Below are 72,089 nucleotides of genomic sequence, written 5' to 3'. Positions count from 1 at the left end.
TGTTTACAAAGAAGGTCAGTAGGAGTGACATCTCCTTCCTAGTCTTATATGTCGATGACATATTGCTCATTGGAAACAGCATTCCGATGTTAGAGTCTATAAAGGCCTGGCTTGGATAGTGTTTTTCAATGAAAGACTTGGGAGAGGCTTAGTACATATTGGGTATCAAGTTCTATAGGGATATATCGAAAAGGATGATTGGATTGAGCCAGAGTACTTATATTGATAAGGTACTGGCACGATTCAACATGTAGGAGGCCAAGAGAGGTCACCTACCCATGTCACATGGCATAACCCTAAGCAAGAAGCAGTGTCCACAGACACCTGATGAGCGGGAAAGGATGAATCAGATTCCATATGCTTCGCTTATTGGATCGATCATGTATGCCATGATATGTACTAGGCCAGATGTATCGTATGCATTGAGTGCTACGAGCCGATACCAATCAGACCCAGGAGAGGCGCATTGGGCTGCGGCCAAGAATATCCTAAAATACCTGAAAAGGAACAAAGATAAATTCCTGGTATATGGTGGCTCAGAAGAATTAGTTGTTGAAGGTTATACCGACGCAAGCTTCCAGACATACAAAGACGATTTCAAATTGCAATCTGGATATTTGTTCTATCTAAATGGAGGAGCGTTTAATTGGAAGAGTGCCAAGTAGAGCACAACTGCAGATTCTTCAACTGAAGCTGAATACTTGGCAGATGCTGAAGCGGCTAAGGAGGCTATTTGGATTCGTAAGTTTGTTGGTGAACTTGATGTTGTACCCTCTATCAAGGGTCCAATAGCCCTCTATTATGACAACAATGGAGCTATTGCTCAGGCTAGAGAGCCAAGGGAGCATCAGAAGGTCAAACATGTCAAGCGGCAATTTCACATGATAAGAGAATGGAAAGCAGAGGGTGAAATCAAAATTTGCAAAGTTGGAATGGATGACAATGTATCCGATCCACTTACTAAACCTTTGCCTCAAGTGAAGCACAATAAGCACGTTGAGGAAATGGGAATCAGGCACGTTGGAGACTGGCTTTGATTTCCCTGTTTAGTGTTTTAATTAATTTTGAACATTTTAATGTAAGACACTAAGAAGAACCATTCAGGTTTTGGAGTAATTTAATTTAAATTTCATGCAATTTACACTCCGTTTTCTATTTAATTGTGGTTTAGGATTAAATAATGAGTCCATTCGATTATGAGAATATTCAAAATAGGGTATTAAGACCAGTCTTGATAAGGAAACACCTATTAAGTGAACATTGAATATTATAATCGAAAATTATCCCTAATCGAGGTCATTTAAACGATGGACAATTAATGACCACTTGAGATTAGTGTGTAGTTTGATTTATAGCACCGTTTCTTGTGCTATAAGGACATGATTGTCATAAATCATTTTCACGGGTATTGGTTTAGAACCATACTAGATCGACCTATGAGAATACTTTAAGAGATTTAAAAATCGTCATAAGTATACCTCTCATTATGGCTATCAGAACCTATTTCCTCGACTATGAGTATTGTGAGTTCTCTTGTTTAAGTACTAGTCCGTTTAAATGTTAGTCAAATGTTTGCCGTACATGGAGACTATAACGGCAACACTCGGGCGACTAGGTCCTCCTAGTAAGAGAAGCTACATTACAAGACTGGGAATATCCCCCTACTAATAATAGGGAAGATGTCTTTGTTGTTTACAAGGCCTCTCGATGAGCGAGACTTTGAAAATGCATGGCCGTGCTCGGATGGAATTTAGAAATCATCTGTTTGTTGACAATCGGACTCGGATATCGAGAAACACTTTTGGACGTATTAAGGATGACGAATAAATCTTACCTTATAGTTCATGAAGAGACATTCAGCGACATAGGAAAAAGGCTACACACTAAAAGCGCACTTGTTCGGAAGGACAAGTGGGAGATTGATAGGAATGGTGTCCTTCGAACAAGTGTATTATTCCGATAGAGGGTTCGGAATTATTAGAAAGCTAATTATTCAGTTGGTCAAGTGATCGGAATGCCTAGGTGGAGGCCGCTTCTGATCAGTAATATTAATAAGTAATTAATATTACAGCTTAATCTTGACTGAACCTTTTGAGTCACACCCAAGCAACTAACGAACCAACACGACAAATTAATTCGGAAGGAATTAATGAGTCACTCGAGTAATTAATATTAAGACGTCGGAAATTCAAGCTATGAGCGTCGAAACCGAGCATCGGAAGTCGAGTCGAAATAATAAAAGGCGAGACGGTAAAATCACTAATTAATTAATAATTTACCGAAATACCCGTAACATCGGAATTCCCCGAGCAAACCGAAGCCTAGGGGCATTCGGTTAAGCCAAGGTGGCTAGCAAGCGCACCAAGCCGAGCTTAGGCTGACTGGTGCGTGCTAGCGCACCAAGGCTAGCATGGCACGCCCATAGCTGCAGCTGGTATAGCGCGCCAGCAAGCTAGCAAGGCACGCACATAGTAGCAGCAGCTATTGCACGCCATCGTGCTAGCTGTGCTTGCGGGGAGTGCGGGGCAGTTGCTAGCTGCGTGTGCGGGTAGGGGCACTGCAGCAGCCGCACTTATGTGTGTGGCTTGCTGGGCCGAAGCAGCAGCTGCGCACCATGCTGCCACGCCAAGGCCAGCAGCTAGCTCGGCCGAGGTAGCAGCCTACACCCAAGCTCCTTTGGTGCCCAAGTGTGGGTGCTACGTGGCAGCGCCTCATTAGTGCCTTGTTTGGTATAGGTGGCCGGTTATGGGGAGTACTTGGGGATTAAGTTTGGTCCCCTCCCTTCCTTATGGTCCTTACCTAACCCTTCCCCTAAATGTGCCACTTGTTGATAAATTAGTTGTTGGATATTTAATTTTATTTTTAATTTAAAATTAAAGAAAGAATATTAATTTTACCAACTCTCCCACATTGATAGGAGAGAGGATTTCACTCATGAATTACCCTATAAATACCCAAGTTAGGGTATGGGAAAACTTACTTGAGTAAGAGTTAGAAAAGGCATCTCCATTGAGAAAACCTTTAAACTCATAATTACTCGAATAGTTTGGTCGGACTTGGCTAACCTCCAAGTAATAGACCTAGTCGGGGTCATGTTGCGGGTGGATACCGTAGGAGGTTATCGCCCGTTGCGAAACTTAAGCTTTCTTAAGTAAGAGCTCAGTGGACGAGCGAAGCACGCTTCAAAGGTAATTTCGCCTTTCCTTAATTCTTGTTAATTATGTCTTTTGATTATATTAATTGTGAGTGTGATCTTGGCTCAGGTTTTATTTTCCGCGATGAGTCGGAGTCATCAAAACCCAACAGGGGGAGGTATTAGAAAACCTCGAACATGCCAAAGGGACCATCATTCACCACCCCATGCAAAAATTTAGGCAAAGATTTGTTGGCCTCCACCATCTTTGGGAGGCATGAACCCGCTAATGTTAGGAGGGATGAGTTGGAATTTTTGGCCTCATATTTGATCCCTAGGTGTGGGAAGTTGAACATTCCTCTTAGGATGGCCCAACACTTCCAACGTAGTGCTAGGGCGGCCGAGGCCTCTAGAGCTAAGACTCCTATCTATTTTGGTGGGTTAGTCACCCACATAGCGATTAAATTGATGGGTTTTATGCCCAATAACCATAGGAGTGTGGACGGCCCTACCTTAATGGACCTCACCTACTTAGGGAGCCTTAATTGGATCCAACCGACCCATAGTGTGACTAGGCTAGATGAAATGTGGTGGATAATTCATAGGGAGTCGGGTAAAGACCAAGCTTTTACATTACCTAACCCCAACTTGACCAAGTTTGATAAAGGTAAAACCACCTACACCTTCGAGTTAGGTAATCTAGGAGAGGCACAAGAGGCTCACCATTCTCCACCTCCATCTCCACCTCACCCACAACCCCATTTCCAACAACCACCCCAACCCTACATGCGTGACATCCCTACCTCTTATGTCAACTATAACATTAATCCTAATGCACCTTATGACTTCTCGGCTTTTCGAAGCCAACTTAATAGGATCGAGATGGGCCAAGGAAGGGTAGAGAGTTTAGTCCAAAACCTTGACTCTAGGGTGTTTTCTCTAGATAGACGGGTGAGGTATGTAGAACGGAACCTAGGGAGGGGCTTATACCCCATGTATGATGACTATGCACGCCGAAGGGCTATTCCCCCCAAGGCTTTAGTTCCCTATTGGTTTCAATATCCTAAAGGAGGATATTCGACCCCTGGTGCTTTTGGTAGTTATGTGGACTATTCTTCCGTCCTTGGTTATGAGGCTGATGTTCCTTTTGGTGAGCTTGGGGGTAATATGGATCCTAACTATTTTGCAGGCTGTTCGGGTCACGGAAGAGTTGACTTTAGTCATGGAGGTGAGAGCGGTTATGCTCGAATGGAGAAGGATGATGATGATGAGGAGTAGCTTTTCACAGCTACACTCACAAGGCAATGAGGGCATTGCTTGATTTGGCTTCGGGGGAGATGATTTTGTATATATGGTATTACTCTCTCTCTTTTCTCTTTTTATTGCTTTCTTAGGTTAGTTTTATTGCTTTTAAGAAAATGCAAAAATACGTTCCAATAAAAAAAATGAATCATGCTTCCCTATGCCCCTTAATAAAAATTGTTTTTAACTCTTGGCTATTGATAATGAACATTGTGGATTAGTTGGTCATGATTTGGTGTTTGATTGCCTTGGAGCCTTAGGATGCGTCAATTTTGTCCAACTGCTTATGAATATAGTGCTTGACTAGTTGATTTGGTTAGGAGTTCCTGGTATGTCAATGAATTTGAGTATTGGTTTGCAACTATGAGTAATGTTTATATGATTCATTGTTATGCACATTGAGGAGGACGAAGGCGTTCATTCTCTTTAGGTGGCCTTCAGACGATATTAGATACATTTGTTCCCTTCTTGCTACCCATGTTGTTGCTTGTGCCCTTTCATTGTTCATTTAGCCACATTACAAGCCTATTTAAGCCCCATTGGTTACTAGTCCCAAGCTTGGCTTAGGGGAGCTAATAATTAGTGAGGTGAGGGAGAAGTAGTGTGCACATAATTGCACACTACATAGTGTGCACATGTGGGAAAATAAGATGAGTGTTAGTTCTTTTGATATTGTGATTGAAAAAAATGAGAATTTTTGTTTCAAAGTTGAAAAAATTTCCAATGTGAGATAAAAAGAAAAAAAGAGCAAAAAAAATAAATTGTTTCAATGTTCAAATGTTCTATGTGAAGGTTGCTCAAAAGAAAAGAAAAAAAAAAGAATTCGAAAAGAAAAAAATTTCAAGTTTGAAGAAAAGAAAGAAATAATTCAAAGTTTGTTTATTCACTCAAGTTCTATATTATCATATCTTTATGAGTTAAGTTGTAAGTGATGGTGATATTGTTAGTATCGATTTGGTTGTTTGGTGAATTTTTGTGGAGTTAAGTTGTGTTGGAGATGATTGGTCATTATTTATTTTTTGCCTTGGTTTTATTAGGATTTGGCTCCCTTAAGCATGGCTTTGCTCTCACATTTTCCCAAATATTTCCTACCCTTTACCTAAGCCTTACATTACAAGTTTTGAAGACCTTCCGACCTTTGTGCATAGAATTGTATGGATGTGAAAGTAGTTATTTATCAATGTAAGGGATGACTTGATATATTCCGAGTCGACTATCTAGGTTGAGTGCTTATCTCTTTAAACACACGAGTGTTGTGAGTTCGGGAGGGAATTGTTCACATTAAAGGGGTTGATTGGAGAGCGATCGAGTACATATTTTACTCGCCACATAAATGAGAGTCGAGTGTGTGAGCACTAGTCTTGAATTCTATATGCTCTTGTGGTTTGCTCTACTTGACAATTGTTAGGGAAGATAGGTGATTGGATGGATTTGAGTGATTGATTATGATGCATGTTTGTTGGATTGGCTTTGAGTTGCATTATGGATTTTGGATTTTAAATTGGGGTGAAGTTATGATTTGTTTGATTCATTGCCTTGCTTAAGGATAAGCAAGGGTTTGGCTTGGGGGAGTTTGATATTCGTGTTTAATATGTTATTTTATCCCCCGTGCCACGGTCATTTATATGCATATTTGAGCTCTTCGGAGATACTTTTGGTACTAATGTGTGGTTTCAAGTGTTTTGTAGAGTTGGCATTTGTTTCGTAGGAATTTCCTAGATTTGTCGGTAATTCCTATGGTTTTCCGGCCACTACGAGATATTGGAGCTTGTAGCACATTCATAACCGTTGATCGTAGCCCAAGACCGATCATATCGGTGACTAAGGGCTTGGTTCGTAGAATTGGTCCGAGCAATGAACCAAGAAGAAGTGTTGGGCCTTGACAATTGAAGCCCAAGGGAGTTGAAGAAAAGCTCAAGGCACGACCAAGAGGAAAGTCGAGCCCGATCGGGCGGCCATTGGTATTGCATGATAATTTCTTATTGAATTGTTTTAATCTTTTACAATTGGATTATGAATCGAGCAGATGTGATTTGATTGTAAAAGTATAACAATGTTGAATTAATGAATCAAGCAGATGTTAATTTGATATTAAAGGCTGTTTCCAATAGGAACTTAGATCTAGTAAATTGCGAGAGCCTGTTAATCTATGTTGATTAATAAATTGCGAGAGCCTGTTAATCATGTTATTTGTGCAATGTTGATTATTGATTGTTATGTTTTATCCCGGAATATTAATTATTGGTGAACCTGTGACCCTAGGCCTTTTATTAATTGATTTTCTCCTATTCTTAATCTTTGTAGTTTAATTCCTTTTAGTAACAACAATTTTGGTTACTTAATAGTTTAGATTATATTAATTAATTAGGAATAGAATGACTTGTTTCCCTGAGGATTCGACCCTACTTCCTTATCTACTTTAGTTAGAGGACTTAGGTAATACTTTTGATTAAGTGATACGACTTTAGCCTATCAGGTGTATTGCCTCACGGCTACTCGTCTCAACAAAAGAAGAAATTCTTTTACGAGGCCAAGGGACAGTTTTGAGACGATCCATTCCTTTATAGGCTATGTGCAGATGATACGATTAGATGATGCGTCCCAGAAGTTGAGGTAAGCAACATTATTTCACATTGCCATGACTTACCTTGTGGTGGACATGCAGGTCCTACAAAAACGGCCACGAAGATTTTACAATGTGGTTTCTATTGGCCAACTTTATTCAAGGACGTGTACTCATATGTCAACGGACCATAAACATTTCAAGGAAGAACGAGATGCCACTCAACAACATACTCGAGGTCGAGTTGTTTGACGTGTGGAGGATAGATTTCATGGGACCATTCCCTTCTTCTAATGGAAATCGATACATTTTAGTGGTCGTTGACTATGTCTTAAAGAGGGTAGAAGCAATCGTTACTCCAACCAATGATGCTCGTGTGGTAAGTAAGTTTTTCAAGAAAGTTATCTTCCCTCGTTTCAGTTTACCATGTGTGTTGATTAGTGACAAGGGGACCCATTTCTTGGAGCATCGATTTGAAGAAATGTTGAAGAAGTATGGAGTGCGACATAGAATTGGTATTGGTTATCACCCACGGACTAGTGGTCAAGTCAAGGTGTCGAACCGAGAAGTTAAGGCTATCTTAGAGTAAACAGTTGCAAGGACAAGAAAAGATTGGTCGATGAAAATTGATGATGCATTCTAGGCGTACCGAACGGCATTCAAAACGCCAATTGGTACAACCCCATATTGATTGGTGTATGGTAAGGCCTGCCATCTTCCCGTTGAGCTTGAGCACCAAGCGTATTGGGCTATCAAGAGCCTAAATTTTGATGCTAAAGCAGCAGACAAGAAGAGATTACTACAACTTAACGAGTTGGATGAACTTCGGATGGAAGCTTATGAAAACTCAAAGTTGTACAAGGAGAGAACAAAGAAATGGCATGATAAGCATATTTTAAGGCGAGAGTTCCACGAAGGAGAGTTGGTCTTGTTGTATGATTCTAGTTTGAAATTATTTCCTAGGAAACTTCGATCAAGATGGTCCGATCCATTTCAAGTACGAAAAGGTTTTCCCCTATGGTTTAGTTGAAATTTGGAGTGACGATACTGGTTCTTTTGAGGTTAATGGCGAACCCATTGAAGGGAAAGCGGTTTTTACCCTTTTCGATCCTCACTCAAATTGAATAAAAGGTGGTCAAGCTAGATGACCTTAACCTAGGGCTTTTTGAGAGGCAACCCAAATTCCCCACTTTTCTTTTCTTTTTTTTTTATTAAAAAAAAAAAAAAAAAAAAAAAAAAAAAAAACTCAGTCGTCTTTCTGTGTAGTTTTAGCTAGAATTTTAGAGCTTTGTGTATAAGTAGTTTAGCTAGTGCTTTTTCCTTTTATTTATAGTGGGTTAGGTAGATCTTTTAATCCCCCTTTTGTCTCCTTGTGTTTGTGTGTTAGTGCAGGTGGAGTAAATCACTCAGCAGGTAAAGTATAGCTATCGCACACGACCACGGAATCGGGGCTACACGTTCGTGTATTATAATACAATGGCAGCATACGCGACCGTATACTTGATACTACATGACCATATGCCATAATACTACTCTGCAATATACACGATCGTGTGTATTTTGATACACGACCATGTGTATTTTGATACACGACCATGTATAGTGTGTGCTATTTTTCTCTAACTGCTATATAGTATATATTGGTGCTTGTTCTTTTTATCTTATTTTATTTATTTATTATTATTTTGTTTCTTTCTTCTTATTTATCTTATTTTATTTTTTTCTCTTTAAAAAAACGAAAAAAAAAAGTAAAAAACGAAAAAGAGTCAGACCCTTATTTAATAAACTCACCTCTTTTTCGTTTTTTCCCACTTTTTCCTCCTGCAAATTCCTCTATCATCATCCACCATAATTCCAACTCTTCTCAACAATTATCCTAACTCATATTGTGTGATTTTTGTTGCTAGTCTGATTCGAAGCAATTTCGGTGGGAAATCAAGTAAGTTTCGCCAATTTTAAGGGCCACAATAATTTCAAACGCAGGATTTGGAGCTCGATAATCTGGGTATACTCTGTCTTTCCACCTCTTAATCATCTTTAGATTTGATATTGTCAATTTTTGTTGATTGGTTTTGGCAGATTTCACCGGAATTCATGAACCCCCCTTATTATTGATATGCAATTTCTTATCTTATGGTCTGGATTGCGATAATAATAATGGAAATTGATAATTTGTTGGTAATTGCTAGTTCCTAGTACAATTGCAATTCGTGAATTTGTTCAGCTTCTCTTTACTACTCCATCGCCATGGCCACCAAGAAATGCAAGAGACGAGATGCACCCTCTGCTTCTCGACTCGTGTCCTTGTGAAACCACCGACCATTCCAACCATGGGCATTGAATTTTCTAAACCATCTCACATGGATCGCTATGAGAAATTGCGTACTAGGCGTGTTCAACCTATAAAATTTTTCTGCAAAGAAGCTACCGATGCCTTAGGAATTACTGGGGATGTGAAAACCTTATTTGAGACCATAAGTTGGATTGAGTTTCTTGACAAGCACCTCTTGACATATGAGAGTCTTACCTTGGAATTTTTATCCTCTCTTGAGAAGCATGTCACCACTGATGATGATGGAGAAGAGAATATTAAGCTTTCTTTCCAAATTTTTAATACTTCTCATACTCTCACACTAGAAGAGTTTATTAAAGCTTTTAATTGGGACCCATATGGCACAATCACCCCTGACAACTTCAATTTTGATAACTATGATCAAAAGAAATTCTGGGAAGATATAACTGATGAAAAGAAATACATGTCAAGTTGCGCGCGAGCCATCTCCATTGTTAACCCTGTTTTATGATATGCACACCGAATGGTATCGTCTATCTTTTTCTCAAGAAAGGATGCAGGAATAGTTAATAGTACTGAGCTGAGAATGTTGTGGATGCTAAATCAAGATGCAGATGAGTTTGGGATGCTCAATTGTGGTGAGTGGCTATTGAAAAGATTGATTCAAATTCGTGATGGGGATGGGATTACTGGAAATATTTGTATTGGCGGGATTGTCACTCTCTTAGTTTAGCACTTAGAGCATGATTGTACTAATCTCGTGGCTGTTTCTCCTAATGTTTAAATTGATCTCCAATCCCTTAAAAACATGGACCATATTCAAGAAGCGAAAGGAAAATACATTTGGCGGGTGCATGAGAAAGACTATGCCACCCTCCCTAATGCTACTCTCACCTCTATAGAAGATGAAGATTGCTGGATGTTTCCCTAAGAATTTCCTGTTCTAGCAACATCTCCACAACCTCAGCTTAATGGTAATATGCATACCCCTGACACTATAATTGAGAATGTTATGGGTCCTAGAGTTGATTTAAATGAGCATAATGGCGGTGACTTATCAAGCAGACTTCGTACGCTAGAGACCTCTTTTGCTACATTCCAGATGCATGTTGCAGAGTGTCTTGACGCCTTTCATCGATCTTAAGAGGAAATGAGACGAATGATTCATGTCATGTACCATCGAGGAGTTGCAACTGGTGAATATCCTAAAATTGCTCCCGACATTCCTCCACCTTAGAGTGTTGTATTTTTTCCTTTCTCTTATTTTATGCATTAATGTACACCTTGAGGACAATGTGTATTTAGCTTGGGGGGATATAAACATCTCTTGTGGTATAATACTAAACACCCCCGATGATGATAACTAAATATGCATGTGTTTTTTGAAATAGAACTTTGGAAAAAAAAAAAAAAAAGGTTTTAAAACCCATAGCACTGATTGACCTAGAGTTAGACTGGTTTGTGGCTAGATTGGTCTCCCCGACTCGGCTAATGCATGCAACTTTGATAACATGTGAGGTATTTTAGCCTTATAGACTGATATATATATATATACACACACACACCAGTCTCTATCTCTTTCATGAGTGTTTGGATTTCTTTTCCTCTATGTGATGTGATTCTTAGACTTGCTTTAGCACTATTCGAGACTTTGAGACACGTGTATAGGGGAATGATTGATTAGTTAATTAGAGCCTCAACTTTTTAGGTTTATGATTTTCGTTTTACTTTTTTTTTTTTACATTAACTCTTAGGGAGAACCAATTTAAGCCTTGATTCCCTTCTTGGATGCCTTATATTATATGCCCTAGTGCCTTTTTGTAGGTTTATTTTGATGGAGAATCATTGTACTATTTATGCCCCTTTGAGTTGTGGTACTTTCAATTTGAAAAATAAATAAATAAATAAAGAAGAAAAAAAAAAGTTGAAAAGAATAGAGCCAAAAAAAAAAAGAAAAAAAAAGACAATATTTGTTTAAGGCTCTAAAAAAACAAAAAAAAAAAAAAAAAAAAAAAAAAGTGAAGAGTTTAATAGTGAAAATTAATAATAATAAAATTGAAATTTCATGAATTTTGACCTAGAAAAGTGATGAAAAAAAAAAAAAAGAAGGGCAATATTTGTCATGAATTTGTGTTTGCCTTGAAAAGAAAGAAAGAGAGAATCGAATTGTGTGAAAAAGGGGCTTGTTTGTTTGTTGTTTGGAGGATATAAGGTTGGTTTGAACCCTTTATATGATTATTATGTAGTGGGAATAGGATTTTTCTTATTTTTGAGCACCACATTCCCAAATGGCATCGCCCTACCTTACATAACCAAGCTTACCCTATTTCAAGGTATTCATGACCCTCGTGTATATGACACCCCAAGAAGTGGAGAAAGACGAGAGGCAAGTCTAAAGAGGAAGATTACATAGAGTCAACATGCATGAACTATTGGCTGAGTGTGAATGTAAATACCTTTAAACACATGAGAGATTCTTATTTTTATTTACACAACTAAAGTGAGAAGTTGTTTGCATATGACTGAGTTTGGCTTAGGGGAGATGTGTGGTAAGATGTTTGCTCATTCCAAGTGCTTGAGGTCTATGGTGGTTTTTCATTGACTTATCAGAGTTTGAATTCTATGTTTGAACAACTTTTACAATCTAAAATCTGGCATGTGTATTTCCTAAGGGGTCTTATCTTATACTTCCCTTGTATCTTATATTGTATTGCTTGAGGACAAGCAATATTCTAGCTTGGGGAATTTGATAAGTGGATTTATACCATTATTCTTGGGTTATTTGGGATGTTTATACTTTAGATATTCAACATATAGTTTGTGTTTCTATATGTCTTATCCAAGTTAGACTCGATTTCTTCTATTCTGGTTGTTTGGTTGTTATGTTGTGATTTCAGGATGAAGTAGAGCATTTGGAGTGAAGATGAGCATGCTATGACATTTTGAGATAGATTGGTGATCTTCATAAGGAGATTTGCAAGTCATGAGAAGTTGTGTATTGAAGTGCTAGATGGAGATAATGCTACATGGTCGTGTACCATAAACTACATGGTCGTGTGACTCTTCCATTCGTGCTTTCCTGCTATATGGTCGTGTACCCTTAACTACACGGTCATGTGATAGTTTCCAAATACGACTGTTTACTACATGGCCATGTACCATGAGCTACACGGTCGTGTGATGCCATCTCTGTATGAAGTTTGCTTACACGGTCATATACCCCTTATTTACACGACCGTGCACATACATGATGAAATCTGAGATCAAGTAGAGGCTAGCTACACAGTCGTGTACCCAGCAGCACACAGCCGTGTACGTGTGCGCTGAAGGTATTTTTATTTTTATTATTTAACGTTTTTTTAGGATAGTATAAATAGAGGTTTTAACCCTATTTTAAAACATCTAATTTTTAATATAGCCTTTTCTGTTCTACGTTGTTTTGTGAGAGAACACATAGAACTCTATTGAAGCATTCATCTTAATTCAATTTTAAGTATTTCTCTTTCATCTTTAATCTCTTTAATTTTCTATTGTTATTATGTTTTCTTTAACTATTTGTCTTGTTATTTCTATCATGTGTAAGTAGTTTCATAATCTAGGGTTAGGTTGAACCCTAATGTGGATTAATGTGTTATTTAATTCCCAATTCCCAATTTAATTAATTTATAATTCCTCTTTGTTAGGGTTGGTTTTATTATCAATTATTAACTAGAAATAGTATTATTGAATGTGATTAGGTTTACAACGAAAGTTGATTCTTAATTGATTTTAGAACCTTAATTAAAAGTAAGAGCTTTTATGCATGAAAATAGCTAATTGTTCTTGCTAGCACTTATAGGATGTTGTTCTCAATGTCTTTAATATGTATGATTCCATGAAACTAGGTATGATTTCATGTTAGGGAAGCTATTAGTTGATCGAAAGAAACTCTTAGTATCGTTTCAGGGAGCATCTATCATGTGGAATAATTATTGATTTAATTGAGGGAAAGGGATTGTTCTATTGCATTGATTCATGTTAGTGGGAATACTTAATCTTAAATGTCTTTAGTTCTTGATTAATTCATTATTAAAATTTTTGTTGCTTGATAGTTCGTAATTGTTCTAGTATAGATTTCTCGATATTGATTGGTTACTTGCTTAGTATTAATTTGAGTCTATTTAATTAGTTAGTCCTTAGTCTCTTGGGATTCGACCCCTACTTGCTCAACTACATAGTATAGTTAGTTCGGTTATTTTTGTTAGGTACACGACACGCCTATCACAGTGCAACTCCCACACACAAGAGATCTTCTTCAAGAATTCAAGGACACGATTCGAAGAAAGCAGAAACCAATGTCGACTAGTAAGGAAGATGTTGACAAACTCGAAAATACCATGGAGGGTCTTGTCGAGCTTGTCAAAGGATTCACTATACGAATGGAGAAAGTCGAAGATTCTAACAAGCATCTTGAGCTTGAGACAATAAAACAAATCCAAGAGAGCCTAAGTCAAATCTCTAGTGACTATAAGTATCTTGATATGAGTACCAAGGGATCTGGTAAAGAACTTCTTCCTCACAAGTTATCAGCCACTGACATCCATAAGTTCAAAGCCACTGACAATCCTTAGTTCCATCCCAAAGCTTTTGAAATCATCATGGAAATTAAGGGGGTTGATAAGAAAATCTTCCCCTTGCTTTTCTCTCTTTCCTTAGAACCAGTATGCCAACAATGGTTCTTCTTTATGGACTATGAGAAAATGGCTACTTGGGATGGTATTACGCATACTTTCATTCACAAGCACAAGTGTAATATACAAGTAGAAACTGATCATAGAGAGCTCGAAATCCTTAAGTAGAAGGAGAATGAGGGCTTCACTGCATTTTATAATAGGTGGAAAGAGACTTCCGTAAAGATGATCGTTGTTCCAAATGAAAAGGAATATGTGCAGATATTTAATAGAAATCTCCAAGATAAGTACAAAAAGCACTTAAAATATCAACTTATAAACACTTTTAAGGCCATTTACAATATAGGCATCGAAATTGAAGATAAACTTATGAAATCGGCAACTGCTAACAATAATAATGCGAAAGGAAAGAAGAATGATTATCCTTCTTCTTCCTCTCCCATTAATGAAATACTTTCTACAGACACTCCTAAGCAACGAATCCAAAGGTTAAAAATAGTGTTTATTCCTCTTGGTATAATCTACGAGACAACCTTCAATAAACTACACCACAAAGGACTGGTCATACCCATAGGACCCATCAAAGATCCAGCCCCGGAGGCTAGACCACCTAAGTGGGATCCTAACAAACAATGTAAGTACCACCAAGGAAAAGGTCATGATATTGAGGAATGTTGGAAACTCAAAGAAGTTATTCAGGATTTGATTGATGATAACAAACATTCTGAGGCTCTAGCCATCACAAAAGATCATATGGTCTTTGACCCTTCTCTCCTCATTACATCTATCGATGAGCCCATGATCGAAAAAGTCTACATAACTGCCATTAACAAAGTGACCACGATTGAGAAGGATGAAGAAGTTTTCTTAGATGCCACTAAAGAAAACTCAGCAAATCTAAAAGAAGATGTTGATAAGCTCCGAGATTCCATTGCCAAGCTTTATGAGTATAGTGGAAGACCTTGTGAATCGGATGTCAGTCATTGAACAAAACCCTCATCGCCTGGATTGGAAGAATGAAAAGAATGACCATCCTTCTTCTTCCCATCAAAGATTAAAGAAAAATCTCAATGCTCCTAAGCGACGGGTAAAACGGGCCATTGACGAATATACACCAATACGAATGACTTATAATGAAGCTTTTGACTATCTCCATGGCTAAGGTTTCATTCATCCCATAGGTCCAATCCAAGATCGATCTATTACCTAAGATACAGTCTCCTTATTAGAATCCAAACTTCAATCCTATTGCAAATACCATTGAGGCAATGGTCACACTACTGAGGAATGCTTCATCCTTAAGGATCGTATTCGAGACATCATTGATTCGAATTGGCTTCATGTTCCTCCGAGCGACAAGAATGTCAAGTAATGATAAGCACAAAGCACGAGGCAGCTTCAACGAAAAAATTTCATGGTTATTTTCTTACTCTTGTTTTCCCTTTTCCCTCAATAAGTCTAGCATAGGCAACATCCGTCATTTCTTATATTTTCTTCATGAGTTTGTTTTTACCCTTTCTACTTCAATAAAATGAACATTTATTTCCTTGCATATGATCATAACATTGCATTTCATTAAACAAAAACCTCAAATCAAATTCGAACTAAACCCAAGGTATACCAATGATTTAAGGCACCCTTTGTAGCCACATCATATCACCTTTACCCCTTTCAATTACATGCTCCTTCATTGATGAACCACTTTGATCCTTGTCTAACGATTGCTCTTTCTTTTTTTTACCCACGTCTACCAAGCTTGGGGATGGGACGGTGTACAACTTGCAATTTTCAAAGCCAAGCATAAAAGCTTGAGTGATTTTTTACTGAAGTTCTAGAGTTTTAAAATTTCAAAAAGCAATAAAAGTGTGCAAAAGGGAAAGTACTGTTCCAATGTCCTTAATATGAACACGTCTTAGATTGTGTCTCTTATCGAGTGCTCGTCACCATGCTTAAGAAACATGAATGCCAAGTGAGTGATGGACCGCATGATCGGGATTGCCAACACTTATGCAAAGAAGACTCAAATACAAATCTCAAATGCTAAAATACAAAAAAGAAATAAACTCAAAAGTTAGAAACCTCAAGCATATAAATTGAAAGGAATGGTGTCCTTCGAACAAGTGTACTATTCCGATAGGGGGTTCGGAATTATTAGAAAGCTAATTATTCAGTGAGGTCAAGTGATCGGAATGTCTGGGTGGAGGCCGCTTCCGATCAGTAATATTGTATAATTAATATTACAGCTTAATCTTGACTGAACCCTTCGGGTCACACCCAAGAAACTAACGAGCCGAAGCGACGAATTAATTCGGAAGTAATTAATGAGTCGACCGAGTAATTAATATTTAGACGTCGGAAATTCGAGCTTGGATCGTCAAAACCGAGCGTCGGAATCAAATCTCAAATGTCGAGCCAAAATTTAGGATTTAGCGAGACGGGAAAATGCTTCAAGTAACAAGTAAAACCCTAGCCATACAAAAGGCTAGGGAAGCGCGCCAAATAGGAGCGTGCCACGTGGCAGCACACATGGCGGCACGCCATGTGGCAGTACACGTGGCAGCGCAATGTGGAAGCCACGTTGGCAGCAGCCACCAAGTGGCAGCATGCCATGTTGGCAGCGTGCCATGTTAGCAGCGCGCCACGGTGGCAGCACGCCATGTGGCAAAAGGGGGCCGTGGACCCGGGTGACGGGTCATGGACACGGGCCAAAAGAAAGTGGCCCAACCGAACCCAACTTGGGGCTCAAGGTTAGGTGACACATAGTTAGCTCACAATGCATGTGAGTTTCCTTGGGGACCAAGTGAGAAAGTGGTCCTCACCTAACCATGTGACACTTGTTACTTGTTCCTTGGTTTATTTAACTAAGGGTTGAATTCATAGCCAAGGCATGGCTTGGGATTGTTCACTTGAGTAAGAGTTGAAAAAGGCATCACCATTGTGAAAACCTTTGAACTCAAGAGTTGAAAAAGGCATCACCATTGTGAAAACCTTTGAACTCAATTACTCGGGTTTAGGTCGGGCCTTGCTAACTCCAAGGCATTGGACCCTTGTCAGTGTTCGAGTTGTGGGTGGACTTCCGTTGGAGGTCGTCGTAATTTCGAGGCTAGCTTTCGAAGTAAGAGCCCCTTGAGGTCAGGCGAAGCACGCGTCAAAGGTATAATTATTATCTTAATCTTGTCATTAAGTTAATTATGTTTTATGGTTTTATTTATTGCGAGTGCGATCTTGTTTTTGGGTTTGTTTCCGCGGTGAGTCGGACTCACCAAACCCCAACAGCGGTATTGGAGCCTCGCTCGTTTATTTTAAAATCATACTATTTTTCAAGGTGTTTTTATGGCTTAATTTTTCTGGTTTTAAGTTGCTAATTAGATTAGTAGCTCGGTTTATTAATTTTAATCCCGTATTAAAGCTGACTTCAGCTCCCGAACCCAAATTTCGACCCAAAAATAGTGAATTTTGGGTGAAAAAGGCGTTTTGGAAATGGTTTTATCATATTAGGACTCTGTTTTTAGCCAAAAAAAAACTACCAGAAATGCACTTTTCGAGGGATTTTTCGTTTTGACGAAAAATTTTAAGTCTTTCTAACCTTGAAAATTAATTGCATATTTATGGTGGTTATGTAATTGGTTCAATCCTTATTTTATATGCAATTTTAAACCTCTTTAGGTATGATTACTTGGTAGTAATTTGTGTTTGAAAGTTTGGTTTTATTTTTCACATAATTGCACTAATTGCATTAAATGTGAAATGTTTGTTCTTTATGTTTCTAAGTACTAAAGATTCAATCTTTAATTATGTTAAGTGATTGAAAATTTGAGTTTCTAAATTCCATGATATTTTGTTGAACTTTGTTGATTTAATCATGTATGAAGTTGATTGGAATCATAAAGTTTGAAACTTGTGATAGAAATTTGTTTTATCTTCATATTGGAAGATATAATTTTTCAAGGATTCACAAGTATTAAAGTTGGAATTTTTATTAAACTTGTGTTCATGTTTCCAACTCCCTTTTATTTTGTCAAAATCTCATGATTAATTTAAATTAATTAAATTAATAGTGAGTGATTGCCCTTATTATTTTATTGCACCAAGTTAAACCAATTTTATTAAAGAATGGTTCTTGGAAATAATTTTGATTGTGTGCACTTTTTGTGAAATTTTAATTAAAGTTGGAATTGTTTAATTTTTCATTTTTGCTCATTAAATTAGTTCTAAAATTAATTTATAATTAATGGCAAAGTCACGCAAAAATCGGGTTGGAAACCCGAAGCTAAGGCACGCAAACCGAGATAAGTGCCTCACTTGGCTAGCCGGGCTGCATAGCAGCCCATATGTGGCTGCCAAGTGAGCTGGCCGAGGCTTGGTGCGGCTATGCGTTAGTCGTGAGCTAGAGCATGCTTGATGCTTGGTGCTTTGGTGCGAAGGGGCAAGCAGCCGTGGGCATGTGCCTAGCACCAGATAACCCGTAGCAAACGCTACTAGGCTCGACCTAGCTAGTGCTATGTGGGGTGGTGGAGGCACATGCGCCAAGCCGCATAGTCCAGGTTTGCTAGACGACCTTGGCTTCCATATGGCACGCATGTAGTGCGTGAGCCACTTGAATGCGGTTGGCTTCTTGTTTGCTTATTTTGCCATTTTAATTATTTTATTAAATTTAATTTGGTTTTAATTATTTTAATAAATTTTTGGAGGCTAGGCCTCGGTTTTTGAGCGGCATTCGCAAAAATTCAATTTTGGCAAATAATTGGGTTTACCGGCTTAATTAATTGGATTAATTAAGATGGATGCGGAATTTAGTGGGAGCTTCAATTATTAATTGCGCTTATTTTCATAATCGGTTAAAAAACTTTGACTAGTTTTAATTAGGCGTGTTAATCGGATTAACCACCTAGATTAGTTACTAGTTATCGCGTGTTTATGCATTGTTACTTGTTTTATCGTTGTAAAATGCATGGGTCATTCACAAATAGTGAATGGATGAATGGAATGTATATTCTCTCACAGGTTTTAAAAAAAAAGCAACTAGTGGGGCCCAATTAGGATAGAAAATACGGACTACAATCCGTGATGTATTTTTGTAAATCTAAATACGGTCTGCGAACCGTTGAGTATTTTTGTACCTTAATATTTAGATTAGTCTTAATCGTAGATACTAGTAGTTGCATAATTTTGGTCAAGTCTTGAAGACGGAGGTTCTTGGAAGACGAAGCCATGAAGTTGCAAAAGAAGACCTTTTGAAGACTTGAAGAATTCAAGGGGTCATGCTAGTTGCCAAATGCATCTTTATTTATGTTTTCGATATATATTTATGATGATTTATATATGAATTATATGTTAGATGCATGTTTAGGATTTCTAATGTTGTGATGATTAATTAAGTTCACTTAAATCAACCAACATAGAAACCCTAGGTCCCTAAATTATTGAGTGAAATTGCCATTCCGAAACAACACTTATCGACCTATTGAGAGTAGTGATGAGCTACGCCAAAGTGAGGCATCACTATTATTCCCTAGAATACGTAAGGTATGTCGATGGGTTTGCCAAAGCAAGACATCACATACAAGTTGGTTTTGGTTGTACTCAACGATATGAGTGATGGAGTCCTAACATGCCGTGGCAAAGTGAATAAATTGTTGAGAGAGCATTAGATGCGACGATTTATTCAACCAAGAGTGGCTTGGAGCCATTAGCAAAGAGTTGCTTACTTTAGGATATTGAGTGTTAAGACAAGCCAAAGCATGCTTAACCACTCTTTGTTTCTTTGGATCTTGGAATCGACTTATTCTCGCCAAATGGGGACAAATTTAATGCGTGGATAAGACGTTTAATAAGATTGAAAATTTGCGTGAATACTTTTTAATTTTCAAACTTATTATGTTATTTACTTGATAAATGGTTATACTTTGCACTTATATTTATAGAATTCCAAATCAAACGATATTGTTTTCCATGATTGGTAAAGGAAATCTTTTAAAATGGTTCTCAAAGAAAGGAAAGGCAATTCTAAAAATACAATTCTCATAAATGACTTTTATAAGTCCGAAGGGACGGTTGGACATCATGTATTCAAAATACTAGGTAGTTTTGATAAAACATGAAGTATTGAGTTGCAAACTCAAATTGTCAATATTGACAACCAACATATCTTTTCGCTCAATACATAGATGAGTAGGACTCATTGATGTAGTAATTCAAGCATGAAATAAATAAAATATGGAACTTTGTTTTACAGCACGTTAGATGCTTAATTATGCCTAACAAAGTATAAAAGTCAAAGACTCTTAAAGAAATGGTTCTTAAAGATTATGAGATAAAGTATGATAAGAAATATAGGAAACGAGGAACAAAGAAAAGGAATGAGATTCCATTATACTAAAGAATTCATGTTATTGTAGTTAACTTAGCAACTCATTATCTTCACAAGTATCAGATACTGCTTGAGTGTTCCACTTTGAAAGTGACCTCAAACCATTGAAAATAATCTAAGCTATTGAGTTACAAGCTTAGAATGAAGCGAGGAGAGCTACATCAGTTGTAAGGTCACATGCTTTGTTTAAAGACCTTTTGAGCTAAGGCTGGAACGAATAATGGTTATTATTATATTCCATAATCAGCAATTGATCCGTTTACACACGAAAAGACTCACATTCAAAGCAATGAGCAATAGTTGCAAATTTATTTGAATGGCATGGTTGTCTAAACCATGAGTCAAGAATGCTTGATTATAAAGAAAAATTTTCTTAACATGATAAACTAGAAAAAGCTCAAAGTCATGGGCATGATTTGCGTTCCAAACATCTTTAGCAATGTCATATCGACAAGAACGTACTCAAGGCTCTATTAGATAGGCTCTTGATAGTTGATCGATTCGGAATCGTTCTAAGACAAGCAAGTCTTACTTGTTAAAACCGACAAAGTAAAGAGCTATTGTTCTTAGTTTAGACAATTGACTCCGAAAGCTAAAGAGGATTCATTTACTTCAACGTTTCACAAAGAATTTGAAATAATATGGCTATATTCATCAAATGTGAACAAACTTAACCTTGAATAGTTCAAGAGTTTAGTGAAGTACAGAATCGACTTGGCAAGATATCAAAACGTCTAAATTAGATCGAGCGATGTTTTCTTGAGCCAAGCGTGACCATCACAAAGTTATGAAATTGAAATTTTCATAAATAACTCCACAAAGAACATAGTGTGTCTTCACGGAGACCTCGATGCCATTTAAAAATGACTCGAACGATGATGGTTCACACCCCTTCCTATAAAGTTCTTAAAGATTTGCACAAAACTAATGTTACACTAAACAAAATGTCAAAGCTAAGAAAGGACTCCATATTCAGTTATGGATAGAATTAACTTCTAAACGTCTTTTCAAGTATATGTCTAAAACTCTTAGCCACAGTGGGAGTTCATTGGCTTAGTGGGAGCTAAGTGACTCAATAGGAGCTAAGTGACTCAGTGGGAGCTCACCGGCTTAGCAAGAGCTAGGTGGTTCAGTGGGAGCTTAATGGCTCATTAAAGGCTAAGATAGCTCAAGTAGGAGCTAACTGTTTGTTTCACAACGAAATTTTACCCTAAGACAATATACATGTCTCTTTGTAAACATTCAAGTGAGACTACGGACATAACCTCCACTACCTAATTGAGAACATAAAGTTTGTTGCTCTAAGTGGTGTTTTTTTGGAAAGTAACACGTTTCCAAAACGAAAAGTGGGAGGAAAATAAACTCGATAACCATCGAGATTAGCAACAAACTAGAACTGAGAATCTCGAAAGACCTTAAAAGGGCTTCGTAAGAATACTTGATCAAGAACACTCAAAAGGACTTAACAAGTTCCTTAAAAGAGAATTCATTACTCACAAAACTTTTGAAAAGTTGGAGTAAGATCAAGATGATCAAAGGGCTTTGGAAGCGCCTTGAAACTCAGTGTTTGATGCAATAACCCCGTATAGGTATAAAATTCACCAGAGGCTTGGATTGAATCCTATAAATTTTCTATTAAGTTAGAAATAAACCTAAGACTTACAAGCATACTATTTACTATTAGATAGTAAGGGAATAATGTCTTGTAAAATAGCTACGACAAATCCAAAATTCCAAATAATGGTTAGAGGCCATAAGATCCGAAATAGACTCCATGTTTGAAAATCATGTTTAAAACTAGATTAATTTGCATGAGGGGTAAAAGACCCGTCGATCCCAAATAAGTTTTCAAGGAGAAAACTAACAAACGTGGAAATGTATATGCATACATAGCTAGATTGGTTGAAAAGGATACAATTAAATTCACGGAGTTGATTTTAATAAAAACCTACTCACCAATCGGAATGCTAAAGTCTTTTCGTGATTGTTCTAGCAAAATTGCACATATGAAATATGGCAAAATAGATACCAAAACCACCTTCCTAAAATAGGATTTTGGAAGTGACTGTAAAATAGTCTAAGGGTTTTGAAAATCTAAATAAATGCTAGATTTGAAAGCAAGCTCAAGGAATCCATTATGTGATTAAATGAAGCATTGTATAAAGGAATTGGAACATGTTTCTTCATAAATTTAATAATAAGATTGACTTATGACGAAACATAGAAACTCTTATGAATAAGAAGTTTAGTGGGAGCAAGAGTAAATCTTGTAAGGTCCAATAAGAAGTTTACGAACTCTGTTGTAAATTAACTATCAAATGCTAAATGCTTAGATTTGAAAGTATATTCGACAATGGACCAAGCAAAAGACGATACTTAGTACATATTGGGTATTAAGATCTATTGTATAGACTTAATAAAATGTTTGAACGTGTAAAGGAATTTACCATGTTAAACATGAATTGAAGGACTTTGAAAGACTTTCGACCCGTATGTATAAAACTAAGTAAATGTTTGAACTAAGTATGAGCTAGGCTAAATACTAAGTCAAACAAGAAAGACTCTAGTAGAGACTTTCAACCATATCACATAGCAAACAATTTAAGCAAGACTCAGTGAAACTGAATGAGCTAAAATGTCACATGGATGGAATAAGATTGAGAATTACTCTGCAACTTAATCCATCATGTACGCTATGATATGGAATCGTCGCACGACTTACTTTCTTAGAGAATGTGAAGTATGTATGTAGTACCAATCAACCTGAATCTATGTAATAGAACGTTAGATTATGGCCAAGAACATCCAAAGTACTTGGATAAGTAACAAGATGAGTTCTTGACTTGTGGAAACAAATATAATTTGAGAATTGATGTTGCAAGCACAAACCTTAACAAGGATTAGATCCTTAACAAGGAAGCCGTTTATAAGCACGAGCTAACAATGAGTCGTGGCTTGAGAATGGTAACATGGATGTGTATCCATGTGTAATGTGCGGGAATTTAAAGTAAATTTCCATGATCACAAGTGATTAGGGTATCCCAAATCATTGTGAGTTGTTTGGAGTGAAACCCAAGCAAACCATCATTAGGAAGTCTACTAAAATATATGTTGAGAATATTGTTGCCTTAATGGCGATAATAAAGAAGATGTTCTATGGAAAGTTCGTTGTTGAACGTTAATGATTGTAGGTTGTCAAGTTGAAGATCTCAATCATGAAAATGAGTGGCCGGGAGCCATCACTTGGACAATAAATCCTAAATCACATATAATCCATGGCACTCTCAAATTTTATCATCATATTATGAAAGTGATCAGTAATGAAGGTGCTAAGATTAGCAAAGTAAGTATAACTAAACCTATGCAATAAGTGAACGACAACATTCACAATTGCATGAAAGAAATCAAGCATATTAGAAATGGGTGCGATTTCTATAGATGTTTTATAAAGATTGATACTCTTAAAACATTCGGAAAAACCATTTATCATAAGATGAACCATTCAGGTTTTGGAGTAATTAAATATTTCATGCAATTTTATCACTCCGTTGACTATTTAATTGTGGTTTAAAATTAAATAATGAGTCCATTCGATTCTTAGAATATTCAAAATAGGGTATCAAGACCAATCTTGGTAAGGAAACACCTATTAAGTGAACATTGAATATTATAATCGAGAATTATCCCTAATCGAGGTCATTTAAGCGATGGACGATTAATGACCATTTGAGATTAGTGTGTAGTTTGATTTATAGCACCGTTTCTTTTGCTACAAGGACATGATCGTCATAAATCATTTACATAGGTATTAGTTTAGAACCATACTGGATCGACCTATGAGAATACTTTAAGAGATTAAAAATCGTCATAAGTATACTTCTCATTATTGCTATCGGAACCTTTTTCCTCGACCATGAGTATTATGAGCTTTCTTGTTTGAGTACTAGTCCGCTTTGATGATTGTCAAACGTCTGCCGTAATAGGGGATTATAACGGCATCACTCGGGCGGCTAGGTCCTCTTAATAAGATAAGCTACATTACAAGACAGAAAATGTCCCCCTATTAAAAAATAGGGAAGATGTCTTTGTTGTTTACAAGGCCTCTCGTAGAACGAGACTGTAAAATGCATGGCTGTGCTCGGATGGATTTTAGAAATCATCTATTTATTGACAGTCGGACTCGGAATCGAGAAACACTTCTAGACGTAATAAGGATGACAAATAAATCTTACCTTATAGTTCATGAAGAGGCATTAAGCGACATAGGAAAAGGGCTATACACTAAAAGCTCACTTGTCCGAAAGGACAAGTGGGAGATTGAAAGGAATGGTGTCCTTCGAATAAGTGTACTATTCCGATAGGGGGTTCGGAATTATTAGAAATCTAATTATTCAGTGAGGTCAAGTGATTGGAATGCCTGGGTGGAGGCCGCTTCCGATCAGTAATATTAATGTATAATTAATATTACAGCTTAACCTTGACTTAACCTTTCAGGTCACACTCAAGCAACTAACGAGCCGAAGCGAAAAATTAATTCGGAATTAATTAATGAGTCGACCGAGTAATTAATATTTAGACGTCGGAAATTCGAGCTTGGAGCGTTGAAACCGAGCGTCGGAATCAAATCTCAAATGTCGAGCCAAAATTTAAGATTTGGCGAGACAGGAAAATGCTTCAAGTAACAAGTAAAACCCTAGCCACGCGAAAGGCTAGGGAAGCGCACCAAATAGGAGCGTGCCAAGTGGCAGCACACATTGCAGCACGCCATGTGGCAATACACGTGGCAGCGCCATGTGGAAGCCACGTTGGCAACCGCCATGTTGGCAGCCACCAAGTGGTAGCGTGCCATGTTGGCAGCGCGCCATGTGGCAGCACGCCACGTTGGCAGCGCGCCACGGTGGCAGCGACATGTGGCAAAAGGGGGCCGTGGACCCGGGTGACGGGTCATGGACACGAGCCAAAAGAAAGTGGCCCAATCGAACCCAACTTGGGGCTCAAGGTTAGGTGACACATGGTTAGCTCACAATGCATGTGAGTTTCCTTGGGGACCAAGTGAGAAAGTGGTCCTCACCTAACCATGTGACACTTGTTAATTGTTCCTTGGTTTATTTAACTAAGGGTTGAATTCATCAATTTTTCCATGTGGGATCTTTTTTATGAAAAAGTCCCACATTGAAAGATGAGTGGAATTCACAAGGAAGCTTTCCTTATAAATAGCCAAGGCATGGCTTGGGATTGTTCACTTGACTAAGAGTTAAAAAAGGCATCACCATTGTGAAAACCTTTGAACTCAAGAGTTGAAAAAGGCATCACCATTGTGAAAACCTTTTAACTCAATTACTCGGGTTTAGGTCGGGCCTTGCTAACTCCAAGACATTGGACCCTTGTCGGTGTTCGAGTTGTGGGTGGACTTCCGTTGGAGGTCGTCATAATTTCGAGGCTAGCTTTCGAAGTAAGAGCCCCTTGAGGTCGGGCGAAGCACACGTCAAAGGTATAATTAAAATCTTAATCTTGTCATTAAGTTAATTATGTTTTATGGTTTTATTTATTGCGAGTGCGGTGTTGTTTTTGGGTTTGTTTCCGTAGTGAGTCGGACTCACCAAACCCCAACATAAATACCAAGATTGAAACTCAAGGTTGCACACCTTGGGGGCTTATTTTGGGTCTTGAACCTTTATTCTTTCTTCTTCAACCTTTAGCCTAACTCCGTTACAACCCTTCAAAGACCTCCTTGAGGTGTACACACACTTGTGCGAGGTTCGGTTAGAGCTACATTCGGCCTGATTCCTAACGAATACGTAGGCAACCTCACATTAGGGTATGGCCGTACTAATTATTCATCACATATTCATGCATGATCATATCAAGGGATCTCCAATTCTCATCCCTATCCATTTAGAACTAGACTTAGGGGCTTAATCCCTACTTCATTAACCTACCCAGCTTAAGAGCCACCATCATTTGGCTCTTCTCAAAATATTTTTCCATCCCTTAGCCTTTGTAGCCTAACCTTAGTGTCAGTCTTACACACATCACAAATAAGTAGCCAAATAATCCTTCCCTTAAGAACCCTTTGTCATGAAATCTTGATATGACTTTGAAGCACGCCTTATCATCTTCGAATCACTCATTATCACAATCATCGCATCATAGAGTATGAGGTACTAAGCCTCTGAGCCTAAGTTATCCAAACACTTTCATTGGATCATCAATCCTTGCACCATAAGACACAACATTAAAGCATACATTTGATTAAGCACATTCAACATGCATCATTACTCGATTCATTCAAATCATCTTTTCTTTTAAGGAAGTTCAAAAACTTCGTTTTCACAAACACCCTACATTTCATCCTTTTTCACGTCTTTCTTTTTGGGAGAAAGTCCATACCCTCCACAAAAATGACGGAAGAAATTTGCCTGTCTGCATTTTCGAGTTACGAGCACAATCACAACACAATGCACACACGAATCATGCACATCGATTCATATCTTGTCACTACATCAAGTTATATCACATCGAGTCGAGTTGAGTACAGTGAGTCAAGTACACTAAGTCTTGGGTCAACCCCAAGAAAAACACCAGCAAAGTCCTTTAGCAATATTTAATTTTACAAGATACACCTATTTATTGAAGCTTCTATTTAGAGTCAATCGAGCAATATCGCCATTCATTACATCAATTCATCGAAGCTTCTGTTCGCAGCCAATCAAACACTTTCACCATTCGTCACCAATCCATCGAAGCTTCTATTCGTAGACAATCGAACACTCTCACCATTTATCTTTCTACAAGCTCTTTTATTCAAAGACACGTGGACATTTCATTCAAAGCTCTTATTGTTTAGCGACGCATGGATAATCCTTTTAAAAAGCTCTTTTGTTTAGAGACGCATGGACAATCCTTTTAAAAAGCTCTTTTGTTCAAAAACGGGTGTACATTTTTTTAAAATCTCTTTGTTAAGAGACGTGTAGATATTACATTCAAAAAGCTATTTTGTTCAGAGACGCATGGACATTTCTTTTAAAGCTATTTGTTCAGAGATGTGTGGACATTACATTAAAAAAGCTTTTTTGTTCAGAGACACATGGACATTCTTTCCAAAGCTCTTTTGTTCACAGACACATGGACGTTTCCTTTAAAAGCTCCTATGTTCAGAGACGCGCGAACACATTTCAGATCGACAGCGCTCCCTGAGAAAGAGGAGGTTGTCACCCGATTTAAGAAGATAGCTAGAAGCAAAGTGATCTTCGACAGCGCTCCTTGAGAATGAGGAGGTTGTCATCTGATTTGAGAAGATGGCTCGAAGTGAAGCGGTCTTCAACGGCGCTCCTTAAAACCTTCTTCTTCATCAATTTCTCTAGACTTTTTCTCTCATCAAAACCAAAAAATCCGAACAATATCGATCTTAAATTACTCCAAATTACTTCAAAATACTACAAAGGTTTGACATTCGCGAAGAAATTCTTCAATTGTAACAACATTCTGAGAAAGAGTAAATAATTTGTTCATTTTAAATTAATACAATTTTGTGTATAAACCTTAGTTTATTTAATTGGCGATTATATGTTTTAAAACATAATATGCTATAATTACACTTATTTTTATGCAAAATTGATTAAAATCTACTATATTTTGTGCAATTTTTCAGTTTATTTTATCAAGGAATTTACGAATTTTGTGTTACATATGTAAAAAATCATAAGGAATTATGAAATTCTTTTCCATTGAAAATTGAGTATAGAGTATAATTATGCTAAGTTTCTGAATTATTTGAGTTTTTGTAGAATTATTGAGAGTTAAATTATTTTATATTGAAAATGACTTTTCGATAAATGTTCATATTCATTTTGATAGATTTTCATTATGATATTAGTATATGATCATTGACACTCTTACCTTAGATCTACTGGATTCAGTCTTGATAGATGATTACCCTAGTTTTGTTTATGATCTTCACATATAAATGAATATTTACTGGTATTTAAAAAAATGCTCATTTGAATTTAAATACGTACATGTTAATTCTCATATTGAATATATCCACATAAACTATAATAATACATGTTATTAACTTCATATTAAATTATTAATACATGTTCATTAGCGTCATTTGAATACTATACTACCTCCGTTTTATGTTTTTTGCAACTTTGGAATATTTTATATCTCACAAATAATACCCCAAAGTTGCAAAAAATATGAAACGGAGGTAGTACTACATACATTTTAACTCTAATATTGATAGATTTTTATTCGAATTCGATGATAAATGTTCATTTGGATATGTGTATATTCACACATATAGATGTTCATTCACAAGTTAAAAAATGTTCAAAATAATCACATTTTGTTCATTCATCATAGACCTTTGATGATTCTATTTTAAAATATAATATATTCTTATGGTATTTCATCCAGGGGCGAAGCCAAGATTTTCAAATTTGGGTTGTATTATTGTTCTTTTTTTATGGATTAGACCTAGGGTTAGCAATTGATTAGTGATTTTTACATAATTGGGGAAATTACTTTTCAATATATGATAATTGATAAGTAACATATACTTAAGAATACATCAGCTGTGTTTAGAGATTGAGAGTTGTCAAATATGGTGAATTGAATGGATTTTTTTTTTTGTAACAAATAACAAATATTTAATGATCCTGATACTCAAGTGTAGACATTTTTTTTTTTTTTTTTTTTGGTTTTTGCCCAAGTGATCAGTAATCCTAAATTTCTCTTTATTAACTTTTGCAAATGTTTGACACCATCTGTTCTCCAACCAAGTGTATTAACAATTATTAATTTCATTTGTCTGATCTTTACCCAGTATTCATTATTATTACAAGAATTTTTATGTCAAGCTTGATCTCATGAATCTTTTGAGTGAATTTTACTTTTTAGATTATTTTAATTACTTTTAACATCTTTTGATTTACTTTTAAGTAATTTAGTTGTGTTATTCAGTCATTATTTTGGTTATTTGATTTACTGGTTGATTTACAAATGTGCTCATTTTTATTCATTTTTATTCAAATTCAATCTGTTTTTGTCATTATATTTAGAGTTATAAGTTTCTGTTAATTATTTAGCTTATGTGTGATAACTAAATTCAGACTAAGTTACGGTATTGCTTATGCAATTTACTTTTTGAGCTTATATTTTTACTTTTGAGTTTATGATAGTGATTACGTTTAGTTTTTAATTTGGTTATGGTTCTTGCTGCAACCAACACTGTTGCTGAAGTTCCTTTGAGGCTTGTGATGTCGAGGAAGAAAGTATGGTCTTATTTACTTTTAACTTGATTGTATTAGCCAAGTTCGGTATATGTTTGTGGATTTGATCGTAGTGATTACGTGGGGAGTTGTTTTGTTGGGTAAAAGTCATGACCGTATTGCGAGTTTTCTTTGTGGCTATGTGCATATTGTGAAAATGGTGTAGTTATATGTGGTCAGGGCGCAGGGGGTGGAGTGTTGTGTCTTGGTGGGTGTTGTAAATAAGGGAGCTAGACAGGTTATGTGTTGTACGATATTTGATAACTTGTTATTTGGTATGATTTTAGGGTACTTTTGAACCTTATTTTCGTTATTATTCGGCATCAAAGTTCATTATTTATCCTATTTTTATGCAAATTTTGCATCATCCATGTTTCACGGGTTGTTTGTGTTTTTGATGAAATGTAACTATTTTTAGCACTATGGATGTGATCAATCATGAGTAAGCAAGGATAAGGACAATCTTGGTTGAAAGATCCATGGAGGAAGAAGGATGAGTGCCTTAAAAGAGAAATGAAAAGCTTTTGGAGAGCCTTGAAGGGTTGTTTGCGTAAGTATCAACTTCAGCTGACCATAACTTTTGATCTACTCAGCCTTTTAAAGTGATTCAAATTGGAGATTAAATTTCGTCTCAAGAGCTTTCCAACGATTAGTTGCAAGTTCATTTGCGGCAAGAAACAAAGAAGTTACAGCCTCCCAAAGTTAAGTTGTCTAGGCAGGGAATTCTACATGGACGTGCAACAAAATGGCACGTCCATGCCAGGCTGCACGTTAGTGCCAAAATTTGCACATTCGTACAGACCAGCTCAATTCTTGACAGTAGCTACTGCCCACTTTTTCATCCTTTTGCACGTCCGTGTCAAACTTGGCATGTCCATGCAAGCCTGTTTTCGGGCTCTTTCCTCGTTTTCTCCTTCCTTTTTGTTTTTAAGATAATATATATACCCGCTTGGCTCCCCTTGTACGGATATCAAATTTTTTAGAGCTTTTCTCTTAGTTTGTAATATTAGAACATCAAAACTCTCAAATCATTAGTTAGATTTTAATTATTAGCTTGGAAAACTCAATTTCAATCATTGTAGAAGACAAGATTCCACCATTGTTGTTCAAGTTTAAAGCTTATAGTAACATTCTCTTTCCTTACTCTTCAATCTTCTCTCATCTTAGTTGTTAATTACTTGTTTAATTCTTGCATGCTTAGATAGTTAATTAGTTTAATTCTTAGTTTGAATTTGTTCATGAATTGCTTAAACCCTATAATTGCTTTATTTTCCATGGATTGTGAGTAGTCTATTTTCTAAGGTTTAGGTAAAACCCTCAATGTAGTTACAAAGAATTTGTTGCGTGTGCTAATTTGGTAATTATGAGGTGTTAATTAGTTGAGTTTAAGTGGTTTCATTGTTTAGTTCTTGTATATGGCCATTGCTAGAACTATTTATCCAAGCTTCTTCAACGAAGGATCGAGAGATGAACTTGAGTTAGCTCCCTTATGCTTAATTGATTTAAAATGCCATGAGAATAAGGATTTCCAATCAAGGGAATGTTTATGTCATCGTGATTATGCTTTCACACTTGTTTTATGCTTTATAACCATTACAGTAGGTTGTATTCATGATTCAAGTAATCCCTCTAGCTTAAGAAAGTAGTTGGGTGCCTTAGATGACTTCCCCTAATTTGCCTTGATTGATGCATGTTAATTGTGATTTGTGATGAAGTTGAGTGGTGTAACCCGAGCTTTATATTCCTATTAATATTATGATTAATCTCCCCTTAGCTTTTAGTTTATTTGAACTTGTAGAAGTTACTTAAAATCAAACCAATATCGATTTCATTTAGCTTATTTAAACGGTAGTATCTCGGTGGTTAATCTCCCCTTAGCCTCTCTTAGATTCGATTCTTTCTTACCCTTGGTAATAGTTAGTGAAACCAATATAGGATTTATCTTTGGTAGGCTTGACGACGGTCTATCAACATTTTGGACCCTTTAGCACGTTTGTGCCACCCTGCACGTCCATGCGACTTTCTGCACGTCCACACGGAGCTGGTTTCAGCAGCAGTAGTAGCACGACGTACTCTAATTTTTTTTAAAAAAGAAAGAAAAAATTTAAACCCTCACATGCAGCCCCCCTCCTCATCGATTCTCACTCCTCTTTCTCACTTTACATCTCTTTCTCATTCCTTCTCCATACTCCATACTACTACTACTACTACTTTCCAACCTTAATTCCATCCTTAAAATACCATTTTGCTACTCAATTTTTTAATCTAAACTACAATCTCACACTCTCTTTCGACATTCTCAACAAATTACTACTCCTTTTCACTATTTAAAACCCTAAAATCTCAAAACTTCCACAAACCATTACTTTAAAAATTGATTTGGGGGTTTCTTGAATTTTGAATTTCTTAGCAAATTGGGTGAATAAGGAGCTTCAATCAACAACAAGGAGTACTAGAAAGGTTCGTTTGCGGGTTTACACCCACGACATTTTCGGTATAAACTTTCTAATTTAAAGCTCTTACTATCTATTTTAAGTGCTTGTTGGTTAATATTTTAAGTAAGTAATTGTTGAAATTATTGACAATTTGTTGAATATTTGTGATATTTGTTGGTTTAGTAGTAGGGCTGAGCAAAACTAACTGAAAATTCGAAAATCCGATTATCTAATCCGTATTCGTTCCGAAAATTATGGATAGCCGATCCAAAATCAATTTCGGATCGGATATCCAATCCAAAAAAACTCAGACATCGGATATCGAAATATTGAATTTCGGATATCCGATATCTAAAAAAAATCGGATATCCGATCCGATATCTGAAAAAAAAATCCAAATCACCAAACCCCAAATACCCTCAAAAGCCCAAATACCCCCAAAGGCCCAAATACCCAAACTAACAAACCCTAAATCAAAATCCTCTAATCCCACCGCCCCTCCTCCCTCTTTCTCTCTCTCTCTCTCTCTCAAATCTCTATCTTCTCTTTCTGTAATTTTCTCTTTTATCCTCATTTCTCTCTTCTCTTTCTTCCTCCTCTTAGATCTCTGCAACGACTGCAACCCCACCACCCCTCTCTATCTCTTCTTTTTCATCTTCGTCTCCTTCTTCGATCTCTGCAACAACTAACGACAACCACTCCACCAGCTTCCCTCCTCTCCTTCGATCTTCATCAACAACCGCAACAACAGCTCTAACAATCGTCATCAACAACCGCAACCACGGCTGCTTTACAAGCGACCCACGCAACACCCTCCTCCAACAATCGTCATCAACAACAGCAACAACCGTTCCCGCAACACCGACGAGCGACGACAACCCTCCTCTTAACCTCATTTCAATGACATTTAATATTTCTTTGTTTTGTATTTAGATTTGTGTAAAAAAAATTGTTTTGTAATTGGTTTGTGTATAATTTCGTTGTTTTGTAATTTGTGAAAATTATATGTTGTATTTTTTAAAAAAATTTCAATCTATTTGAAAAGTTGTTATGGGTGTTAATGAATTTTTTTTTTTTCAAGAATAGTTGCAATGAATTACTGTATTTATTTTTAGAGAATTGTTGCAGAATTAATTTAATTTACCTTTTTTAATAAAAATTTACAATTAAATTATTATTTATATAATACGGAGTCTAATATTATTAAAAGGATTTTTTCAAAAAAAAAGTTATTAAAAGGGTCGGGTAATGGATATCCGAGCTATCCAATCTGAAATTTTCGGATATCCAGATTTCAAATATCCGAAAGTTTTCGGATCGGATATGAATATCAAATATAGGAATTTTCGGATACGGATATCCAGGACCGTTTATGAGATTTTGGAGGCCTAGGGGCGGATAAAAAAATGGGGCCCTAGTTACCTAATGATTGAATGAATTTACCAAGAGAAAAAATTGGGTGTTCAAAAAAAAAACGAATACTTTATTTTAAAGCTAAGGAATTTTATTATTACAATAACGCTTATACAAAACATTTCCTTCTAGCATTACTAGATGCAAAGTCATTAATAATAGTTTCTACATCAATATGCTATAACATAGTTCTCTCAATACATAAAGTAGCTAAACCATTAAACCTTTCTTGAGACATTGATGATCTCAAGTAAGTTTTCAATAATTTCAACTTGAAAAACTTCTTTCGGCAGATGCAACCGTTACTGACATAGTCAATAGTATCCGATAAGCAATTGATGCATTTGGAAAGCAATTGGCATCTTTGACAAACTCTAGAATCTCATGTGCCGACATCAACATATTTGGTAAAGTCATTTGCAATACTTTTAATTCTGAAAAAAGATCATCTGCATCAACATCGGACAAATTATTATGAGAAAAAGTAGTCTTAAAATTGATGCGAGAATTTCTTAATTCATCATTGTCTAATGACTTTAATTTGTTTAAATCAAACAAAAATCCAATTGTATTTTCAAAAACCTCTAATTGTTCAAATCTATTTTTCAAAGAGTTTATTGCCACATTAACAACCACCAAAAAATCATTAACTCTAAAAGATTCCTTGGGTGATTGTATTTCTTCATCATTATCATTATTTTCATCAAATTGTCTTTTTCTAAATATTTGACGCTTTGTCGGAAGTGTAGGCTCTATATCCATATTAAATGCAAGGCTTTTAGCAATATTTATACTAGATTCAAAGCCATTATTTCTATACTACTCAAAGTACAAAATAATACCTTTCACTTCCTTCATTGCAGTTCCAATACACATAGACTTAGTTTGCAATTTCTTACTCACAATGTTAATTGTGAATAAAATGTCATACCAAATGACAATGCCAAGTAAAAATTCATAACTTGCAACACAATTAGCCAAACTTTCACATTCACTCTTACTCTTAGCATCATTACCACTAGATTCATACAACTTTTGCAAAGCTAACTTTATTTGAGGCGCTTGAAATCTAATAGCTTTAACACTTTTAATTCGACTCTCCCATCGAGTATTACACAAAGATTTAACAGTTAGACCCGGAACATTATCAACTAAAATCTTCCAATTTTTTGTAGAACTTGCAAATAATGTGTATATATGTTGCACAATTCCAAAAAAAGAAATAGCTTTAACACAAGAATGTGCCATATCCGAAAGAGTTAGATTAAAACTATGACAAGAACATGGCATATATAAAGCCCTTGGATTTATTCCAAGTAGTTTATTTTGAACTCCTTGGTGTTTCCTTTCATATTAGAACCGTTGTCATAACCTTGACCTCTAACATTATCAATATCTAAGTCAAGAGACTTGCATACATTTAACAATTCATTAAAAAGTCCCAACCCAGATGTATCATCCACTATTAAGAATTCTAAAAAAAAATCTTCTACTTTTATCTTATCACAAGACACATTAACACGTTGCACTATCAAAGTCATTTGTTCTTGATGGCTCACATCTAGGGTACAATCAAGTATCACAGAAAAATATTTAGCCTCTTTAATGATCTTTATCATAGAAGTTCTAACACTATGGGCTAAAAGAGAAATCAACTCATTTTGAATTTGAGGACCAAGGTAGTGATAGGGAATTTCATGACTTTTTATACGTCTAACATGATCTTACATTATCAACTCAAATTTAGTTATCATTTCAATCATGCCCAAAAAATTATCTTTATTATCCTCATACAATTATCCATTAGATCCACGAAAAGCTAAATTATGTTTAGCAAGACATTTAACAACATATACTATTCTTATCAAAACTTGTCTCCAACGTTCCTTTTCTTTAAGAATCCCTGCTTGCAACTCTTTATCAATGCCTTTGTTCTTATTCAATCTCAATCTTGTTTCATTCCAAATATCATATTAGTCAAGTGTTCAACCCTATTCTCATGTAGTTTAAGTTTCTCACTCAAATGTTTCCAATCATTCACTCCATCATAATATGTCGGTCATGAATAATAGGAAAATTTGTTAATTACTACCTCAAAAGGGAGCCTTTGTGAATTACTACCCCTAAAAAAAAGTTGTTAATTACTACCCCTAAAACTGATTAATTCTAGTAACTACTACCTTTTCTTAATCAGCCTACTTAAACTCTTAACGACATCATTATTCGTCTAAATTATAATTAATAGCTTTTAAACCTAAATTAATCAAATAAACCCTTGCACCACCTACCCACCACCTCCAGCAGCCCTCCTTTAACACCTCTGGCAACTCCTCCATCAAGAAATCCACCCCCTCTTGGTCATCCACCATGAAACTCACTCCCACCGCAAAATCCACAGCAATTACCGCCCCTCCCTTTGCCCCAACCTTTAAAACCCATCCCCTTACCTCTCCTCAACCCCGATTACCGCCCCTTCCCTTCTTCTAGCCCCCGAAAACAGCCCAGCCATGTGATAGGGCTTTATTTCGTTGTGGGGAATGGGAGGAGGATAGGTTTTGTGGTGATGGAATGTAAGGGGGTAGGAATTGTGTGTCGAGGAAGCGGAATAGAGGTGGAAATCGTGTTGGGGGAACAAGAAGAGGGTGGATCTTGTGGTGGGGGAACGGTAGGGTAGGTTTCATGGTGGGGGATTGAGCGAAGGAGTGGGTTTCATGGTGGATGAGCTGTCGGAGGTGTTAAGGTGCCAAAGGAGGGCCGCCGGAGGTGGTGCAATGGTGGTGGGAAGGTGGTGCTAGATTTATTTAATTAATTAAAGTTTAAGAGCTACTAATTAGAATTTAGATGAATAATGATATCATTAAGAGCTTAAGTAGGCTGATTAGTAAAAAAGGTAGTAGTTGCTAGAATTAATCAGTTTTAGGGGTAATAATTAACAACTTTTTTTTTAGGGGTAGTAATTCGCAAAGACCCCTTTTTGAGGTACTAATTAACAAATTTTCCTTTGCTAAAAGAGTTTTGTTATTTTGAGAAGTGAACAACTTACAACAAAAACGATACACTTTATCAACATGTTTAGAATAAACCAACCATTTTCTGTTCGAAGTCTCTCCATTACTCAACTTTCTTATAAAATAAGAATATGAAAAATACCTAGAAAAAATATCGATAGGAAATGTGAGATTTAACTCTCTTATAGGTCCTTTTTCAATCAAAATATCTCTAGTTTTAGCATCAAGTAAACCCCAATTTCTAGGATCATAGATATCGAAAGGAGGGATCAAGTGCTCATTAATACCCATATCGACATTATAATGGTCATTATCATTAGAAACATCAACATTTGGCATATCATTAGGAACATAAACATTTGGCACATCATTCGGAGCATCATTAAAAATTATCATCATTATTCAAATTATTCGAAGACTCTTCAACTCGATTACTACAAAAAAAATTTATCTAATGCTCCTTTTTGAGATTCAATCAAATGTTGTGCTCGTTTTCTTTTTTCCCTATTATCAGGACCGAATGCATATTTTCTCGAAACATTATTAAAAATAAATAATACAAAAAAGTTAAAGAATGATGTCACCGAATCTCGCAAGATACTAGTAGTAAAGCCGGAAAGTCCAAAAGTCGTCAAACACCTACAATAACATAAATTTTGATGTTACAAATTAAAAATTCAGTATAATTGAATAATACATTAAATATATCATTTATCAATTATCATTTGATAATTCGACATACTGTGATACTGATAATTCATTAATCCATAATTAAAAATTTATCAATCAACAATTAGGCAAATTGTGATACTGATAATTCATAAATCATAATTAAAAATTTATCATTTGACAATTTAACAATTCATAATCAATAATCAAATATCATAATTCAAGAAAAATGAGAAATTGAGAACTAACTGGAAAAATATGATTCCTATGAAAATTATAAATTTATAAATTATAATGATAACTCGTATAGCATCTTATAAAATTAATATTTCAGAACTTCTCATGTAAAATTGAATGATTCATAAATTAAAATAAATTAATAACTTTTAAATTTTGGAAAAAAAAAATTAAGAACTTACCGATGACTTAATAGCATACTTGTACCGTTTCTGATTTCATCTTCGAACGTCGAAGCCAAACTCCATAATAATGGTGAAAAAAATAATTAAAATAAATAGAAAAAAGTGATCAAAGAAATTGATATGTGAAGAACAATTGAAACAGTATAATTTATAGGAAATTTCTTAGATTTTAAACACGTTGAAAATTGATTGCAAAGAAGAACGTTTATGGGGGAAATCATCTTTTTAGAATTATTTTGGGAAGGAAGATAAAAAATCAAAAAATATATAGGTAATGATACAAATAATTGATTTCATGGATGAAAATTGAAGATTATACGGTTGTATTTAGTTAGATTATGGGAATTAATTTGGCAAATTAAACTTCCCAAAGATGAAGGGGCTATTTTCTAGGAGGAATTAACGTGAGGGGATTATTAAGGGAATAATTGATAAACTGGAAGAAGAAACGCGCTTTCGTAATATTCAGTATTTATTTATTTTTTATTTTTTTTTTTACGAAAATGAGTTTCAAATTTTGGGGCCCTAGGTGGGCGCCCCAGCTACCCCGGGCCAGATACAGCCTTGCGGATATTTGAACCGAAACTGGGTTTCGGATCGGATATCCGATCCGTGCTTACCCTTATTTAGTAGTATCAAAATTGGAAAAATTTGGTGGATTGTGAACGTTGGAATAATTGTTGGTAGTTGGTTTTTCATAGTATAAGTAGTAATTTTGGATGAGTTAATTTTGCCACTAAAGTTGTTTGTTTGAATTGTTGATAATATTAGTGTTTGGATTGTCTTTCACTTTATGAATGTGTTGGTAAGTTTTTTGGACTTGTTCTTGTTGTGTATTGGTTAGGTGGAAGACTTAGAGCCTTATGTGCTTCGGGTCTTTGTTTATTGGGTGTTGTGCTTGTTTGAGGTGTTTGTGAAGAAAAAAAATTGATCATGTCGAGGAGGAACTAACCAAGAAACACCTCCTCCACTAGACTTAGGAACCCTCCACCTCCACCCACCGTCGAACCACCGCAAGTGGATACCTTAGGTATTGTCTTTAATAATTCCGATTTCATGAACAACTACCTAAGATTAGTAGGAGACGAATCCGGCTAACTAAATTTTACAACCATGAGGTAGTCGAAACCTTAGCTGTAGAGAATGATGTTAGATAACTATTCTATCAAACCGGTGTTCCAAATTGGTTAGAAATGCATGCAAACACCTACAAACGGCTTACCTTAGAATTTATCTCCTCACTATTTGTCCACCGTGACAACCGCAACAACCCTCGATATATGACCTTCTAATTGATGAACACCCATCGCAAGATGACCATAGAACAAGTAAACCAAGCATTTGGGTGGCCAACGGATGACAAATTCGGACCTAAGGATAAGCATTCCCAAAAGCATAACCCGAGGTATTTTTGGAGAAAAATCCCCCGTCTATTTACTAGAGATCCTAAGACTGACAAGGCTTCGGACATAGTACACTCCGCCTTTAGACTATCCCAACGCTTAATAGCTAACACTATTTTTGCTAGGGGAGATAGTTTAGGTGTAGTTTCTGACCGTGAGTTGCTTTTTCTTTAGCACTTAAGTGAAGGTGACGAAAGGTTGAATCTAGGGGCTTGGCTTGTAGAACACCTAGATGACGTAACCACGGGGAGTGGAGTGATAACAATTGGGGGAGATGATCACTATTATTGCTGCTTTTCTTGATCTTAATTTTGCAGATTTGGAGCTCGTTCCGGACCAACGAGACTAGACATACGCTCCCTCAAAGCTATGTATTGGTTGGAGGAAGAAGAAGGGGATAATACCTACACGTGGTTGGTAAGTAGGCGCCCTTATGCAACCTTGCCCAACCCGAAAGCCACGGTTCTTTACAACCCCGAAAATTAGATCTTTGCATTGAGTCAGATTTTGAGTGGATTCCGGGTAGAGAAGATGACCAAGCCCAAGGAGATGAGGAACAAGAACAAAAACAACAACCACCATTCCAACAACCTTTTCAAAAACAATCTTAACAACAAGAAGGCTACCACGGCATTTCTTAGTCATGAGCAACAAATGGCCAACCTACAACTCGGATTTAGGCAACTACAAACCCAATTTGAGACCGTTTGAAAGTCCAACGAGGACATGACAAAAGCCTTTGACACCATGAGGACGAGTTTTGAAGGACTTCGAATGAAGTTGGAGGAGTTTCGAGGTATGTATCAACATTTGCATCCGGGAGGATCAAGCTCCCAAGGTGGCCCAAACAATTGAGTAAGCTTTCTCCTCCCCCTTTATGTGCTTTAAAAGTCTAACATTGGGGAAAATGTTCATGATAGCTTAGGGGGAGGGGAGTCATTTACATTCCTTCTTGACACGTTGGTTTGTTTTTGTGTGTGCATGTTGTTTGTCCCTTTTCCTTAACATCCAAAACCCTTGAATCCAAATTTGCTCCCTTGAAATCCAATACCCTTAATCCAAGTCCTTTATCATGTGAATACTTCTCCTTTCTCTTTAGTTAGTTGTGTAGTTTTGTTTTTCCTCTTATTCTTAATTTAATTTAGTTGTGTAATTATTTCTATAATTTAAAAAAAAAATTTGAAAAATTGCCCAAGTATGAGACTTAAATGACGATGCTTATATGTTTTGCGTGCTTGACTCTTAAGTGATTACTACTAGTTCTTTTAGAAGGGTGTATGAAAAAGTTGGGGTCATTTAGAGGCTTACTAATCTTGATTGCATTAGTGTATATGAAATGAAAGCCAGTGAATGCTCAATTGTACACCTAGTATATGATATTATCTAATTTGCTCAAATAGGATATGTTTGAATTAATTTGCAGTCCCTTGTGCCCTTGATGTGCCCCTTTTCCTCCTCGAAATGAAACTCTATTAGGGAATTGGTTCTACTTGTATCATGTGTAATAAGTGGCGTAATAAGCCACAGGTTTTCAATAAAGAAAGAGCCATTCACTGTTAAAAGAGGCAAGAGCATTGAAAAATTAAAAAAAAAAAAAAAAAAAAAAAAAAAAAAAAAAAAAAGAAGAAGAGCATAGAAAAAAAAAGGAAGAACAAAAACTCCCCCAAAACTTCTAAAAAAAAATCTCATCTTTAGTGGTCAACTCGTGGATGCCTCCCAAACCTTATTTGCATTGTTGTTTCTTTTGAAATTCCCAAGTTAGAGTGTAGTTAAGGGGCCTTGGGTATGCGTTTTGGGAGGTAGACTAGCATTTTGAGATTTTATAACCGAAAGAGGGCTTGTTACAAACTTTGGAATATCTAGGTATGCTCTAATGAACTAGTAAAAGGTGTAAGGAAGTATCCTAGTTCAAACTTGCTTAGTTCTCCTCTTTACCCTCAACTTATGTGTACATTTGTATGATTGGTAATTTTTAAAAGTTTCTCACTTGTCTTGCTTGTGTCTCATATCCCGATGAGTTGACTTGGGCGAAAAATTGAAATTGTGTGATTTTTGACGATGTGTTGTGGATTGTGTGAGTTGTGGGGTTAGCTCATTTAGAAACCCTCAGTAGATAAAAACTCGTCCTCTAGGACGACTTAGATGTTGAAATTGCTTCTCACTAGGCTAAAAGTGATTGTGGTTCATATAATGCGGATTAGTGTGTATGTGCATTTTCCATGTTATTGCCCCTCCTTGTTTAGATTCTAGCAAGTTATTACCCTTCTTTGGTTTGACATTATTATTTTTCTCGAGAATGAGCAATAGCTTAGCTTGGGGGAATTTGATAACTTATTATTTGGCATGATTTTAGGGTACTTTTGAACCTTGTTTTGGTTATTATTCGGCATCAAAGTTCATTATTTATCCTTTTTTTATGCAAATTTTATACCATCCATGCTTCACGAGTTGTTTGTGTTTTTGATGAAATGTATCTATTTTTAGCACTATGGATGTGATCAAGCATGAGTGAGCAAGGAGAAGGGCAATCTTGGTTGATAGAGCCATGGAGGAAGAAGGATGAGTGCCTTAATAGAGAAATGAAAAGCTTTTAGAGAGCCTTGAAGGGTTGTTTGCGTAAGTATCAACTTTAACTGACCATAACTTTTAATCTTATCAACGTTTTAAAGTGATTCAAATTGGAGATTAAAGTTCGTTTTAAGAGCTTTCCAACGAATGGTTACAAATCCATTTTTGGCAAGAAACAAAGAAGTTACAACCTCCCGAATTTAAGTTGTATAGGCAGAGAATTCTGCATGGATGTGCAACAAAATGGCATGTCCATGCCAATGTTTGAACGTCCGTGCAGACCTGCTCGATTATTGGCAGTAGCTACTGCCCACCTTTTCACCCTTTTGCACGTTCGTGCCAAACTAGGCACGTCCGTGCATAGCCTTGCACGTCCAAGCCTACTTCCGGGCTCTTTCCTCGTTTTCTCCGTCTTTTTTGTTTTGAGGGTAATATATATACCCCCTTGGCTCCCCTTGTACGGATATCAAAGTTTTTAGAGCTTTTCTCTTAGCTTAATTTGTAATCTTAGAAAATTAAAACTCTCAAATCATAGTTAGATTTTAATTACTAGCTTGGAAAACTCAATTTCAATCATTGTAGAAGATATGATTCCACCATTGTTGTTCAAGTTTGAAGCTTCTATTAACATCCTCTTTCCTTACTCTTTTATCTTCTCTTATCTTAGTTGTTAATTACTTGTTTAATTCTTGCATGCTTAGATAGTTAATTAGTTTAATTCTTAGTTTGAATTTGTTCATGAATTGCTTAAACCCTTTAATTGCTTTATTTTGCATGGATTGTGAGTACTCTATTTTCAAGGGTTTGGGTAAAACCATCAATGTAGTTACAAAGAATTTGTTGCGTGTGCTAATTTAGTAATTATGAGGTGTTAATTACTTGAGATTAAGTGATTTCATTGTTTAGTTCTTGTATATGGCCATTGCTAGAACTATTTATCCAAGCTTCCTCAATGAAGGATCGAGAGATGAACTTGAGTTAGCTCCCTTATTGTAGGGAATATTTCAAGCATCCCACACTTGAGCCCCACTGTGATCATACACTTAAGCATGGTGGCGTCCAAAGGAAAGGAAGCTAGAGCAAAAGAGTCGCCAACAAGTTTTAGGAACTTGTAAACCGTTCACAGGGTGAAGGTTACACCCCTTAACGATCCAAAAGATCGTTAACTCCAATAGGTCTGGAACCATGACTGGAAGTTCGGGATGAAGGTACAAATCCAACCTAAAGGAGATTGAACCTGCCCTAATAATAGGCCTCTACTTTATTCTTCTCGTATTCATGTGCACTTTCTGACTAACATACAACCAATAGGTTAACCTTAAACCTGTTTAATCTATGTTGGTTGAATATTAATGCACAAACAAAACTTTTATTGGTGATCACTTGAATTTAATCGTGATTACAAGTACAAATTCCATTTAAACCTGCAAGAGAGGGCGTGATCAAGCAATAACAATAATAAACATCAAGCAACATAATAACAATCATCATAATAATAATATTCTCAATCTCAAAGCATAATAATAATAGCAAGATCCTAGGCATGATACTAACAAGATTAATAATAAACCCTAGCATGTCACTAAACATTAAAGATCAAAGCTTTATTCCTAGCATGATACTAACATGATATTAGGAAAGAAATAGGAAGCATCATATAATATACATGATATTAGAAATATTAGTTAACCCTAAACATGATACTAGGAAGCAATATAACATTTTAACATGATACTAAGAATCAACAAAAAAATCTAAGCATGATTTGTGTATCAAAAGATCAATAAAACAATTAAAGTACTTACTTTTATGTCTCGTATCCCTTTCTAATAACAAAATACACACGTTAGTAACTTCAAGAAAAATAATAAAATCAAACAATTAAATTAAATAATTGAAATAGAGATTTGGGACCAAACCCTCAGAAATTATCAACCTTTCACGTCTAGGGCGAAGGCAACTTCGAACTTGGCTAGGTGTGTCTAGAACTTGTGAATGAGGAATTTTTTAAGAGGAAAGGTTCAGAAAGAGGGAGAAAGAATAGAATTAGATGATTGTTGATGATTGTTGACAGGAAGATACGACCCCTATTTATTGAAAAATTAGCACGGGATCAAAGAAAGTCATATTTGGAATAAAATATCTCCTGTCGTTTAGGAGTCAGCGCCAGACGACAGGCTCATCACCAGGCGACGAAGGTTAGCGCCCGGCGACGACTCTGTCGTCTTATGCTGGTCCAAAAGTTAACGCGCTTTTCCACGCGTAATTACCTTTAACACCGGTTGCAGGTAATTATACGTCCGAGCAGTTTTCGAAATCAGATTTAACATATTTTATTCTAAATAAAACGTCTTTAAAATATAATTAATAGTCCTAATTCCATTAGAATTAAAAGGAACCTTCTAGAAGATCAAAATCAATCCTAAAAACTTTAGGAATAATAATTAATAGGCCCTCCTCTAGATCATTGGGCCACATGTAAAGATCATTTCGAACCCAATTTAATTTAATCCATAACCTCCTCATTATTCATCGGAATTGGGCTTATAATATATCATTGGAAAGCTCTTTTCAAGCCCAATCCAACTACACTATTATTGGGCCCTTATCATGGACCAACTAAATTGGACTATCTATTTTTATATAAATAGAGTAAGAAAAGAAATATTTTTGAAAACAGAAAGAGAAATATTTTAATAAAACATCCTCATCACTAGACTTTCCACACTTTCACTTCGTTCGATAATCAAATGACGCGAAAATTATTCATCACTGGGTTTGGTTTTGGGGAAACATATTTTGGTGTCTACAGAAGCCCCCACTTTGACTGAGTTTGGAGAAACGTAAGTTTCGAAAACAAAAGTCAAAGTAGTGATAGGGACGGAGAATGATTCAGAACATTCTGCGATCCTAAATCATTTTTGTAACGCCGATACCTGTAAACTAGCGTTAGTTAAAACAGATAAAAGAGTTAAGAAATGTGTATCTTGCACCGTCGAGCACACGTCTCTGGAGTAACCGATTTTTGTTTGACGATCTTCCTCAAGCTAGGGGATATCGTCTGAAGACTTCCACGCTTGTAACCGCCTCCAATTTCCGCTGTGATAATCTTCCGCAAGCTAGGGAACATTATCGAAGATTGCTTCGGCTGAAACGACCTTCTACCGCCTTGTGACCATCTTCCACAAGCTAGGGAACACGATCGAAGATAACTTCGCTTGAAATCACCTCCTGCTTCTGACAACCTTCCACATCCTAGGGAACGCCGTCGAAGATCACTTCTCTTGAAGCCATCCTCTGCTTTTGACAACCTTCCACATCCTAGGGAACGTTGTCGAAGATAATTTCGCTTGAAGTCACCTCCTATTTTTGACAACCTTCCACATCCTAGGGAACGCCGTCGAAGATAACTTCGCTTGAAGCCATCCTCAATTTTCTTACAACCTTCCACATCCTAGGGAACGTCGTCGAAGATAACTCCGCTTGAAGTCATCCTCAGTTATTGAGATAATATTCCGAAGAAAATTACCGAAGACCAACGCTTGTCGATCCTTAAAGCTCGCTTGAACTTTGTTGCCGTGATATTTGCTGAAGTTCCCGCGGTGCCAGTACGTCGGTGCATTTTTCTGCTTGTGAACCATTATGTCGGTGCCTTTGTGATGAGCCCAAGTTTAGGCGCTTTAAGCTAAGTGAGACGATCTTTTATCTGGTCGATCACCTACTGCGATCATAATCAAGCCAATTACTTAATCATGTCAAATTGCTTATAGGGGCTAACTGGCGTACCAAGGAACCCAAAATTGCTGCATAAGGTCCACATAATCTTTAATGAGGGCCAAGTGTTCTGTCGCCACACCAGCGCATGCTGGAAAGCACTGTCGCCGAATTCTTGCTCTGTCGCCAGGCGACGAATACCAGCGCATGGCGACGAACTCGTCGTCTGGCGCCGGAGTCGGGTTTTCGAAATAAAAACTTTTTCTACCCCATTTGTCGTGGCTGTTGCTACTGCTATTCGTTTCGCTCGAAAACTTCAATTTGGTCGTTCTTGCTCGTTTGTCCACCAAATTCGCTCAAATTTGTTGCAAATCAAAGCTTGTCTCATCTATTTTCCGGATCCATGTAAGCTTTTCTCAAACTTAACTCAATTTTTGCTAAATTCAGAGATGTTTATGCGCGGGTATTCAAAAAAAATCGAACCCATTTATGCTTAATTCTCTTTGTTTATTGAATTTTATGTTTTAAAATTGTTGGATTATGTTTATGTATCATGTTTAGAGCACTTTGAGACTTGTTTTACTCAATTTGGTGAAGAAATGAGCAATTTGCCATTGTTGACCCTCTTGAGCTTATGAGAACAATGTGGCCTGTTCTTCGTGTTTTTGCTAGCCATTTTTGTCAAAATTTGTCACAATATTTATCATAGTATTGCAAGAAATTGTTTGACTGCTGAAATTTGCTATTTATGCTCGGATTGAAATTGTGCTCTGTTTTAGTACTACGTACTCTGTTTTTACGAACATAGTATCATGCGGCTAGGCAAACCTTAGATAATATAGAACCTTAATTTTCTGGTATTTTGCATAATATAGCATGACTAGGCAACGAGGCTCGGGTTCTTGTTCTCGTTCTAGGGAGACTCGTCGGGAGGACGATCCCGTAGGCACCTCCTCCTCTCAAGGGAGGTTTCCAGAGTGGGATGATGTACTTCGCGCCCGAATTCCACATTTCAGAGCGCGTTCGTCAAGGGATTCTCAACAGGAGGGTCCGTAGCCATGGTTCTGGCAACACGACCATCGGCTCTTTGTACGACACCTACTTCCGCTACCACGACGGTCTACGCCTTCTATGGGAGTCATGTGGCTTGACTCCTTTGCTGCGAGCCACTCAAGCTATGTACTCTTTCGGACAGAGCCACTAGGTAGTCCGAGCTCTGGTGGAGTTCTTTTGGGACACCACCAACACCTTTCACTTTCCTTGGGGTGAACTGACTGTTACCCTCATCGACTTCAGTCTCATTACGGGATTGGAGTTCACCTCGGTCCTGCTTCCTTTCGATAGCGAGATCACAGTCTTTTCTCTAGAGGTACTAGAGTTGTTGGGCCCTATCACTATTCGGGCTTGTGCTGAGGCTAACCCGACGCAGCTTAGCACTAGATGCATTCGCCGGAGTACGCTTGCGGCAGGATTTCAGGATCCTGCGACCACTCCGGAGCAGCGGGTGCGCATTTTTGCTCTTATCCTGTTGTCAGGGACCTTTTCTCCTGACAGAGGTAGTCGAGTGCTACTTTACTACCTGCCTGCTGTTCGCGACCTTGCTTTAGTCGGGTCGTATGATTAGGCCAGCTTGGCCTATGCGGACTTCCTAGTCGGACTGCGACTTTCTAGTCGTCATAGCTCCTTCGAGGGAGATATCGCACTTTCTAGTTTTTGGAGAGTCGTAGAGGTATGCTTTATTTCTTTTAAAGTTAGCTCTAGACTTATTTTAGCATCTGTTGACACACATTTTATATTTTCGTAGATCTGGTTCTACGAGTACTTTCCATCTCTTGCGCCGGCGAGACCTTCACCTCGCGAGCTCCCTGTTGCTGCCAGTTGGGGAGGTCGTCACAGTGCAGATTTCACTTCTAGGCGCATTCGAGAGTTGATCCTCTTGGTATGTTCTTCAGATACTTGCTCTTTATACCTTTAGTAGGATTTTGTCTTACGAGTATGTATCTTGTAGGAGTCGGCCGTAGAGTTTCGGCCGTGGGCCGATTTCGACGTTTCTACGCTTGCTGCGCAATACACCGCTCAGCGTCGCTATTTCCAGGGGACGTATGATGCTGTGGTGTATCTTGGCGAGAGAGTGGCTATTCAACACTCCTCAGAGGCCTTCGTTGTTCCGACTCGTCCACCTCAGCATATATTCGATAAGGCGAGGTTGAGGACTTTGACGAGTAGGGCGCCAGAGGGCACGCCTTGGCGGACGCATGCTCGTCCGGAGCTATGCTATTCAAAGGCCTTGCTACTGCTTTTGGCTCCACCACCTGTTTTGCTAGAAGGCAGAGAGGAGGTACTCTTTATCTTGCACATTCGTTTCTTGTGTAGCCCCCAAGATACTAATTACTCCGTTTATCTTGTAGGACGCATACGCGGAGTTTGTTGCTCCTCCTGTGTCCATCACCTACAAAGGGATATATGGCCCTGTTGAGGAGATGATTCCTCTAGCTCCTCCGGATTATCGCTTTATCAAGCAGTCGATACCACGACGTCAGACTTGGGTGAGTTATTTATTTGCCTTTTTACTTGCACATATATTGTTGATCACTACTGACTTGTCTTTTGATAATTCTCTGGCGAGGTAGTGACGATGATGGCGAGAGGCTTCTTGTCGTCGTGACGACAATGTAGAGGCATTTCTCTTATCCTTATCTTATGATTTGATTTACTCATTTAGCATCTGACATGGCTTACTTTTGTAGGGACAGCCTATTCCTCCTCATACCCGGACGAGACCTGAGGTTAGGAGAGAGAGGTCCGACTCGAGGCGTCGTCGTACCTCTTCTAGGGGTGAGGGTGGTCAATCAAAGACGGCTCCTCCTAAGAGACCAGATGGTTCGGGCTCTTCATCTGAGGGTGCACATGCTAGGCCAACAGGCCAAGGAGGCATGCCATCGACTCCTTTAAGGGGTGGTGGGACGTACGAGGTTGGCTCGTCGTCGCAGCAGCCGCCGCAGCCTCAGTCATTGGCTATTAGGCTTCATAGTGAGCCTGGATGGGCTGCCCCTACTCTGTCAATCCCGACTATTGGCGATCCTGGGGCCGGTAAGGGGCATACTCCACGATCTACCTTGTTCTTTGATACCTTGGGAGTGCCTCCTCATTTGCGTCCTCCGGCACCATAGCTGAACCTATGCTTATTTTATTTGACTTATAGGACTTTGCTAATTTGTATGACTTCTACATTAGACATATTGTATATACAACTTTATTATGCTTATTTTATCTTTGCATTTTATTTTTTATTTTATGTGCATGTGAGTGTGTGCAAAAAATTGTGACTAATTTTGCGCAAAAAATTTCCGTCATTTCTATTATTAATGGAGGGTATCCGACTTTCTCCCCCAAAAAGAAAAAATAAAAAATAAAAAGTAAAATTTTGACTAACATAAGCCTAAAATTAATGAAGCTTAAATTAATCGAAAAAAGTGTTTGAAAGAAGTCAAGGCATAGAGTCAATGCACAAAAATCGAGTCGTAATCGAAGAAATCATATGGTTTGCATAGCGCGCATAAGCCGTCGTCAAACCGACTATCTGTCGCCAAGCGCTGGCGTCATCGTCAGACGCTGGTTTCATCGCCAGATGACAAGCCTCGTCGCTAGACGCTGTCCTTGTCGTCTGGCGACAGACTCTTTTTCTCCGATTCCTTTCGGAAAACAAACTGCACCGGTTTTGTCCATAAATAGCCCCCAAATCTGTCGAATTTGGTATATTTCGAATAGATTAAATAGTTATAGCTTTAATTCTCTTTAAGCAATCATGTCTAAGAGTTTTAGTGATTTTACTCGTGAGTGGTGCCGTTCTTTGACTGCTAGGGAGAGAAAAGAGCTTGATTTCTTTCATATGGGAGGTATTTATGGTATTAAGGGTGTAGATATAGATATAAATTTTATTCATACCACCTTAGAATATTGGGATCCAGACACACATTGCTTTAGATTAGGCTATGATGAAATTAGTCCATTACCGGAAGAATTTGGTGCCATTCTAGGCTTTCCCTCCATGGATCTTGCGATAATTCCTAATATTAGTGAATATTATTATAAAGATTTTGAGCGCTTCTTTAATCTGAAAGACAGAGATCTAACAAATATTGTAGATGGTATTGTAATTAATCTGAAAGAATTTGCACGCCACTACTTTGACAGACCATATTCTGAGTCTTTTCATGTTTATAGAAAAAGAGTTTTTCTCTTTTGCATGCTTAGCCAATATCTCCTCACTAGAGGTAATAACCATGAGGGTCAAGCAATTTTAGTATCTGTGATGGAACAAATTGAATCAGGGAGGAATCTAATGCCATTAATTGTTGGAGAAACAATGCTTAGTTTGGATGAATTAAAGAAAAATCCGGAAGCACCTTTTCAAGGCACTCCAATTTTATTACAGGTAGAAAAATAATATTTTTAATTACATAAATCAAAAACATATATTTTCGTATAGTAATACTAATTATTTGCATCGAATTTTTGCAGATGTGGCTAATGGAGATAATAGAATTAATTAGTCCTCCTGACAACATTGATAAATATACTCCGAACTGCTTTGTGAGGCGAAAGAAGCGTTTTTCCATAAAGATGGGTCGCCGGGAGTGGAGCAAAATATTCGCCTCTCGTGATTGTGTTATCAAATGGATTATCCCGTGGTGGAAAATTGAGAAAATGGTTGGTGTTAACAAGCAACCCTTCTGCCGTCTTCCAAGCTTATCCAAAATGACTTTTTATTACCCCTGTAGGGTAAAAAGACAGTATGGCCTTACTCAAACCATTCCTTCCGGAGATTTTCGTCGTCCTTATGAATTCCCTATTTCACAAGAAGTGGGAAGATTTGATTCTTATTGGAGTGCTAGGCCTTTATGGGAAGTTGTGACCAAAAAGATTCCTCCTTCTTTGTCCAAGTATGTGAAGCATTGGCTACTTGATAAGCCTAAAAAGGATAAGAAGAAAAATCAAGGTAGAACTAATGTGAAGAATCGCCTGGGAGACAAGATAGCTCCTGTTAAGGAACGCTTAGGTGAAAGAGTTGAGTTCAAAACACCTATGATGCCTAAGAAAAAAGACACTACTAAAGGCAAAAAGAAAAGGAAAGCTGATGCTACAGAAAATTAAAGAAGATTTGGGTAGAGAAGAAACATGGTGTACTGGCTAAAGGAGAAACTATTTACACCAAAATTGAATGCAGATCTTCAAAAGGATGCCTACTAGCAAAAGTAATGGACGATGAAGAAGATGCTGACAAGAATTGGAAGAGAGCAAAGAAAGAGAAGAAAGATTAGAGTATTGCTTAACTTTCAATTTATTAGACAAATTTAATTTTTTTTTTTAAGTCAATTTATTTTCTAAGCTTTTATTTAAATTCCATCAATAATGTAATTTTACTTTATTTTATTAATGCAATTTTCAGCTTTTTGAATTAAATTAACATTTACATTACACTCTTTATTAAAGCAATGAAAACACTTAATTATTTTTCTGAAAAATATCCGAGTACGGAAGTCAAAAATTTCCAAAATACACCGAAATTTGCCCAGTTTAATGCGGAAAAATTTGGCGTCCAAAATTAGGTTCGTTGTCAGACGTTGGTCGTCGTTACTTGGCACTGTCCTCGTCGCAAGACGATGCTGCCCGGCGCTATCTTCGTCGCCAGACGCTGTTATTGTCGGCCAACACTGACTTTTGTCGTCAGGCAACAACTTTCTGGGATGCGTTTGCAAATTTTTGCGCTAATTTCTCCGAGTTGATTTGCTGGAATGCGAGGTTTACAAAAATTAAAGTGGCCGCACCCTATAAGGGTTGCCTACGTATCCTTTCTTAAGGAATTAGGCCAAACGTAGCTCTCTTGAGTGTCCTACTCTAGTACTTATGGGTAGTACTTCTTAAGTTGATCAAGATTTATCATGTTTGAGAACTCATTGCCATCCATATCAGTTAGTTTTGCAGCTCCTCCTGATAGGATAGTCTTGACAATGTATGGCCTAGACCAATTGGGTCTAAACTTGCCTCTTGGGTCTAAGACATTTTTCCTTAATGTTTTTAAGACCAAGTCTCCTACTTTCTTGTTGAAGTGCCTAGCCATACGGATTTGATAACATTGGGTATGATGTAGAGCCTCTAGTCGTTTTTCATCAAGTAGAATTAGCTCTTCATATCTCGCTCTAGTCCATTCTATTTCATCGAGTCTACTTTCTGACGCGATGCGTAGAGAAGGTATTTCTAGCTCTACAGGTTGTACAGCATCCATTCCATAGACTAAAGAAAATGGCGTATTCCTTGTTGATGACCGAATTGACGTGCGATAACCCCACAGGGCAAAGTGGAGTTTGTCATGCCAATCTTTGTAATTTTCTGTCATCTTCTCGATGATCGTCTTTAAAGTTTTATTAGCTGCCTCAATGGCACCATTTGCCTGAGGTCTATACGGAGAAGAATGATGGTGTTTAATGCCATACTTTTGTAACAATTCTTCACATTCTGCTTGAAAGTGAGTTCCATTGTCACTTATCATTTCATGTGGGACTCCATATCGACAAATGATGTTTCTTTCGATAAAGAGTGCTACATGCTTTGCAGTAAGTTTGGCATATGATTTTGCTTCAACCCATTTAGTGAAGTAATCAATTGCTACTAATATATATTCATGGCCTCATGTTCCTGGAGGAGTAATTCTTCCCATGATGTATATTCCCCATGTTGAGAATGGCCATGGTGATGTGTAGGTGTAGAGGAGAGACGGAGGAACATGTTGCAAGTTGGCATATATTTGGAATTTAAGGCATCTTTTGACATATTGATGACAGTCCCTATTCATGGTAGTCCAATAATATCCTTCGCGCATTATCTTTTGGACTAGCATTTTGCCATTTACGTGTGTTCCACATACCCCTTCATGGACTATTCTCATAGCTCTTTGGGCTTCCTTTTTGCCAACACACAAAAGAGCTCGACCTTTAGGTACCCTTTTGTGTAACTCGTCGTTAATGAGCACATATTGGGAAGCCAAAAGTCTTAAGGCTCGTTTTGCCTTTTTGTCAGCATGGGATGGATATTCTCCCTTTGTGACATAGTTGAGGATGTCCGTATACCAAGGTTCTTCCTCTTCTTCTTCTTCCTCTTGGGTTACTTCATCATCCTCTATTGCTTGGATGTAAGCCGGTTTGTGCCTCTTTTCTATTGTTAAGGGCATTCACTCAATGTCTGTATTAATCCTAACCATTGAGGCTAGTCTTGCCAGGGCATTTTGAGGCATGAACCTTCTATTAGAAATCTGCTAAGAAATCGGAAACCACGGATCCCTTAATGGCCTTTTGAGGCATGAACCTTACATCGAATTGGGCTAGGTTAACTATCCATCTTGATATCCGCCCATTTAGTGTAGATTTATCGAAAAGATACTTGAGTGGATCCATTCGAGATACTACAAAGACCGTATGAATGAGCATGTAATGTCTTAACTTGGTTGTGGCCCACACCAATGTGAGGCACAATTTCTCAAGTGATGTATAGCGTATTTCATACTCGAGCATCTTTTTGCTTAGATAGTAGATGACGTTCTCCTTTCCTTCTACTTCTTGTGCGAGCATAGCCCCCATTGTCTCTTTGGTGACTGTTAAGTACAACCTAAGAGGGATCCTTGGGTGTGTTGGTGCTAATACAGGAGGGTTAGCGAGATAGGCTTTGATTTTCTCAAAGGCTTTTTGACACTCATCGTCCCATATTACCGGCACATTCTTTTTGAGCTTCTTGAATATTGGTTCACATATTGTTGTCAGTTTAGATATAAACCTACTTATGTATTGCAACCGGCCAATGAATCCCCGAATTTGCATTTCGGTTTTGGGCAGTGGCATTTACATGATTGCTTTGATCTTGGTTGGGTCTATCTCTATTCCTCTAGAGCTAATGACATATCCCAAGAGTTTTCCTAAGATGACTCTGAAAGCACACTTAGATGGGTTCAACCTCATGTTATATTTTCTTAATCTTTCAAAGAATTTTCTTAGGGCTACCAAATGCCCTGGTTTATCCTTTGATTTTACAATCATGTCATCTACATAGACTTCGACTTCCTTGTGCATCATGTCATTGAGTAAAGCAGTTGATGCTCGTTGGTAAGTAGCACCCGCGTTTTTCAACCCGAATGGCATTACCATGTAGCAGTAGGTGCCCCAAGGTGTTATGAAAGTTGTTTTCTCCATGTCTTCTTCTGCCATGAGGATCTGATTATACCCTGCGTATCCATCCATAAATGAGATAAGCGCGTGTTTGGTGTATTATCTACTAGAATATCGATGTGTGGTAAAGGGAAGTCGTCCTTTGGACTTTCCTTATTTAGATCTCGATAGTCGACACACATTCGTACCCTTCCATCCTTCTTCGGAACTGGGACTACATTTGCAACCCATTCAGGGTATTTGGATACCCTGATAAAATCTGCTGTTATTTGTTTTTGTACTTCTTCTTTTTTTATTTTAAGGGTTACGTCGGGTTTCATTCGACGTAACTTTTGTTTTATAGGTTTCATTCCTGGAATTAGTGGAATTGTGTGTTGAGCTATTTTTCTATTAATGCCTGGCATATCTTCATATGACCAAGCGAATACATCAATGAATTCTTTTAGTAGATTAATAAAATCGGTTCTTTCATCTTTATTAAGTGTTAGTCCGATTTTAACTTCCCTTTTAATGGTTGGATCTTTTGAGATGTCAACCGCTTCAGTATCCTCAACTATCGGTGTTTTATTTTCAAGTGTTTCCATTGCTTTAATTATCTCTTTGTCACTTTCGTTGTTAGTTAAGCAATGCTCATCATCTTGAGTTAAAGAATGACTCGAGGAGTAAGCAGAAGAAGACATATTATTGAATTCTGAAATCATTACATCAAATAAAGAGACGTCCGTTGGGACTATATTATTGACTATCCTAGGGGAAGACATTAAATAAGAAGAGCTAGGAGAGGGTGCTACGACTAAAGACTTAGAAGACTCAATAGGGGAAGATTCTAACTCAGACTCTGACTCAGACGATTCATCAAACATTGGCCCTTGTCCGATTGTTATAGAGATCTTTCTTCCGCTTGGAGTGGCCACTTTGACAGTCTTTCGCCATCCTTGAACTAGACCCTCTACTGGAGTGATAAGTTTGGAGGGGTCAAAGTTATCACTCTGTAATACTGTTTGAATGAGCAAAGAGTTGTCTTCGATACGCGTTGGCTCATTCTTCTCATACCCAAAGAAGAGTCCCACAACATTAAAGTCAAAGAATGGGGGTGCCTTTTCCTTATGGATGGGAGTTGGAATATTGTCTATAAAGTTGCAATCCAAGAATATCTCGAACCCAGGTTGTCTTATCCCATTTTTGACAAAGGGTTCAGGGAATTCATAGCATGGATAATTCTCTCCCTCTTTTATGAATTGCCCATTTAGAGTAAGAGGATAACGATCCATTGGGATTGCTTTCTTTTGGGTACGAGCGTTTCTACGTGCGTTTGCCTTTTCCCGGGCTCGCTTAAGATCTTCCGGAGTTGGTTCAAAACCAAGTCCAAAAGTGTCCAATTTAGGGAGACTAGGTAATCCCACCTGTTTTGCTATCCCTTTCTTCTTTCCAAGGGTCATTCTGGGAAAGTGTCCTTGTTTCTTAAGGGTAGCGTTTACTGTCATGTTAGAGTGGAGGTCATAGTGAAGAGGGGTCCTTTCATCTTCCTCAATTAAGGAGACCTCTTCGTTAAAGCCCCACAAGTCCTCATCATCTTTATCGTGCTCCCCGCTTATTATGGGATTCTCAACGGCTTTGATCCTCATTGGTGAAGCATCAATTTTGATAGGGATTCCTCCAACTATAGCCTTCACTAGCTGATGAAGGGATGAAGGGACGGCCTTCAGATCGTGAAGCCAAGGGCGTCCCAACAATAGGTTGAAAGAGGCTTTAATGTCTACCACTTGAAAAGTAGTGGCATGTTCTATGACTCCTGCCGTTACATTCATAATGATAGTCCCAAGAGCTTGGCGACGAGTGTTGTCATAGGCACTTATTCCCTGTGTATACGGGGACAAGTCTTCATCTTTTATCCCTAACATTCTCGCAGTTCGGAGTGGACAGACATTAATTGCTGATCAATTATCTACAAGAGTCATTAGGACATTCATTCTTTTGCAAATTACCGTGAGATTTAATGCTTTATTGTGTTTATCACCCTCTAGAGGTAAGTCCTTGTCAGAAAAGGTGATTAAATTTATGGGACTAGGAGGATCACTTGTGAGAAAGTTAGCCAACCCCTCAGGAGTGGTTTCAGAATCAATTCCTATCTTGTCCAAAGCGTTCATTACCGCCAACCTACGTTGATGGGATGTAGCTAGGAGTTTCCATACATTCATATCAACTTTGGTCTTCTTTAATTGCTTGAAAACATCGTTGTCTTCTATGATAGGTATGAGAACTTGCTGAGTTGTAGGGATAGGTTGTTGCGCAGTAATGGGAGGTTGCATTCTCCCGGACCTTGTGAGGACGTCTATGGGTGAATCTTCTTCATCCCAAATATCGTCTACCGGATATATTGTGGAGAGTGGAGTCTCTTCCAAATCTTTAAGGTAGACATCCTCATCGTCACTGTCCCAAACTCCATTAATAGTAGCATCTTTTTCTTGTGGAATTTGGACTATCTTTTTAAAATCAATCAGTTTCTGAATTAAATCTTTAAATTTAAAACAGTGTTCTATTATATGCCCTCCTGATTGGTGATGTGGACAGTAGAATCTATCCGTCCTCTTTAGCGATTCAAATGGTCTCGATTTGAGAGGTTTAATCTTACCACCCTCGGAGAGCATTTTGAACATGTTTGCATAGGTGGTCCCAGTTGGAGTGTAGGACCTATGGCTCCTTTTTGGTGTTTCAACTACTTGAAGAGATAATGGTTTCTTCGTACTTGATGCTACCTTTTTGTTGACATGTTTATTTTGTTCTTATTCAGTACGTTCAAGAATCTTTCTACACATGCCTACAAATTTTTCTACTGAATATACAAGGAGCAATATATCTTCCTTAGTGGGCGGTTGTTGCATTGGGGACGGTCCACTCATGACGTCGAAGAATACTTCTTCTTCTTCTTCAAGGGCATGAGTTTCTTCAATTGGTTTGATCAAAGATGAGGGATCGACAGAATTTTCCTCATCAGAGATGGCCAAGGAATCAGAAAGTGGTGCACTATTGATACTTGGCTTCTTACTTGCAGGCGGCACTGGTAATTTATTGTTGTCGATTAAATCCTGGATAGCTTCCTTTAGCTTCCAGCAACTCTCAGTAAGATGGCCCTTGCCTTGATGGTATTTACAGTGTGCATTGGGGTTCCAATTAGCCGATCTCTTTTCGACTGGTGGATCCCCAAATGGTCCAATGGGAGTTATAAGACCCTTTGCATGAAGACGGTCAAATGCGGCGTCATAACTCATACCAATAGGAGTAAAGTTCCTCCTAAATGGTTTCTTTTGTCCCTGATTGTTCATAACAAGGACTTCATTCAAATTAAAGGTGCTAACATTGTTTGAGTGGGTAGTTTTGGAAGAAGAAGGATTGTCGTTCTTCTTTCCTTTCCAGCCACTGTTGGAGTTAGTGTTAGCAGCTTTTTGTTTTGCAAGGTCGTCTTCAATATTAATTCCAACGTCATAGACGGCCTTAAAGGTGTTCAAGTTACTTTGATATTTGAGATCCTTAGAGTATTTTTCCTGGAGATTCTTGATGAACAATCTCACAGACTCTTTTTCAGTAGGGACCTCAATCATCTTAGCAGAGGTTTCCCTCCACTTATTAAAGAAAGAAGTGAACCCTTCATTCTCTTTTTGTTTGAGTATCTCAAGTTCCCTATGATTAGTCTCAACTTGAATATTGCACTTGTACCTATCAATAAAAGCATTTACAATGGCATCCCAAGTAGAGGTTTTTTCTTTGTCAAGGGAAAAGAACCATTGTTGAGAGACAGTTTCTAGTGATAAAGAAAACAATGTATGGAAAATTTTCTTATCTATCCCCTTAATACTCATTATTGTCTCAAATGCTCTTAAGCGGAAGTTGGGATTGTCTGTTGCCTTGAACTTAGGGATGTCAGTGGCATTGAATTTCTGCGCAAGAAGTTCCTTGTCCACTAAGACCCCTTACGAGCTAATGCCTTGGAACCTGTAATCATTGGATATCTTGCTCAAGCTTTCTTGCATGAGCTCCATTTGTTGTTCCCTTACAGGGTCATTAACTTGAAGTGTTGTGTTCTTCATCAAGTCAGTTAGGTTGGCTACATCCTTCTTGAGTTCATTAACTTCTTCTTGAGTGGACATGATCTTCTTGGCTTTCCTTTTCCGAGTAATGGGTTTGTCAAAAAGGAGTATCTGAACGAAATTGTTGTCTTTGATTAGCCGCCCTTCTTTTCTTAACCAAGCGCTGTAAATTAAACCATTTATTTATTTTAATTGCTTGACTCGAATTTGGCTTTGCCTTTATTGATTTTAAAAGCAAAAAAGCAAAAAATGGGATGTAATTTTTGAAGACCGAGTAAGGGTTTAAGAAAATATGGTTTTATTGGAGGATTAATATCTGACTTACCCCCCTAAAAAAATGACGGAAAAAGACGCGCATAGAAGACTCTCTAGGCATGGTCAAAATGTGGCGTGTTATGTGTGTGCTTTAATAGTGAATGTGAGTGACATACTTTGACTCTTTTTGTGAGACCATGGGACTATGTGCCTAGACTCGATTAAGGACTGAATATAAATACTACCATTAATAAATTGATTAGGCCGTGTTAGCAAATTGATTAAACTAACACATCGTGAAGACTCGAGCAAAATTACAGGCTGTCGTCAGACGACAGTACCGTCGCCAGACGCTGGCAGCCAACGCCAGACGACGAAATCGTCGCCTGACACCGGACAATAGCGTATGGCGCCACAATCCAAATCTTTGCGCCATTATGGAACATCGACCTGGGACTGTTTCCAGTATTTTACTCAAAAGGAATTAGACTAAAAGTCGTACTAAGTCAAGTTTGATCAATTTATTAATTAATCAATTAATTAAATTAGCAAAGTCCTTTTAGTCATTATTTTATTTATTTAACTCATACACAAGTCAAACAAACGGTTAGAAAAAACACATAGAGTATGCACAGCAAATAATGCGCAAGTAGTCATGTAGTCACAGTATGATGCAATGAGTTTGCAACCTAACCATGGCTCTATTTCTCTAAAGTTCAGGATATGGGTTAGTCAAAGAGGGTCCATGGTTATGAATCCGAATGCACCGCGCGGGAGCCTTACCTTTGGAAGGGTTGGCGCGTATGGATGGGACCCCGCGAGTTAAACTCGCTTCCATGGTTTGGTGAATTCAACAATCTCGGATGTACCCTTCGTTACCAGGAGCGCTCGATTGGGTAGATGGAGCATGAATTCCCAGAGGGTTATGTCCATATGTAGAACACATATGGGTTTCAGAAAATAGGAAAAAACTCGATCAGGAAGTAAAATCGAGCAAACAGTACTAGAAAACTAGTCGAAACAAGAAGGTAGATTTCTGGCTCGGTAGTGGAAGCATTATTTCGACTTTAGTTGTGAAAGATATTTCCCTAGATTCCTACGTGTAAAAATCCTATGTTTTTGACTCATTACGGATGGTCTTTCCAATGAGAACCTTTTTATGCATATGCCACAATGTTAATCAAAATTACGCACATGAAATACTTAGAACTTTTCGAGTGCATCCACTCAATCTAAATCATTGCCAAAAAACATTTTAGGAATTAAAATAGAAATCCTCCCAAGTGGAGTCGCCAAAAACTGTAGGGAATATTTCAAGCATCCCACACTTGAGCCCCACTATGATCATACAATTAAGCATGATGGCGTCCAAAGGGAAGGAAGCTAGAGCAAAAGAATCGCCAACAAGTTTTAGAAACTTGTAAACCGTTCACAGGGTGAAGGTTACACCCCTTAACGATCCAGGAGATCGTTAACTCCAATAGGTTTGGAACCATGACTGGAAGTTTGGGGATGAAGGTACAAATCCAACCTAAAAGAGATAGAACCTGCCCTAATAATAGGCCTCTACTTTATTCTTCTTGTATTCATGTGCGCTTTCTGACTAACATACAACCAATAGGTTAACCCTAAACCTGTTTAATCTATGTTGGTTGAATATTAATGCACAAACAAAACTATTATTGGCAATCACTTGAATTATAATCATATTAGCCTAAACAAGATTATTAATTATCTTATTAAGCGTGATTACAAGTACAAATTCCCTTTAAACCTGCAAGAGAGGGCGTGATCAAGCAATAACAATAATTAACATCAAGCAACATAATAACAATCATCATAATAATAATATTCTCAATCTCAAAGCATAATAATAATAGCAAGATCCTAGGCATGATACTAACAAGGTTAATAACAAACCCTAGCATGTCACTAAACATTAAAGATCAAAGTTTTATTCCTAGCATGATACTAACATGATACTAACATGATACTAGGAAGCAATATAACATCCTAACATGATACTAAGAATCAACAAAATAATCTAAGCATGATTTTTGTATCAAAAGATCAATAAAACAATTAAAGTACTTACTTCGATGCCTCGTATCTCTTTCTAATAACAAAATACACACGTTAGTAACTTCAAGGAAAATAATAAAATCAAACAATTAAATTAACTAATTGAAATAGAGATTTGGGACCAAACCCTCAGAAATTATCAACCTTTCACGTCTAGGGCGAAGGCAACTTCGAACTTGGCTAGGTGTGTCTAGAACTTGTGAATGAGGAATTTTGTAAGAGGGAAGGTTCAGAAAGAGGGAGAAAGAATAGAATTAGATGATTGTTGACAGGGAGATACAACCCCTATTTATAGAAAAAAATAGCACGGGATCAAAGAAAGTCATATTCGGAATAAAATACCTCCTGTCGCAAACAACAGGAGTCAGCGCCAGACAATAGGCTCGTCGCCAGGCGACGAAGGTCAGCGCCCGACGACGACTCAATCGTCTTACGCTGGTCCAAAAGTCAACGCGCTTTTCCACGCGTAATTACCTTTAACACCGGTTGCAGGTAATTATACGTCCGAGCAGTTTTCGAAATCAGATTTAACATATTTTATTCTAAATAAAACATCTTTAAAATATAATTAACAGTCCTAATTCCATTAGAATTAAAAGGAACCTTCTAGAAGATCAAAATCAATCCTAACAACTTTAGGAATAATAATTAATAGGCCCTCCTCTAGATCATTGGGCTACATGTAAAAATCATGTCGAACCCAATTTAATTTAATCCATAACCTCCTCATTATTCATCGGAATTGGGCTTATAATATATCATTGGAAAGCTCTTTTCAAGCCCAATCCAACTACACTATTATTGGACCCTTATCATGGACCAACTAAATTGGACTAGCTATTTTATATAAATAGAGTAAGAAAAGAAATATTTTTGGAAACAGAAAGAGAAATATTTTAATAAAACATCCTCATCACTAGACTTGCCACACTTTCACTTCGTTCGATAATCAAATGACGCGAAAGGTATTCATCACTGGGTTTGGTTTTGGGGAGACATATTTAGGTGTCTACACTTATGCTTAACTAGTTGTTGTATCGCGTGTGTTGCGCGCACTACCCCAAGCTATCGTAATTTCTGTATTTCAATTAATAGTAAAGTTGTGTAAAAATAAAAATGATAAAGTTGATTTAATTTAGGTATCTTGATTTTAGTTAGATAAGTTTAAGACTAATTTTGTATTAACAATATATGTATGTGATACACGGTTATAAGCAAAACTTCTATTTTTTGAAAGGTTAAAAATAGTGTAAAACCCTTATCTATTCCCTCTTAGAACTACAAATGTAAATGGTTTTGCATGGTTTCAGGTCCATCTTGTTTATTATTATGGCCTAAAGGCTAAAACCATGCAAAATCATTTGAAAATAGAAATTACCATGCTAGAGATCAGTGTTGCATAACCTTTGTAAGACATTACTTGAGATTTTCAAACAATTTGACCAAGCAAAATATAAGTTTGTAACTACAACAATGCATTGTAGAGTACCTGAACTTCAGTATATCTCAGACAATAGCATGTCATAACTTTCGAAAATAATACTAAGAAAATTTAGCAAAGACACTCTGAGAATAAATTTTACAGAATGTGAAGAAAAATGAAACAAAAGGTAAAGAAAACGTTACATGTAAATTTAATGAACACCACAGTACGTATGCAGTCTTTAAAAAGCAAATTGCTAGTTACACAGGAAAAAAAAGGTACAAGTAAGCTTGCAATAAACTAAACACATCAAGCAGCCTCGAAGATTTTACAATAGATCTCTTGGGTTTAGTTTCTTGTCCTAGCATTGCTTTGTCATGCCCCTTCTGGTTCTAGCTACAGATTTTTCATGCTAAGCAAGAACCCCGTCATCAAGAACATATTTACGAAATTTGACCAACTCTTCTCTAGCTGCATCTGTTTATTTGCCCCTAGTTCTATTCTTGTTTTTCCCCATATGTACAATGCTGTGACGTTATTTTCATCGTCCTTGGCTAGAACCTAACACCAAATCAACCAGTAAGTATTCGGTATCACAAGACCTAAAGCAGTGTATTGTGAACTAAAAAAAAATAGCACAAAATAAGCTAAATATTTTTAAACTACAAAAAGTAATAAAGGAAGCATAACAAAGATTTGACGTATGAATTTCCTCCCCTACATTCAGTTTAGTAAGTTTCTAGCTGCCAGATTACTAATTCACTTTCTAGTTTCTAACATATTGACAAAGATTATACAATCCTAGTTTGCTGTCTTTATGTCCTTCATGTACAATTTTTTCAAATTCATGTGGTACTGGCTTACTGCAGATAATCTTCATGGCTTTAGTGGTTTGGATAATGACTTTTGTACTGAATTTTTGTGGTACCAGCTAACTGCAGATAATATTCAAGATTGACTGTAAAGACTATCTTATTACATTCACCCTAGTAGTGTTAGTAACCCTCTTTGCACTTATTTGAAGTTAAATAGTATAGATATACTTTACATTGATTGCTGAAATAATATAAAAGTGTTACCTTGTTAGCAAGGATGTCCAGTGTTCCACGATTTGTACAATTTGTTGTCATATTTGAAGATACAACACAAGAATTCAATTGAAACTACATTGTTATAGAATCAATTCTCTTTCTAGGATCATGCTGCACTCCAACCATAAACAATGACACGACAAGCACCATAATCTAAAGTGAATTGTGGCTTGACATATGTAGAGGTAAGCCTGCAGATAGAAAAGAAGATAATATAAAGTAGTAAGGCTCAAAGAAAAAGCTAAGGTAGCCAATGCATGGAAGAATTAGCTAGAAGTGTATGTAAGTTTCTATCTACTCATCTGTAACTCATAAGCTTATACTATCAATCAGGTGCATCATCATATAGCTTAATATGAAACATTTGAGAAGAAGAGAGACGACGACCTGATTTCAAAACCAAATATTCAAGTCAAGTAAAATAGATATATTCATCAAATTTCACAAAAAGCTATAAAAAGAGACTTTATGTCCATAAAATTAGAAGAATACCTATCCAAAACCACTAAAATCGATGAGCTCCAATGGACACTAAGAACTGAGCCCCAAATGAGTCATAATTAATCCTAAGATCATTTTCAAATGTGTTAGTTTCAATTATACAAGAAATCGTAGAAAATCTTCACAAAATAGTTGAGTCGGACACTTGGACACGTACCCGTGTCGGGCATGGGTACCCTAGTCCGAGTAACATAGGTAATATGTGAACGTTATCATTAATAGATAACCAATAAATATTTTTAAATTAGAATCACAATTACAATGATAAATAAATTACTATCTGAGATGATTCCTAGGCTTGATAAACTAAGATTTTGTCGAGTAATTAGCGATTCAGTCACTAATTTGTTCGGTAAAATCTTTAAAAAAAAATGAGCACTCTTCTAATCTTCATTACAAATTTGCAATGGTAATGCCTGATATCTTGAGAACCTTTAAGTTGAGACAAGAATGAAAGAACAAAGAGCCTAGTGATTGATAGTCTCCGGTAATCACTATCATTTCATAGTCCAACGTAATACTGCATTAAAAAGAACATAGGAAAAACACAAATTTGATTTTTTTTGCAAGTAGTCACTGATAATCACCATATCCCTCTAATATCATAGTGTAATGTAAAACTACAATTATTTTAAGGTTTGTGAGAAAAGCTACCCTTTTTTTATTGAACAAATGTGATAAAAGCTACCTGATATAATGTTTTTGGGAGCTTTAATCTATTTTAAGCAGCCACTTTTCCTCATTCAATATATAAAGACATTACAAGACAAGCTCAGATATTATGAGCTCTTGTCTTTCCTGCATATTACAAACAAAGATAGAATAGTTATAACCAATAAATTAAGAAAACAAAAGAAGTGTCAAGCCGTCATAAAAAGGAGGGAAAAATTTTCAAGTTTTATGGTGATAAATCCTTATTCAGTAGAATTCAGTTAAGGAAATGCAAACATCTATCAATCCTTGTCTTTATGAACAAATATCTCATTATGATAACGGAAAAGATGCCACAAAAGTAGTAGCTCAGCATACAACTAAAAGACTGAATTCACAAATAATTTAACAAATAATTTTCAAATTCAAGAGTAACTTAGATTGTAAAGTATGAACCAAAATAATTAACTGAAATTGAAGGAAGATTACAACATACACCCTTTTCCTAAACTTTGCTTCTACCACCAACGACTTGTAGAGATTAGAAAACCATTATTTTCATAGCATATGATATAAATGCACATATTATAGTTATGAAAACACGAAATTTTCTTACCGAGTAAAACTCATGCTTAGGGCTTGACAGGACAGATTTCTCATTGTATGCATTGTAGCTCTTCTCTACAACTCTACTACATTCAGAGTCTCAGACTGAGATCTTCTTCATTCACTAGACGTCCTAAGATCATAAGTCTTTCTCTAAAGGGTGTTATTGTCTCTGCTGAAAAGCCCTTGACTTTCTCAGTCTCGTCACTCTATTTTCTCTGATTCAGGAAATAAAATGTACAGTTTATTACTACATATATACGAATCAACTACCTCAAATCAAAGGATGACGACAATTGAAATCAACTACTCTAGTCATAACCAATGTTTATCTACTCATTCTTTTTAAATTTTATCCAAATTTAAATTTAACATTAAAGATCACTTCTAAAGAAAAAAATTCCAGAAATAAGCAGCTGCAAAAGGTATCATCAAAGAAAAAGAATATACTTCGGAATAACCTACAAAATGTTCTTCTACAGATCAGTTATGATTAATCAAAGTTCATTTAGAATCATTAGACAAAAGAATAAAAAGAACAAATATATTGTATGAGTAAAATCAACCTTCAGTGATTAAGCATCCAAGACCATAGATACCAGTTGGGTGGAATTACAAAAATTCAAAATCCTGCAAAACAACAATTAAGCTTAAATTTTGAACTTCAAAGCCACCTAAAAAAATACTAATGAGCTATTTTCTGGAATCTTGTATTCCTGTAGCAATTTCCATCCAAAGCTCCAGATTTTTATGATTTTTTTTTTTTACAAAACTTTAGGCCCAAATATTATAATCTTGCCCCTTATTCATAGAAACCCAAGCTCTAATTTCACCCACGTCAATTATCTAGTTACACTAGGTTTTAGTCCCCTCAACTTCCTGATAAATCAAGCAATTAAATTAAAACTAAAAGAACCAAGCTGAATTAATGTGCTTGGTTCTTTTTCTTTTTTTTTCCTCTTGTTAACCAAAAAAAAAAAAAAAAAGAACCAAGCACACTAATTTAGCTTATCATGCAGACGATAGAGAACATTAAAACATGTCAAACTTGCATATTCTTACTAAGCTCCCATAGCAAACAAACCCGGAAAAATCAGAACAAGCAACAAATTTACAAAACTCGCATCTCTTCCGCATCCAAACCATTGTTGGACCTCATCATTGTCTTCTTACTCTAAACTCCAAAATTTTACAAAACCACAGTAAAAAAATGCAGAAATTAAAAAACTCAACAATTCTCACACAAAAAACGCCGATCAAAGCATCTCTCAAATTGGGAAGAAATAGTATACCCTAGAAATCCAATTTTTCATTTTAAAAAACTCGCAACTCAACTCAGAAACAAATATCCATATAAACAACATGAAGCTTAATTGATTGATAACAAACAGCGAAAATTTGCCTAAACAAATTGCAGAAAAAATCCCCAAATTAATGTAAATTCAAAAACATATATTCATACCTGAATTCATAAGCACCATTAAAGTGCTTTTCAGAGCACCTCAAAACAAAACCCCACCTCCTTCTCCGGTTTGTTGTTTATGCGATGACAATTCTAAAGAATCCAAAATCTGAAACAAACCATATTTCAATCTAGGGATTTTGATCTTTCAAATCCAAGTCCAATTAGAACCCTAATTTATGTAAATGGTTAAACAATCGAGAAATGATTTTCGATGATTATAAAAAACAATCATCATATCTTAGAAGCTGATTTAATGGATCAATTAGAACAAGAAAGAGAAAAGAGAGAGAATTATACCTGGAGATCGGGAAATCATCTTCCACAACCGTAACCTTAGCAACCGCGGTGCCGAAACCGGAGGAATCGAAGGAACATAACCATCGTGGAAAGGGTTGTCGGTGGTTTTGAGCCCGTCACCATCATTGCGAAAGGTGGTGAAGAATACTAAAGGGACATATTTTCTCTCTTTAGAATACTGAAGATAGCTTTGAGTGTGAGAACTGAGAATAGAAATGATGAGTGAGCTGAATGTAAAGTTGTACTGTTTGAAAGGGAAAAAAAAGTCCTATCACTATTCATTTTCAACAGTAAGAAAAATATTGTTCCTAAGCTACGATAGGGAGGTTCTCATTTTTTAGAAAAGGTAAAGATTGATTTGAAATGCCATAAGAATAGGGATTTCCAATAAAGGGAGTGCATGTCATCGTGATTATGCTTTAACACTGCTTTATGCTTTGTAACCACGAGAGTAGGTTGTATTCATGATTCAAGTAATCCTTCTAGCTTAAGAAAGTAGTTGGGTGCCTTAGATGACTTCCCCTAATTTACCTTGATTGATGCATGTTAATTGTGAGTTGTGATGAAGTTGAGTGGTGTAACCCGAGCCTTAGGTCCCTCTTAATATTATTGTTAATCTCCCCAGTAGCTTTTAGTTGATTTGAACTAGTAGAAGTTACTTAAAATCAAACCAGTATCGGCTTCATTTAGCTTATTTAAACGGTAGTATGTCGGTGGTTGATTCAACGCTTCTCTTGGGTTAGAGCTTTCTTACCCTTGCTATTAGTTAGTGAGTCCAAGATAGGATTTATCTTTGGTAGGCTCGACGACGGCTGTAGACACCTGATTGTGTCTCCCCAAAAACCAAACCTAGTGATGATTATCTTTCACATCATTGATTATCGAACAAAGTGAAAGTGTGAAAAGCCTTGTGATGCGGTTGTTTTAAATAAAAATACTTCCTTTTTGTTTTCGAAAATGTACTCTATTTATGAAAATGTCCAGTCCAATTTAGTTTGGTCTATGATAAGGGTCCAATAGTAGTGTAGTTGGATTGGGCTCGAAAAGAGCTTTCCAACGATATAATATATGCCCAATTTCGATGAATAATGAGGAAGTTATGGCCAAAATACTAAGTTAGGCTCGAAACAAGTTTTGTATACGGCCCAATGATCTAGTGGAGGGCCAGTTAATTATTATTTCTAAAGTCATTAGGATTGACTTTAATCTTCTAGAATAATCTAGAAGGTTATTTTAAGTTCTAATGGAATTAAGATTAATAATTATAGTTTTAGAAGATAAAGAATTTTATTTGGAATAAAACAAGAGTTTTAAAAAGATTAAATCTGATTTTAAAAGATAACTACGGACTTTAATTAATCGAATTTAATTATATTAAGGATTCCGTACGGATTTTAGAAAACGCATTCTCCATCGCGAAACGACAGGACCCTATCGCGCCGCAACAGAAGCAGTTTTACTCCGATTCGAAGTCTAACTATTTTCTATCGTTTCCGGACTATTTTCTCTATAAATAGGGTCGATATTCTTCGTTTTTAAATCATCAACAAGCTTGATCATCAACAATCATCACCATCTCTCTATCTTCTCTCTTTTAAGCAAAAGCTTATTCTTTCTCCCTCTTTTCAAGCCTAGCCTTTTCATAAACACAATACCGCATTCACGAGTTTTAGACACACCTAGCCAAGCTCGAAGTTGCCTTCGCCCTAGACGTGAAAGGTTGATAATTTTTTAGGGTTTGGTCTCAAATCCCTATTTCAACTATTTTTATTAATTGTTTGATTTAATATTTTCCTTGAAGTTACTAACATGTGTATTGTTTTGATTGAATGAGATACGAGGCAACAAAGTAAGTAGTTTTATTGTTATATTTCTTTAGAAAGCATGCTTTCTAGTATCATGATTAGGTTGCTTCCTATTTCTTCTATCATGTTAGTATCATGTTAGGGCTAAAGCTTTGATCTTTATTGCTTAGTGACATGCTAGGATTTGTTATTAATCTTGTTAGTATCATGCCTAAGATCTTGCTAATATTATTATGCTTTGATGAGATTGTTATTATGATGATGCTTGTTGTATCAATAGTATTTTATTGCTTGATAATATGGTTATTGCTTGATCACGCCCTCTCTTGCAGGATTAAAGGGAATTTGTACTTGTAATCACGCTTAATAAGATAATTAATAATCTTTTTTAGGCTAATGTGATTTTAATTCAAGTGATCGCCAATAATAGATTTGTTTGTGCGTTAATATTCAACTAGCATAGATTAAACAGGTTTAGGATTAATATATTGATTGTATGTTAGTCAGAAAGCGCACATGAATATGAGAAGAATAAAGAATAGGCCTATATTTAGGGCAGGTTCAATCTCTTTTAGGTTGGATTTGTACCTTCATCCCTGAATATCCAGTTATGGTTCCGGACCACTATGGAGTTAGCGATCTCATGGATCGTGAAGGGGTGTAACCTTCACCCTGTGAACGGTTTACAAGTTCCTAAAACTTGTTAGTGACTCTTTTGCTCTAGCTTCCTTCCCTTTGGACGCCACCATGCTTAAGTGTATGATCACGGTGGGGCTCAAGTGTGGGATGCGTAAAATATTCCCTACAACGGCCTATAAATATTTAATGCTAGAAGCAAGTGGAAAGAGCTTAGCATCTAAATTTTTATACTTCTTTACAATGTGTGTAGAAAGTTTAATCTCTATGACTTCTGACAAGTGGTTTATTTGACCACTTATTATGGTGATTTTAACCTGATTATATAATCTTTTCCCCTCTTTTTAACCCCTTTTTTTATATAAATGTTGCGTTTTGGCTTTGTCCCCCTCCTTGTGTGTTTGTATACATAATTTGCAGGTAATGGTGAAGTGAGGCAAAGCAAGGAAGTTCATGATCGAGATTAGAGGCAAAAAGTGATGAAGGGAGAGGCTGCTCCTAGTGGAGCGGGCGCTCCTGCAAAGTTCACATATTTCTGCCATGTTTCTAAACCTGTGAGGAGCGGGCGTGCACCCGAGCCGGAGCGGGTGCTCCTCCAAGACTTCAACATTCTGCCTCAATCTAAGATAAGAGGAGCGGAGGATCCTCCCTGTTTGCTCAAATTTGCCTCATGTTGAAAGAACAAGGAGCGGGCGCGTATCCTGAGAGGAAGTTTTAAATCTGCTAACATTTAAAGAACGGGGGAGCGGGCGCGCATGTATAAGGAGCGGGCGCTCCTCGCTGGAAATCCGTTTTCTTTTGACGGATTAACCTATGTAATTCGGGGAGTATAAATACTACTCCTTTAGTTCATTTTAAAACAAGCAACAATAACATAGTTCTTAGCAACTTTATCTTAGTTTGAAACAATCATCTTTGGTATTTTAGATTAGAAATCCTCAAATTAATCATTGTAGTAGCAAGTTTCAAAGATTATTCTCAAGATTTCAACATTTGTACTCAACATTTGAAGCTTCAATTAGTAACTTTCTTCACTTTTCTCTACTTAATTTCTTATTTTATTTTGTTATTGCATGTCATTTAAATCTCTTTAGTTCTTGATAATTTGTTGTTGAATGTTAGTTTTATCAGTTGTTAATCACTTTCCCAATTATTGAACTAGTTAGAACCCTAATCTTGGTTTGCATGTCACTTGAAATGAGTTGTGAGTAGTCCTCTTTGCTAGGGGTTGGGTCATAGGCGGATCTAGGGGGGCCTACCCGGGCCTTGGCCCCCCTATGCCCAAATTTTGATACATATAAATGAACAATCTTGTGCAAAGTATATGTAATCCCCCGTATTTTTAAATATTTTATAAATGAAATTTTATTTTATTAATAATATTTATTTGTATTTTTCCCAGAATTTATTCTATAGATTTCAAATTATTTTAGGTTGATAAACGATTTTGTTACAAAAGGATTTTTTTTAATTGTCAATTCTACAATATATGTCCAAACAAACAAAGCCTAGTTCATTTTTATTTCTTAATTGGTCCATTATTTTTATGAGGCCCAATATTCCTACTTACCCTACAACTTTCTCTCTCCTATAAATACCCCATACATCCCCAAAATTTTCCCCACACAAAAAGGTTAGTAAATTCTCTTCTCTTTATTTTATTTCTTTATTTTTCAATTATTTTTCTTTTTCCTTTATTTTTCTTTTCTTTTTCCTTTTTCTTTCTTTTCTTTTTCTTTCTTTCTTTTTCCTCTTTACGTGAGTTTTCACTCACTGCTTCCCTGCTTGAACTGGCACCCCTGCCCGTCGGATTCCGGCGCTGCCGCCCCCTGCTCGCCGGTGGACCACCAGCCTAGCCACCGTGGCTATCTCTTCTCCTTCCCCCTTTGTTTTATTTACCTTGTATGAATTTTAATGTATTAGTTTTGGGTTTTGATTTTGTGGTATAAAGATTATAGTTTTAGTATCAAATTCATATTTTTGATAGCTTAAACTTATAATTTCATATTTTATTTATGTTATAAATTTTCAAATTTTAATTGTGTATATTTTAGGGTTTAAATTGTGAAGTTTGAAGGTTTGATTAAGTTCTTATGAAATTAATTGAATTCCAATTATATATTTCAAGTTTAAATTGTTGTATTTATACATTCTATTACTTAATCAAATTTTCAGATTTTGGGATATTGTTTTTGAAGCCTCTAAATGCATTGAATTGGTGAATTTTTGGGTTTAAAGCCTACTAACTTAACATATAATGTAAGTAGTTTCAAAGATTACTATAATTTTGAGGTTTCATGTATAAAATAAATTTTCAGATTTTTATTAAACTTTAAACTTGCTGTAATTTCATGTATAAGAGTGTATTTTAAGGTATTTTGAAGAAAATTTAAAGAACTATATATAAGCTTTTGATTTTAATTAAAGGGAAGGTTTTAAAGTGTTGTTTGATTTGGATTTTGAAGGTTTTAAAGTAAGTTAGTATTGCTGTAAATTTGATTGATTAGGTATTGATTGAGATGTTATTGTTTGGTTTAAGAGAGGACTTTATAGAAGGTGATTTCTAGTTGGTTAAGTGGCCAACCAACTCGTTTATACAAGGTACGTACGAGTTACGAAACCTTGCCTTTAGATGCATGTTTAGGGATGTATCAAGAACCTAGTATCATGTATAGAGAAGACTGGACTAAATTGTTTGGTTATATATTGTGATTTCCGTATATTGTGTATGAGGCATGTTTGAGATATAAGTATATGACTACGGTTGTGGATGATGTATAAGTGATTGTCTTATCAATTGGATATGTTATGATTAATAAAGGTTATGGATTCTTAGTTGTCTATAAGTGGAATTAATTTTGATAATGGTTCCATGAGGTTAATTTTTAATACTCTTTCATGAATTAATTATGATTTGAGTAGAGGGAGTTTATTAAAGTCTTTTAAGACGAGGTTCGGGATTTGAAGTGCCCTATGCACTTGAGGTGTTTATACACCGAGGTAGTTAAAGGATTCAATACTAAATATTGTTTGCCACTAATAAATCAAGAATTGAATTGGAAATTTGGATTGCTTGGAATGATGTGATATGTGATTGATTATATTGTTTTGCATATGAGTCATCACCAATTCTAAACTTGTAAATCACGTAAAGTGTAAGATGGATGAGCAATAAAACTCTGGATTTATGCACATCTAAAGTATTGACAATCAGGGGTTAGGGTACAAGAGGTATTAGCCGTGCACTTTTCTAAAGGCCGTCTGATCTACGAGTCTCTTATTTCAACTTTTCAAAAACTAGGAGTTAGATGAGATCTCATACTAGCTACGGTCACAGAGTCGCGCCCGTGGTCGTTGGATGTTTTATTGATGTTTTCGAAATAAGGCATGGGGTTTTTCTTTTATTGATGTTCCAAATGGAGCATGGGATGGACAACCTTGTCTTTTGCTTAATCCGATGAATAAAATGAAATGATTTATCTATTATTAATTAGTGAGGTCTTAGTTTTTGTAAACAGTTGAGTCATGTGTTCGAGTCTATAATTAAGTTGTATTTGATGATTGAATATTAGTAGCATGCTAGGGAATTTTTATTATATTTCGTAGCTTGTATGTACTTAGCTTTGCTGATTGCGTGCTTTTGTGTGTCTTTCTTTGGTCATGGCCTTCGCCTTTCAATGACCCTGTGACGATCCAATTTTTACACTTGTAATATTGGGGAGCAGATTAATCACAGGT

The 72,089-nt window shown here is 36.7% G+C and overlaps 2 long non-coding RNA genes and 1 pseudogene across 2 annotated transcripts; all 3 read right to left on the bottom strand.

Annotated features, from left to right (window-relative positions):
* Window positions 1-34,761: 34,761 nt before the first annotated feature.
* LOC145566563 (uncharacterized) lies at window positions 34,762-39,601 on the bottom strand (annotated as a pseudogene).
* Window positions 39,602-61,475: 21,874 nt separating this feature from the next.
* LOC145568830 (uncharacterized) lies at window positions 61,476-64,362 on the bottom strand. Its single transcript, XR_014095974.1, has 4 exons — window positions 64,159-64,362; window positions 63,580-63,689; window positions 62,379-62,581; window positions 61,476-61,860 (listed from the first exon to the last, which is right to left on the bottom strand). It is a non-coding gene; the product is annotated as an uncharacterized LOC145568830 (long non-coding RNA).
* A 393-nt stretch (window positions 64,363-64,755) lies between these two features.
* LOC145568829 (uncharacterized) lies at window positions 64,756-66,052 on the bottom strand. The gene is made up of 3 exons (XR_014095973.1): window positions 65,911-66,052; window positions 65,611-65,719; window positions 64,756-64,778 (listed from the first exon to the last, which is right to left on the bottom strand). It is a non-coding gene; the product is annotated as an uncharacterized LOC145568829 (long non-coding RNA).
* Window positions 66,053-72,089: the final 6,037 nt, after the last annotated feature.

This window comes from Chenopodium album, chromosome 11 (assembly GCF_948465745.1).
Source record: "Chenopodium album chromosome 11, dcCheAlbu1.1, whole genome shotgun sequence".
NCBI classification, from domain to species: domain Eukaryota; kingdom Viridiplantae; phylum Streptophyta; class Magnoliopsida; order Caryophyllales; family Amaranthaceae; genus Chenopodium; species Chenopodium album.
Note: the sequence above shows the minus strand (reverse complement) of the source record. Positions and strands in the feature narration are given on the sequence as shown.